Source organism: Nycticebus coucang, chromosome X (genome assembly GCF_027406575.1).
Source record: "Nycticebus coucang isolate mNycCou1 chromosome X, mNycCou1.pri, whole genome shotgun sequence".
Taxonomy (NCBI): Eukaryota; Metazoa; Chordata; class Mammalia; order Primates; family Lorisidae; genus Nycticebus; species Nycticebus coucang.
The window spans coordinates 78,630,222-78,702,310 of NC_069804.1; the positions used below are offsets into that span (position 1 = coordinate 78,630,222).

The 72,089-nt window shown below is 38.3% G+C and overlaps 1 pseudogene; it reads right to left on the reverse strand.

Annotated features, from left to right (window-relative positions):
* Nucleotides 1-4,367: 4,367 nt before the first annotated feature.
* LOC128577922 (kelch-like protein 8) lies at nt 4,368-28,775 on the reverse strand (annotated as a pseudogene).
* Nucleotides 28,776-72,089: the final 43,314 nt, after the last annotated feature.

Consider the following 72,089-nt stretch of genomic DNA (forward strand, 5'->3'; position numbering starts at 1 on the left):
CTCCTGACTCAGCTTCCCAAGAGTAAACCCTCTTGTATACTTTAAATCATCTTTAGAATACTAATAATACCTAATACAATGTGAATAGTTGTTATACTGTATTGCATATTTGTTTTTGTTGTTACATTGTTATTTTAATTTTTCCCAAATATTTTCAATCTGTGGTTGGTTGAATCCGCAAATTTTGGAGGGCTAACTGTATTGTACATATGTTCTAGCCACAGCCGAATAGAGGGTAATTGACACGTTTCTCCTCCTGTACATTGATTAAACCTAATTTGAGTCAACTCTTAGTATTGTTGGCTTATGTTCAGCTTATAGTCAACAAAAATCCCCAAGTGTTTCACATGTGCTGCTATTAAGGCTCCATTTTAACTGTTCTGTTTCTGTACAGTTCAGTTTGGGGGATCCAAGTATGAGTAGGATGTGTTGTTGATTCCTGCTTATCTTCATCTTGCTAGAATAGGCTTATTGGTACCTTCAGACATAATTGTGTCTTCTAACATCAGGCGCTCTTTTTAGCTTCAGGCCATATGTACATTCAATCATTATTCACAAAAATCACACATTTACCTATTCCTATTCTACGTTCATGTGCCATCTACCACACAATTTGATGCTTGATTTGTACATTGTCTTTTATTGCTTTCTAATTATTTTATACATGTAAATATTGTTTCTGCATTAATATTTTAGCCTCATCTGTAGAATACATCAGGTCTGTTGTTCTACTTATTCTATAGTACAGCCTACAGACTAGGCATTCAATAAATATGTGTTGACATAACTTATTCTCTCTCTCCCTCCCTTCCTCCCTTCATTCTCTCTCTCTCTGTCTCTCTCTCTCTCTCTCAACAGAGTCTCACTTTGTTGCTCTCCCTGGGTAGAATGCCATGACATCATAGCTCACAGCAACCTCAAACTCCTGGGCTCAAGTGATCTTTCTTGCTTCAGCCTCCTGAGTTGCTGGGACTATAGGTGCCTGCCAGATATTTTTTCTATTGTTACTAGAGATTGGGTCTCAATCTCCTAAGCTCAAGCTATCCACCCACCTCAGCCTTCTAGAGTGCTAGGATTATAGGCATAAACCACCATGCCAAGCCAACATGACTTGTTTTCTTTTACATCCATACAGATGCATTTGTGGGAAAAGTATACTGACCTAATTACAAAATAAATTCAGTCTCAAAGCTGCAGATGCTGGCATGGATGCAGAAAGAAGGTAACACTTATACACTGTTAATGGGATTACAAACTAATACAGCCTTTCTGGAAAGAAGTATGAAGAATCCTCAATGTGCTAAAAGTAGACCTTCCATATGATCCCACAATCCCATTAGTAGGTATCCACCCAGAAGAAAAAAAATCATTTTATTATAAGGACTTAAATGATTCATGGTCACAAAGAAGTCAGAAACAACACAAGGGCCCATCAACCCATCAATGGATTAATAAACTGCAGTATCGGGCCACTCCTGTGGCTCAAGGAGTAGGGCGCCGGCCCCATACACTGGAGGTGGTGGGTTCAAACCTGGCCCTGGCCAAAAACTGGAAATAAATAAATAAATAAACTGTGGTACATGTATACCATGGAATACTATTCAGCCATAAAGAAAGATGGAGAGTTTACATCTTTTGTATTTATCTGGAAGGATTTGGAGAATGGAAAAGCAAGCAAGCAATGTATTCCATATTAATATCAAACTAGTAGATGAACAACTATATGACCACACAAGAGAAAAACACATTTAAATTTAAGAAGGGGAGAGGGGGAAGAAGGGAAGGGGTGTGGTAAGCTCTTACCTGTCAGGTACAATGTAAGGAATATATGGCACACATGCTGGGTGAAGGGCTCAACTGTAACTTGGACTCTATCTAACAAATACAATGTAACCTAATTATATGTACTCTTATATTAATCTGAAATTTTTTTAAAACGGGAAAAATTACAAAATAACTTCAAAATCAGTGACAAGCTGATATAGTACAAAGGCTACAGTGCCATCTAGTGAACATTGCTTGTTTACATCTGCTGACCACAGCTCAATTTCAGTCCTATAAATGAAAGGGTGAGACTTTTAAGAACTTTATATAGTGCTGGGTGTGGTGGCTCACACCTGTAATCCTAGCACTCTGGGAGGCCAAGATGGGTGGATTGTTCTGAGCTCACAGGTTTGAGATCAGCCTGAGCAAGATTGAGACTCCATCTCTAAAAATAGCCAGATGTTATGGGGGCACCTGTAGTCCAAGATACTCAGGAGGCTGAGTCAAGAGAATTGCTTGAGCCCAAGAGTCGGAGGTTGCTGTGAGCTATGACACCATAGCACTCTACTGAGGGTGACAAAGTGAGACTCAGTCTCAAAAAAAAAAAAAAAGAAATTTATATAGTAAATAGAAACAATATATAACTACCACATGATACATACCCTGTTTCCCCAAAAATAAGACAGTGTCTTATTTTAAGGTGTGCTCCCAAAGATGCTAGGTCTTATTTTCAGGGGTCTTATCTTTCCTGTAAGTAGGTCTTATTTTCAGAGGATGTCTTATTTTCGGGGAAACAGGGTAGTTGTATTCCCTTTAGGTCGTATATTCTATAAATAATCTCTTTTTTTTTCTGGCTGTTGAGTTTTACGGCCGTTCTATGATTTGAAATCACAATTTAATCAATCTATGGTAGTACTAATGACATCCATGGAAACTGCAGTTGCAAGCTGAGGATGGAATTTTTTGGTATTGAGTTAGAGTATCAAGTTGTAAATTCCCATTAACTTACACAGACCACCACCAAAACAATCCATTACCCATCCATTAACTAATAACATTTTATTATGGCTTGCAAAAAACTCTCATTGTATCCAGGTGCCATAAGTTGTTTCTAGACTTAGAACACAAGCTCATTTCCCTTGTGCTTAAGTTCATTCAAGCCCATAATTTGCACAAACCAAACACTTAAAAATTCTCAAAAATGGTCTCTCTCTCACCTCTGCCCCTTCAAAAGAAGAACCCACTTCCAAGTCTCTTTGAAAGTGCTCTAAACATTCTCCTTGTTCTTCCTAAATAAAATTTCTCTTTGTTACACTGAAAGCAAAATCCTCAAAAATACAGCAAATTAGGATACTGAGTTTGAGGTACTATAAAATCCCCAAGGGCAGAACTGATGTCTATGAAAACAAAATTGTTTAGTATTATCTCATGCAAAGTACTGAGCTATCTCAATGGATAATGACAATTTAAATATATGTGATTATATAGTTTAGAAAATAAACCAAAGAAATTACCTACAATTAGCATTATTATCTCAAAGAATGTTGCCAAATGTGTGAGCTAATGACTGTCATTTATTAACTAAAAGTTCAGAGGAATTTATTCCCCAAACCAACTGATTCACTCAAATTAACTTCTGGCCTATAATACAATATTTCATTGTAAAGGAAAATTAAATAGAACATGTTTCACTCTCCCCAAGAGAAAGGAGCTAAGCATGAGAAAGTAATAGTGGGGTGATTTTTAATAATATAATCTCATTCAATTCTGAGAATCAAAGGGCAGTCACAGATTTTGATTGCTATTAATTTCCAATCATGTATAGTAGCAAGGATAGAAATAGATTGTGCACAAATGTACAATTATAATATGGACAAATGCTCAACATCACTAATCATTGGGGAAATGCAAATTAAAACACAGTGAGGGTCGGCACCCGTAGCTCAGTGGTTAGGGCGCCAGACACATACACCGGGGATGACACTTTCAAACCCAGCCCGGGCCTGATAAACAACAATGCCAACTACAACAACAAAAAAGCCAGGTGTTGTGGTGGGTGCCTGTAGTCCCAGCTACTTGGGAGCCTGAGGCAAGAGAATCACTTAAGCCCAAGAGTTTGAGGTTGCTGTGAGCTGTGATGCCATGGCATTCTGCAGAGGGCAACAAAGTGAGACTCTGTCTGAAAAAAAGTGGTGGAGGAGGAATTCTGGGGAGATTGCTGACTGGTAGCAACCCTCGGCAGAGTCTCCTGACCAGAGGGAGAAAAATTGGATGGAATCAGACTCTATGAAGCCAAAGGTGGGGAGCTGAGCCAAGAAAAATGTTTGGCAAGCTGTGACTCCAAGGAAGAGCATTCAAGAAAACAAATTACAGGTACAAAGCCCATCAACTAGAGGACAGGAGGCCCCTCCCCTGAGCAGGAGGCCTGCCTCAGGCTATCTGTGAATGAGCAGGGAACAAAAGACCTCTTATTTTACCTCACTCCAGCTGCTGCTAAACTCCAGGTCTCTTTCTCCAGGGAGGTCCCACTTATGAACCTAGATACCATCCCTCCAGGCATAAAATTGAATAGATATTTTCCCCCACAAGTCTAAACTCCCAGTTTACCCTTTCCCTCTCGCATGGTGGTCTGAAGTTTTGCCTTCAGACACTTGCAGTGCACAGTGTTTGATCTTGTCTTGAGAGATCTGGGCATAGTGTAGACTGCCAGCCATCAGGATGAAATCTGTGAAAGAGGGTGTGGGAAGAAAGGGACACTAGGTGGGAGGAGGACTATCCCCTGGTTATAACTATGCTTAGCCAGTGGTGGTGGTGACTTGGTTTGGGCTGTGTCTGGTGGGATGGGGTGCAGAACCCCCACCTCTGAAAGCGCCCACAGTGGGAGAGTTGTTGCCCCCTGTGGACTGAATTTGGCTGACAGGGCTGGTCCCCAGCCTCTGCTGGGTCTGTGAGCAGAGGTTTGCTAGGCGTGGACTGAAACCTGAGAGCAAGGACATGGTCCCCTGATTCCAACAAAACCCTCAAACAATGGCATACTTGGTGTGAACCAAGACCTGAGGGCTGGGGTATGGTCCCCTGTCTCCAGAGGGGCTGGTGAGCAGAGGTTACAGGGTGAGGACTGAGACCTGTAGGCAGAGTGCAGTGCCCTGACTCTAACAGAGCCTATGAAGAGAGGCTTCCTAGGCAGTGGACTGAAAGTAGAAGGTGGGGGCGTGGCTTCTGGCTCCAACTCGGCCTGTGAGGAGAGAAATGGACAATAGTGTGGACTGAGTCTGGGGGGTGGGAATGTGGATCCTTGGCTCCAATTGTGCTGTTGGAGACCCTTGAATCCCTCTTTGCTGGGCAGGGTTTGCACTGCCCGAGACAATTTAATTGGAATCTGTGTCTGGGGCTGTCCACTCGGGGACATTCTGAGGTTGACCTTTGAAGTTGTGTAGTGGAAAAGAACTGAAGGGTGGGGGCTGGGAGCCACAACTGTTTGTATCTCTTCACAAGTCAAGATTTAAACCTAATACTGGGGTTTCTTAGGGTAGAGGTTGGCTGATATCAAAATAGAGCTAGCTTGTGCTATCTCACCAAGTAAGTCCTCAGAGTCTCTGGCCAAAACTCTGAAAAGGGCCTTTGTAAGGTTGTAGGAGATAAGTGACATTTATAAACCCTAGAGCTTTGGTAAGGGGCTATCTCTACTACATGGTAACCCCAATTCAGTCTCACCCTACCAGTTCTAATAACCAAACAGTGAAAAATAAACATGGGGCAGACCCAACAGAACTCTGGCAACACGAATAACCAGAGTAGGTCAACGCCTCCCCAAGAAATGACAAAGGAGATATAACTGAAGATGCCATGCATAGACCAATGGCAGCAATGTCAGAAATTGAATTCAGAATATGGATTGCAAATAAGATAAAAAGAATGGAAGAAAAGATAGAAATTGAATTCCAAAGAGTAGTTCTAAAGTTGTCTCAAGAAATTAACGAATTCAAAGACAAAGTCACCAAAGATATGGATATAATGAGAAAAGAGATCACAGAGCTCAAGGAAACAAAAAAGGTAGTTGATGAGCTCCAAAACATTAGAATCCCTCAATAATAGAGTTGAGCAGGAGAAGAAAGGATCTCTGAAACTGAAGACAAAGGTTTTTAATGCTCTGAAACACTCAAAGAGGCAGACGAATGGAGAGCACAAACCAATCATTCCCTGAGAGTGTTGTGGGATCACTTCAAAAGATCAAACATTAGTCTTATAGGAATTCCTGAAGGAGAATAAGATGGTCCTAAAGGTATAGATGCTCTACTCCAAGAGATCTTGGAGGAGAATTTCCCAAGCTTTGTAAGAGATACAGAACTTCAGATAGTAGACAGTTTCAGAACCCCAGCAAGACTCAACCCAAATAAAGCACCTCCTAGACACATTGTGATTAACTTTAGCAAAGTTAAAACGAAGGAGAAAATTCTGCAAGCACCCAGACATAAGAAAAGACCTACAAAGGGAGAAGTATCAGATGACTGCAGATCTTTCAGCCAAAATGTTTCAAGCCAGAAGAAGATCATCATTGACCTTCAGTCTCCTAAAACAAAACAACTTTTAGCCCAGGATCCGGTATCCAGTTAAACTGAGTTTCATTTGTGATGGAGAAATCAAATATTTTAATGACATATACAGGTTAAACAAATTTGCCATAACTAAACCAGCTTTCTGGGATATTCTCAGACCCATTCTCCACAATGACCAGCGCAATGCTGTACCTCCAAACTAAACTCACCCAGAAATTTCTGAACAAAACCCAACTTCCATAGTGGTGAAAGGATTAAAAATGTCCACTGGACATCTGAGAATCATGACACCAAAAACACAACCAGGCCTATCAATTCTTTCAATTAATGTGAATGGTTTAAATTGTCCTCTAAAGAGGCACAGGCTGGCTGACTAGATACATAAACTCAGACTGGATATCTGCTGTATTCAAGAATCTCACCTTACCTTAAAGGATAAAAATAGACTCAGAGTGAAGGGTTGGACTTGTATAATACGGGCAAATGGAAACCAGAAAAAAGCAGGGGTTGCGATTTTAGTAGCAGATACAATTGGCTTTAAGCCAACAAAGATAAAGAAAGATAAGGAAGGTCACTACATATTTGTCAAGGGAAACACTCAACATGAAGAGATTTCAATAATTAACATTTATGCGCCCTACCAGAATGATTCTCAATTTATAAAGCAGACCCTAATGGATATGAACTTGATATCTTCCTGCACTATAATTGTTGGAGATTTTAACACCTCTTTGACAGTTTTGGATAAATCCTCCAAGAAGAAACTAAAAAAAAAGAAATATTAGACTTAAACCTGACCCTAGAACAAATGGACTGTACAGACCTCTACAGAACATTTTACCCTAATAAAACTGAATGTATATTCTTCTCATCAGCCCATGGGTCATCCTCCAAAATAGATCATATCTTAGGACACAAGTCTAACCTCAGCAAATTTAAAAGTAGAAATTATTCCTGTATCTTCTTGAACTACTATGGAATAAAAGTTGAACTCAGCAGCCACAGGAATATTCATACTCAAACAAAGTCATGGAAATTAAACAATCTTAGGTTGAATGATAGGTCAAAGACAAGATTAAGAAGAAAATCACCAAATTTTTGGAACAAAATGATAATGAAGACACAAATTATCAAAACCTGTGGGATACTGCAAAGGCAGTCTTAAGAAGGAAATTTATAGCATTGGAAGCCTTCATCAAGAAAACAGAGAGGAAGCCAACAACTTCATGGATTATCACAAACTACTGGAAAAAGAAGAACATTCCAACCCCAAACCCAGCAGAAGAAAAGAAATAACCAAAGTTAGGACAGAATTATATGAAATTGAAAACAAAAGAATCATTCAGAAGATCAACTAAACAAAAAGTCGGTTTTCGGAAAAGATTAACAAAATTGATAAACCTTTGGCCAACCTAACCAAAAACAGAAAAGTAAAATCTCTAATATCATCTACTAGAAACAATAAAGGGGAAATATGAACAGATAATTCAGAAATTAAAAAAATCATCAATGATTACTACAAAAATCTCTATTCCCAGAAATATGAAAATATGAAGGAAATGGACCAATACCTGGAAGAACATCACCTTCTTAGACTCAACCACAAAGAATTAGAAACCTTGAATAGACCTATATCAATCACTGAAATAGCATCAACAATATAAAATCTCCCAAAAAAGAATAGTCTGGAACCAGATGGCTTCACATCGGAACTCTACCAAACCTTTCAAGAGGAACTAGTACCTATGTTATACAACCTTTTCCAAAGCATAGAAAAAGAAGGAATACTTCCCAACACATTCTATGAAGCAAATATCACCCTGATCCCCAAACCAGGAAAGGATCCAACGAAGAAAGAAAGTTATAGACCAGGGGTCCTCAAAATTTTTAAACAGGGGGTCAGTTCACTGTCCCTCAGACAGTTGGAGGGCTGGACTACAGTTAAAAAAAAAAAAAACTATGAACAAATTCCTATGCACACTGCACATATCTTATTTTGAAGTAAAAAAAAAAAAAAACAAATACAATCACACCACCTCATGTGGCCCGTGGGTCATAGTTTGAGGACCCCTGTTATAGACCAATAATATAATTAATAAATATTGATGCAAAAAAATTAAATAAGATCTTAGCAAACAGAATTCAACAACACATCAAAAAATATATACACCATGATCAAGTTGGTTTTATTCCAGGGTTACAGGGTTGGTTTAAAATACGCAAATCTATAAATACAATACATCACATCAATAAAATAAAAAACAAAGAGCATATGATTCTCTCAGTTGATGCAGAAAAAGCCTTTGATAATATCCAGTATGCTCTCATTATGAGAACACTTAAGAAAATAGGCATAGAGGGTGGCACCTGTGGCTCAAGGAGTAGGGCACCGGTCCCTATATGCCAGAGGTGGCAGGTTCAAACCCAGCCTCAGCCAAAAAACCACACACACACACACACAAAAAGAGAGAAAATAGGCTAGATAGGCCATTTCTTAAATTGATAGAGGCCATCTACAGGAAACCCACAGACAATGTCATATTGAATGGTGTGAAATTGAAAACATTTCCAGCCAGATCAGAAACGAGGCACAGTTTTCCACTGTCTCCACTGCTATTCAACATGGTAATGGAAATCTTAGCCATCACAATCAGGCAAGAAAAGGTGATCAAGGGTATCCAAATGGAATCAGAGGAGATCAAACTCTCACTCTTTGCTGATGATATGATCCTATACCTGGAAAATCCCAGGGACTCAACTTCAAAACTCTTAGAAGTGATCATAATACAGCAGTGTCTCAGGATACAAAATCAGTACTTACAAGTCAGTAGCTTTTCTATATACCAACAATAGTCAAGCTGAAAATATAGTCAAGGACTCTATTTCTTTTACAATAGTGCCAAAGAAGATGAAATATCTGGGAACTTACCTAACAAAGAACATGAAAGATCTCTATAAAGAGAACTATGAAACTCTGAGAACAGAAATAGCTGAAGATGTTAGCAAATGGAAAAACATACCATGCCCATGGCTGGGAAGAAACAACATTGATAAAATCTGCATACTACCCAAAGCAATCCACAGATTTAATGCAATCCCTAATAAAGCACCCTTGTCATACTTTAAAGAACTGGAATAAATAGTACTGTGTTTTATATGGAATCAGAAAAAAAACCTTGAATAGCAAATACATTACTCAGAAGTAAGAAAAAATCAGGAAGTATCACATTACCAGACTTCAAGCTATACTATAAATCTATAGTGATCAAAACAGCATGGTACTGGCACAAAAACAGAGCAGTAGATTTATGGAACAGAATAGAGAACCAAGAGATGAATCCAGATACTTATCATCATTTGATCTTTGACAAGCCTATCAAATATTCAGTGGGGGAAAGACTCCCTATTTAACAAATGGTGCTGGGTGAACTGGCTGACAACCTGTAGAAGACTGAAATTGCATTAACAAAAATTGATTTTCATTGGATAAAAGATTTAAAATTAAGACATGAAACTATAAAAAATACTAGAAGAGAGTGCAGGGAAAAAATTTGAAGAAATTGGCCTGGGAGAATATTTCATGAGGAGGACCCCCCGCCCCCCCCCCCGGGCAATTGAAGCAACGCCAAAAATTCATTACTGGGTTCTGATCAAACTAAAAAGCTTTTGCACAGCCAAGAGCACAGTAAGTAAAGCAGACAACTTTCAGAATGGGAGAAGATTTTTGCAGGTTATGCTTTTGACAAAGGTCTGATAACTAGAATCTACAGAGAACTCAAACTAATCCATAAGAAAAGAATAAATAACCTCATTTCTATGTGGGCAAGAGACTTGAACAGAAACTTCTCTGATGAAGACAGGTGCATGGCCTTCAAACACATGAAATAATGCTCATCATCCTTAATTATCAGAGAAATGCAAATCAAAAACACTTTGATATATCATCTAACTCCAGTAAGATTACCCCACATCACAAAATCCCAAAACTACAGATGTTGGCATGGATGCAGTGAGAAGGAAACACTTTTATACTGCTGGTGGGAATGCAAGCTAATACAACCTTTTTGGAAAGAAGTTTGGAGAACACTCAAGGAACTAAAAGTAGATCTACTGTTTGATCCTGCAGTTCTTTTACTAGGTATATACCCAGATGATCAAAAATTATTTTACAACAAAGACATTTGCATGAGAATGTTTATTGCAGCCCAATTAATAATAGCCAAGACATGGAAACAGACCAAGTGTCCATTGACCCATGAATGGATTAACAAATTTTGGTATATGTACACCATGGAATACTATGCAGCCATAAAAAAGATGGATACTTCACATCTTTTATGTTTACCTGGATGGAGCTGGAACATATTGTTCTTAGTAAAGTAAAAAAAAAAATATATATATATATATATGTGTATATATATATATTCTTCTTATCTCAAGAATGGAAAAAAAAGTATTCAGTGTACTCAATACTACTATGAAATCCATATATAATCACTTACACACTGAAATGAACAGCAAAACATAACTATAGTCCAGAAAGTAGAAGGGAAGAGGAGAGAGAGGGGAGGGGAGGGTGATATGAGAGGAGGGAGCTATTTGGGGGGAATCTCACCTAATGTGTATGATGCTATGGTACATTTCAAAATTATTAAGGTATGAGTATAATTGTGATGGATGTGTTACTTAGTTCAATGTAAGCATTTCACATTGTATATCAAGGCTGTACCCTGAACCTTATAAATGCATCAATGTACAAAGTTATGATTTAATAAAAAATAATAACAAAAAACAAAACAAAACACAGTGAGTTATCACCTTACCTCAGTTAGAATGGCTTTTATTAAAAAGTCCACAACCAATAGATGCTGGCATGGATGCAGAGAGGAAAGAAAACTTACACATTGTTGGTGGGACTGCAAATCAATTATGGAAAACAGTATGAAGAGTCCTTAAAGAATAGAACAGTAGACCTACCATTCAATTCAGCAATCCCACTACTGGGTATCCAGTAAAAGGAAAAGAAGTTTTGTTTTTTGTTTTTTTGTTTTTTTTTTTTTTTTTACCAAAAAGACACCTGTACTTGAATGTTTATTGCAGTACATGGTACAAATAGCAAAGACATGAAATCAAACCAAGTGACCATGAATTCATAAGTGTACTAATAAAATGTGGTATATCATGGATTACTCAGCCATAAAAAAGGATGAATCAATGCCTTTTGCAACAGCTTGGATGGAAATGGAGACCATTCTCCTAAGTGAAGTATCTAAAGAGTGGAAAAACAAACACCAGTGTAGTACCCACTGTTAAATTAGAACTAACCACTGAGCATACCTGCACACAGAGGGAAGTAAAATTCAGTGGAAATTAATCAGAGGGGAAGGGAGAAAAGGGGGCGGGGCAAAAACCTACCTAACAGGTACAATGAACACTATTTGGGTGACAGCACACTTGTACCAATGACTCAAGCTTTACAAAAGTGATCCATGTAACTGAAAACATTTGTATCTTCTCAATACGTTGAATTTTTTAAAAAATGAGCAAGTGGAATTCCTATATCAGAGGAAATTTACTGACATCTATTGAGGCTCTATTAAACTTTTTTAAATGTAATGAGCATCTACTATGCATTAGGCACTATGCTGGATACCAGGGCAAACAAGGATAAAATATGGTCTGTCTCTCAAGGAAGTGACAGTCTAATGAGGGCTAAGATAGGTATACAAATAACTAAAATATACAGCAGAAAATAACTACCTAGGGAAAAATGGAAATCTTACAAAACTGTGAAAGGAGGGCAAGACTAGGAAATTTCCTTTTTTAAAATTTCAGATTAATATGAGAGTACAAATGTTTAGATTACATTGTTTTCATTTATTTCTAAGCTAAAGTTCAAGATGTAATTGAGTCTTTCACCCAGGGGGTGTACTTAATACCCTTACATTATGCACATTAGGTAAGAATTTGCCAATCACCCTCCCTCCTCCCCTTTCCCCCTTTCCTCCTTTCTCCCCCCTCACTAGAATATACTTGTGTTTTCCTTTCATAGGGGAGTGTAGTTGTTTATCTATTTGTTTTATATTAGAATTGAGTACATTGGATACTTGGTTTTCCATTCTTGTGATACTTTACTAAAAAGAATGTGTTTAAACTCCATCCAGGTAAATACAAAAGATGTAAAGTCTCCATCTTTTATTATGGCTGAATAGTACTCCATGGTATAAATACCCCACAGTTTGTTTTTCCATTCATGGGTTCATGGGCAACTGGGTTGCTTCCACGTCTTGGCTATTGTGAATTGAGCTGCAACAAACATTCTAGTGCATGGCTAACAAACACATGAAAAAATGTTCATCATCTCTATATATTAGAGAAATGCAAATCAAAACAACCCTGAGATATCATCTAACTCCAGTGAGAATGGCCCACATCACAAAATCTCAAAACTGCAGATGCTGGCGTGGATGTGGAGAGAAGGGAACACTTTTACACTGCTGGTGGGACTGCAAACTAAACAACCTTTCTGGAAGGAAGTCTGGAGAAACCTCAAAGCACTCAAGCTAGACCTCCCATTTGATCCTGCAATCCCATTAGTGGGCATCTACCCAGAAGGAAAAAAATCCTTTTATCATAAGGAAACTTGTACTAGACTGTTTATTGCAGCTCAATTTACAATCGCCAAAATGTGGAAACAGCCTAAATGCCCACCAACCCAGGAATGGATTAACAAGCTGTGGTATATGTATACCATGGAATACTATTCAGCCATTAAAAAAATGGAGACTTTACATCCTTCGTATTAACCTGGATGGAAGTGGAAGACATTATTCTTAGTAAAGCATCACAAGAATGGAGAAGCATGAATCCTATGTACTCAATTTTGATATGAGGACAATTAATGACAATTAAGGTTATGGGGCGGGAAGCAGAAAGAGGGACGGAGGGAGGGGGGTGGGGCCTTGGTGTGTGTCACACTTTATGGGGGCAAGACATGATTGCAAGAGGGACTTTACCTAACAATTGCAATCAGTGTAACCTGGCTTATTGTACCCTCAATGAATCCCCAGCAATAAAAAAAAAAAAAAATTCTAGTGCAAATGTCTTAATGGTAAAATGATGTTTTTTCTTCTGGCTAGATAGCTTGTAATGGCATTGCAGGATAAGATGAAGGTCTACTTTTAGTTCCTTGAGAATTATTCATACTTCTTTTCATAGAGGTTGTAGTAGATTACAATCCCACCAGCAGTGCAAAAGTGTTCCCTTCTCTCCAGATGCTATGCCAGCATCTGCAGTTTTGGGATTTTGCAATATGGGCTATTCTTACTAGAGTTAGGTGTTATCTCATGGTGGTTTTGGTTTGCATTTTTCTGGTGAATAGGGATTATGTGCTTTCTTTCATATTTTTGTTGGCCATTCATCTGTCCTCTTCACAGAAGTTTCTATTTAAGTCTCCTGACCACCTATAAATGGGGTTGTATGCTCCTTTCTTGTTGATTAATTTGAGGTATCCATAGATTATAGTTATCAGCCCTTTGTCAGATTCATAGCATGCAAGTATCTTCTCTCATTCTGACGGTTGTCTTTTTTAGTTGTTGTACCCTTAGCTGTGATCTTATCCCATTTATCTATTTTTGGTATTGCTTCAATTGCCAAAGATTATCTTTTTTCAGTTTTTTTGAAGCTACTGTGAAGGGTATTGTGTCTTTGATTTGATTTTCAGTTTGACTGTTATTGGCATATATGAAAGCCACTGATTTGTGGACAATGATTCTGTATTCTGAGACATTACTGTATTTCTTGATCACTTCTAAGAACTTAGTAGTTGAGTCCCTGGGGTTTTCCATGTAGGAGATCATGTCACCCACAAAGAGCGAGAGTTTGACCTCCTCTGTCTCCATTTTAATACCCTTGATATCCTTCTCTTCTCCGATTGCATTGGCTAGGACTTCCAGAACTATGCTGAATAATGGTGGCAATAGTGGATATCCTGATCTGGTTCCAATTCTAAGTGGAAAAACTTACAGTTTTATTCCATTCAATATGACATTGGCTGTGGGTTTCTTGTAGATGTCCTCTATCAGTTTAAGAAGTATTCCTGTCAGAAAAGGATGCTGAATTTATTAAATGTTGTTTCTGCATCTATTGAGAGAATCATATGGTCTTTGGTTTAGCTTTCTATTTATGTGGTGAATTACATTTACATATTTACATACTAACCTTGAATCACTGGGTTAAAACCTATTTGTTCATAATATATATATATTTATATATATTATGAAAATATATATATATATATTTTGCAGGTTTTGGCCAGGGCTGGGTTTGAACCTGCCACCTCCAGCATATGGGGCTGGCGCCCCACTCCATTGAGCCACAGGTGCCACCCTGTTTATATTTTTTAATGTATAGCTGTATCCTGTTTGCTAGATTCGTGTTGAATATTTTTATGTCACTATTCATTAATGATATTTTTATATAGTTTTCTTTTTTGTTGGTTTCTTGCCTCGTTTGGGAATCAGGATGATATTTGCTTCATAAAATGTGTTGGGTGAGGATCCCTCCCTTCTGTTTTGGAAGATTTTATGTTGTTGATGTAATTTCAGTGCTTGATATAGTTCTATTCAAAATTTCTATTTTTTTTTTTCAGTTGAGTTTAGGAAAGTGGTGTGATTCCAGACATTGGTCCATTTCATCCACAATTTCGAATTTCTGGGCATACAGTTTTTTGTAGTAATCATTAAGAATCTTTTGTATTTCTGAGTTATCCGCAGTTATTTCCCCTTGTTTTTATTTCTGATTGAGATCTTGCTTTTCTGTTTCTGGATAGTCTGCCCAAGGGTTTATTGACTTTATTAATCTTTTGAAAGAACCAACTTTTTGTTTCACTGATCTTCCAAATGATTATTGTGTTCTCAATTTCATTTAATTCTGTTATAATTTTGGTTATTTCTTTTCTTCTGCTAGAATTAGGGTTAAATTGTTCTTCCTTTTCAAGTAGCTTGAGATTGTCCATTAGGTTGTTGACTTCCTCTCTGTTTCTTTCTTTCTTTCTTTCTTTCTTTCTTTCTTTTTTTTTTTTTTTTTTTGCAGTTTTTGACTGGGTCCTGGTTTGAACCCACCACCTCCGGTATATGGGGCCAGTGCCCTACTTCTTTGAGCCACAGGTGCCACTTTCTGTTTTCTTAATGAAGGCATCTAATGCTATAAATTTCCCTATTAGGACTGTCCTTGCAGTATCACAGAAGTTGTTATAGCTTGTGGTTTCACTGTTGTTTTATTTGAGAAATATAATGATTTCCTTCTTTATCTCATCCTTAATCCAGTTGTCATTCAGGATAAGGTTGTTTAGTTTCCATGGCTTTATATGGGCATGACGATGTCTGTTGGAATTGAGTTCTACTTTTATTCTGTGATGGTCCAAGAAGATGCAAGGTATAATTTCTATTCTTTTAAATTTGTTGAGGTTTGATTTGTGCCCTAAGATGTGATCAATTTTGGAGGAAGTTCTATGGGATAATGAGAAGAATGTGTACTCAGTTTTATTAGGATGAAGTGTTCTGTATATGTGTGTTAAGCCCATTTGTTCTAAGGTAAAGTTTAATTTCATTGTTTATTTAGTTTCTGCTTGAAAGATCTGTCCAGTTCTATAGAGGGGTGTTGAAATCTCAAGTTATTATTGAGTGGGAGTATATAATATTGTTTAAATCATTTAAGGTTTGTTTTATATAGCTACAAGCATTTAGGTTGGGTGCATAGATATTAAGGGTTGAAATTTCTTCATGTTATATAGTTAGTTCCCTTGACCAGCAAATAATGTCCATCATTGTCTCTTCTTATTTTTCTTGGTTTAAATCCAATTGAAACTGGAAATAATATTGCAAATCCTGCTTTTTTTCTGATTTACATTTGCCTGGAATGTTTTTTTTCCATCCCTTTACCCTGAGTCTTGTTTTATCTTTAGAGGTTAGATGTATTTCTTGGATACAACAAGTATTAGGTCTGTGAATTTTTTTTTATCTAGTCAGCCAGCCTGTCCCTCTTCAGTGGGGAATTCAAACTATTCACATTTATGAAGAGAATTGATAGGTATGGTGGAGTTTTATTCATCCAGTTTTATGGAAGCCTTTTGCTTAGTTTTATTCCTTGTGCCATTGTGTAAACTAGGCCTTATTCTTTAATTTCTGAGTGTGTTTACTTGGGTGGCAGACAAAGGTGTGGTCAATATGAAGAATGAATACAAGTATTTCCTGTAGAGCAGGTCTTGTTGTGGCAAATTTTTTCAATGTTTGCGTGTCAGTAAAGTATTTGATTTCTCTGTCTATTCTATTTTACAGTGACCCCCCATCATTCTCCCTCCTCCCCACTTTGATTTGTTTTCTTTCTTTTCTTTATTAAATGATAACTGTGTATATTTATGCATTTGTGAGGTACAATGTGCTGATTTGATATACAATGTGGAATGCTTACATCTAACTGATTAACATAACCATCTCCTCGCTTACTTATTTGTTGTGGTAAGATATTCATACTCTATTCTTAATAGATTAGAAATGTATCATTGCATTATGCATATTATGTTAGGTCCCCCCAAATACCCTCCCTCCTCCCAGCCTCCCTACTCTCTTCTTACTCTTCCCTCCTTCTTTCTGGATTATAGTAATGTTTTACCACTCTTATGAAGGCATAGGTGATTAGATACTGATTTCATAGTACTATTGAGTACATTAGATACTTTCTTTCCATTCTTAAGATACTTTACTAAGAAGAAAATGTTCCAGCTCCATCCATGTAAACATAAGAGATGTGAGGTAGCCATCTTTTTCATGGCTGCATAGTATTCCACGGTGTACACATACCACAATTTGTTAATCCATTCATGGGTCGATGGGCACTTGGGCTGCTTCCATGACTTGACAATTATGAATTGGGCTGCAATAAACATTCTGCAAATGTCTTTGTTGTAAAGTGATTTTTGGTCATATGGATATATACCTAGTAGAGGAATTGCAGGATCAAACACCAGGTATATTTTTACTTCCCTAAGTGTTCTCCAAACTTCTTTCCAGAAGGGACATATTAGTTTGCATTCCCACCAGCAGTGCAGAAGTGTTCCCTTCTCTCCACATCCATACCAACATCTGTAGTTTTGAGATTTTGTGATGTGGGCTAATCTCACTGAAGTTAGATTATATCTCAAAGTGGTTTTGATTTGCATTTCTCTGATGATTAAAGATGATGAACATTTTTTCATGTGTCTGTAGGCCATGCACCTGTCTTCTGCAGAGAAGCTTCTGTTCAAGTCTCTTGCCCACAATGAAATGGGATCACTTGTTCTTTTCTTATTAATACGTTTGAGTTCTCTGTGGATTCTGGTTATCAAACCTTTGTCAAAAACAACCTGCAAATATCTTCTCCCATTCTGAGGGCTGTCTGCCTGCTTTACTTACTGTGTTCTTCACTGTGCAGAATCTTTCTAGTTTTATCAGGTCCCAGAAATGTATTTTTGGTGTTGCTTCAATTGCCCAGGGAGTCCTCCTCATAAATTATTCTCCCAGGCCAATTTCTTCAAGTGTTTCTCCTGTACGCTCTCCAAGAATCTTTATAGTTTCATGTCTTAAGTTGAAATCTTTTATCCAGTGAGAGTCAATTTTTGTTAATGGTGAAATGTGTGGGTCTAATTTCAGTCTTCTACAAGTCACCACCCAATTCACCCAGCACCATTTGTTAAATAGGGAATATTTTCCCCAAATTATGTTTTTGGTAGGCTTATCAAAGATCAAATGATGATACATGGCTGGGTTCATCTCTTGGTTCTCTATTCTGTTCCATATATCTACCTCTCTATTTTTGTGCCAGTACCATACTATTTTGATCATTATAGATTTATAGTATAGTCTGAAGTCTGGTAGTGTGATTCCTCCTGATTTGTTTTTATTTCTGAGTAATGTCTTGGATATTCAAGGTTTTTCTGATTCCATATAAAATGAAGTACTGTTTTTTCCATATCTTTAAAGTATGACAGTGGTGCTTTAATAGGGATTGCATTAAATTTGTATATTGCTTTGGGTAATATGGAGATTTTAACAATGTTGATTCTTCCCATCCATGAGCATGGTATGTTTTTCCATTGTTAAAATCTTCAGCTATTTCTTTTCTCAGAGTTTCGTAGTTCTCTTTATAGAGATCTTTCACATCTTTTGTTAGATAATTCCCAAATATTTCAACTTCTTTGGTACTACTGTAAAAGGAATAGTATCCTTGAGTGTTTCTTCAGCTTGACTGTTGTTGGTATATATAAAAGCTACTGATTTGTGAGTACTGATTTTGTATCCTGAGACACTGCTGTATTCCTTGATCACTTCTAAGAGTTTTGTAGTTGAGTCTCTGGGTTTTCCAGATATATAATCATATCATCTGTGAAGAGTGAGAGTTTGGTCTCCTCTGACCCTATTTGGATGCCCTTGATTGCCTTCTCTTGCCTGATTGTGATGGCTAAGACTTCCATTACAATGTTGAAAAGCAGTGGAGACAATGGGCAACCTTGCCTGGTACCTGATCTGAATGGAAATGTTTTTAGTTTTACTCCATCAATATGATATTTGCTGTGGGTTTGTTGTAGATGGCCTCTATCCGTTTCAAAAATGATCCTTCTAAGCCTATTTTCATGAGCATTCTGATCATGAAAGGGTGCTGGATATTATCAAAAACTTTTTCTGCATCAATTGAGAGTATCATGTGGTCTTTGTTTTTTATTTTATGTATGTGATATGTTATATTTATGAATTGACATATGTTGAACCAGCCTTGTAACCCTGGGATAAAACCAACTTGATCATGGTATATAATTTTTTTTGATGTGTTGGTGAATTCTGTTTGCTAGGATCTTATGAAATATTTTTGCGTCAATGTTCATTAGTGATATTGGTCTATAATTTTCTTTTCTTGTTGGGTCTTTTCCTGGTTTGGGTATCATTGTGATATTTGCTTCATAGACTGTGTCGGGGAGTATTCCTTCTTTTTCTATGTTTTGGAAATAATTATGTAATATAGCAACTAGCTCCTCTTTGAAGGTTTGGTAGAATTCAGATGTGAAGCCATCTGGTCCTGGACTTTTCCTTTTTGGGTGATTTCGTATAGTTGATGCTATTTCAGTGATTGATATAGGTCTATTCAGCATTTCCAATTCTTTCTGGCTGAGTCTAGGAAGGTGGCGTGCTTCCAGGTATTGGTACATTTGCACAAGGTTTTCATATTTCTGAGAATAATTTTTTTTTTAGTAATTATTGAGGATTTTTTGGTTTCTGAGGTGTCTGCTGTTATTTCTCTTTTATCATTTCTGATTGATGATATTAGAAATTTTACATTTCTGTTTCTGGTTAGATCAGCTAAAGCTTTATCAATTTTATTGATCTTTTCAAAAAACCAACTTTTTTTTGTTGATCCTCTGAATGATTCTTTTGTTTTCAATTTCATTTAATTCTGCCTAATTTTGGTTATTTCCTTTCTTCTGCTGGGTTTGGGGTTGGAATGTTCTTCTTTTTCCAGTTGCTTGAGATGTCCCATTGAGTTGGTGAATTTTTCTCTTTATATTTTCTTGAGGAAGTCTTCCAATGCTATGAATTTCCCTCCTAGGACTGCCTTTGCAGTATCACTCAGGTTTTGATAATTTGTGTCTTCATTATAATTTTTTTGCAAAAATGTGGTGAATTCCTTCTGACTCTTGTCTTTGACCCAGCTATCAGTCAGCATAAGGTTATTTAGTTTCTATGTATTTGTTTGAGTATGAATATTCCTGTTGCTGTTGAGTTCAACTTTTATTCCTTGATGGTCTATGAAGATACAAGGAATAATTTCTATTCTTTTAAATTTGCTGGGGCTAGACTTTTGTCCTAAGATATGTCAATTTGGTAAGATGATCGCTGGGCTGATGAGAAGAACGTGTATTCAGTTTTATTAGGATAAAATGTTCTATAGATGTCTGTTACGTCCATTTGTTGTAGGGTCAAGTTTAAGTCCAATATTTATTTGTTTATTTTTTTCTTGGAGGATCTATCCAACACTGCCAAAGGGGTATTAAAATCTCCAACTATTATAGTGTAGGAAGATATCAAATTTTTCATGTCTATTAGGGTTTCCTTTATAAATTAAGGAGCATTCTGGTAGGGTGCATAAATGTTAATAATTGAAATCTCTTCATGTTGTGTGTTTCCCTTGACAAATAGGAAGTGATCATCTTTATCTTTTCTACTTTTGTTGGTTTAAAGCCTATGGTATCTAGGAATAAAATTGCAACACCTGCCTTTTTCTGATTTCCATTTGCCTGAATTATAGATGTCCATCCCTTTATCTTGAGTCTATTTTTATCCTTTAAGGTAAAATGAGCATCTTTTATAAAACAGATATGTGGTTTAAGTTTATGTATCCAGTCAGCCAACTGGGGCCTCTTTAGAGGACAATTTAAGCCATTCACATTAATGGAGAGACTTGATAGGCATGGTAATTTTGTGGTGTCATGTTTTTTAAATGTCTAGTGTATATTTTTAGCTCTTTCCCTACTATGGAAGTTAGGTTTTGTTCAAAAGTTTCTGTGTGAGTTTACTTTGGCTGTGGACCATTGCACTGATCATTGTAGAGGATGGGTTTGAGAATCCCGGAGAGCTGGTTTAGTTATGGTAAATTTCTTCAACATGTGTATGTCACTAAACTATTTTATTTTTCCATCACAAGTGAAGCTCAGTTTAGCTGGATCCAGAATCCTGGGCCGGAAGTTGTTTTGTTTTAGGAGATTGAAGATTGATGACCATCCTCTTCTGACTTAGATAGTTTTGGTTGAGAGATCTGCAGTCATTCTAATATTTCTCCCTTTGTAGGTAATGCTTTTCTTATGTCCAGCTGCTTGCAAAATTTTCTCCTTCATCTTAACTATGGCAAAGTTAATTGCAATGTGTCTAGGAGATGCTTTATTTGGATTGAGTCTTGCTGGGTTTCTGAAACTGTCTACTATCTAAATTTCAGTATCCCTTGCAATGCTTGGGAAATTCTCCTCCATAATCTCTTGGAGTAGACCATCTGTGCCTTTAGGACCACCCTCTTCTTCAGGAATTCCTAGAAGATGAGTGCTTGATCTTTTGGAGTGTTCCTACAAGTCTTTCAGGGAATGATCAGTTTTGCTCTCCATCCGTCTTCATCTTTGAGTGTTTGGGAACATTCAAAAGCTTTGTCTTTGATTTCAGAGATTCTTTCTTCTGCCTGCTCCACTCAATTACTAAGGGATTCTACTGTATTTTGGAGCTCCTTGAATAATTTTTTCATTTCCTCGAGCTCTGCTATCTCCTTTCTCATTATGTCCATATCCTTGGTAAACGTCTTTGAATTCATTAATTACTTGAGACAACTTTTGCACAACTTTTGGGATTTCAATTTCCATCTTTTCCTCCAATTTATTCATCTTACTTGTCATTCATATTCTTAATTCTATTTCTGACATTTTGGCCATTTGTTTATGAATGACATCTTCTGACATATCACCTTTGTCATTTCTTGGGGGAGTTGATCTACTCTATTCATATTGCCAGAGTTCTTCCTCTGGTTCTGTCTCATGTTTATTTTCCTCACTTGGGTATTAAAACTGGTAGGGTGCGATTGAATTGGGGTTCCCAGAATTGTAGTTAACTATCCCTTTACCAAAGACCTGAGACTAATGATTGTGGCTTTTTCCTTATAGCTTTACAAAGGTCATTTTCAGATCTGCAGCTAGAGACTCTGAGGACCTAATTGTTGTGACAGGGCTAGCTGGATCTGTCTTGTAGTCAGCCAGCCTCTATTTGATCCTATTGAGTTGCAAAATTAGGCTAAAATCTCAGTTGGGGGGAGATACAAGTAACTGAGGTTCCCCACCTCTCCCACCCAGCAACAATTACAGGAGGAGTATCAGTCCCTACCAGTTCAACACAACCACTGCTCAACCTTGTAGGGTCCCCAGGTGGACAGCCCAAGGTGATAGTTCCAAACCAATTATCTCAGGCAGTAAAATCACTGCTCAACTGCAAGAGTTCAATTGGTGACCAGCAACCTGGTGGCAGGGATCCACAAATAGCTCAGACCCAGAAACCCAAGATGCTGGAGTTTGGCTCTCTCTGGTAGTCAATGGGGTCAGGAAGGCTTGCCCAGCCAAAGAGTCAGGCCAGAAGGATTGGTGCCTCCTTCCCTATCTTATGCTGAAGCCTCACTCCGCCACTAGTAACCCCATGGGGGTGTGGCCCGGCTTTCTTCAGTGGACAAAAGTGGCAGGGATATGGGCCTGCCCAAGACAAGGGGGGTCAGTGCCTCGTCCCATGCTGTACTCTGACACCAGGGCAACCTCATGGGTCTGAAGCCCGATCCCTCTAGTGCTCAAATGGCCTCTGAGGAGTGCACCAACATTGTCAGTCCCTGGGTGTGTTCACCATCATCCATGGGCAGGTACCACTGCAGGGCTTATTTTGCACTCACCAAGTCTGTGTCTCTGTTCCAGCCCTGCCCCACCATGGGCGGGTACCACTGCCAGGCATATTTTGCACTCACAGAGGCTGTGACTCAGTCCTAGCCCTGCCCACTGCCGGTGGGTGCTGCCGCACACTCTAGTGGATTCTGGGTCTCTGTTCCAGCCACACTTTGCCACAGGCTTGGTGTATTTTTTTGTTTTCAGAGGCTATGACTCTGTCTCAGCCCTGCCCTGCTATGCCACCGGTGGTTGCCACTGCCTCGTGTATTCTTGTGGAGTCTGCATCTCTTTCCCAGATGTGCTCAGCCGTGGACAGGGCATATTTTGTGTTCACAGAGGCTGTGTGTCTGTCTCAGCCCCACCCTGGGTGGGTGCCACCACTGAGCTTACTCTGGCAGATTCTGTGTCTCTGTCCCAGCCAGGCTCTGCCACGGGCTGGGTGTATTTTGCCCTCACAGAGGCTTAGTCTCTGTCCCAGGCCCCACTGCCATGGGCAGGTGCCTCAGCAGCATTCATTCTCACAGAGTCCGTCTCTCAGTCCCAGCTGCCCGGCTGCCACCCATACTCTCATGGAGTCTGCATCTCTGTCCCAGCTGCACTCCACCGCAGGCAGGTAGGCAGGTACTGCTGCAGGGCATGCCCCTTGCTCATGGAGTCTGTGTTTCTGTCTCAGTTGTGCTCCACCTGTGCCCCAAGGTTGATGCCCACCTCCCTCTGGTTGCCAAGAGAAACAGGAAGTGTTTCTCCAAAATCCAACCTGGGATGTGAGCTCTGCTGCTGCCTCAGGCCACATTACTCCCTCTCCCACTTGACTCCCTCCCGCATTTCCCTCTTTACACCCATGCTGCTGTTTCAGTACAGACTTGTAGTAGCCCACACCATTCCTATACCTCTGGAGGAACTGCCAAACACTCTGGACTTCCAGACTGCAGAGGGGGCTGGGTAGACTGGGGGTTCAGAATTATGGGTAGAATATTTGTTCAATTTTATGCCAGGCAGGAGAATGCCTAGGCTCATAGGTGAGATTAAAAAATTCTGGGGTTTAGTGGCTCTCTCCCATGGGATAAAATAAGAGGAGATCTGAACTCTACTCCTTTGTTTGTAGAAAGCACACAGCAAGCCCCTCTCTTGGGGGAGGGGACTCTTATCTACTTGGCCATGGGTTTTATACCTGTAGTTTGTTTCCTTGGAGTGGCAGCTTGCCTCAGCAGGGGTGATATGCACTCCTCAATCAGGAGAGTACAGGTGTTTTTTTTATACATGGCTTGAGTCAGGGCTAGAAATGTGCCCATCACCTGAACAGTGTTCATACAATGGCTTTCTTACACGATCTGTTTCCCCACTTGCTATGGTTTGGATATGGTTTTTTCCCAAGAAAACTCATGTTGAAATTTGATCACCGTTGTCTCCAGTGTTGTAAGGTGGAGCCTAGTCAGAGGTCTTTGGATCATAGGGGAAGATGCTTCAAAAATGACTTGGTGCTATTCTTGGAGTAGTTAGTTCTCACCCTCATAAGAATGGATTAGTTTTCATTGGGGATGTATTAGTTCTCAGAAGACTGGGCTATTTGTTATATAGCTAGGACTCCTCTTGGGATTTTTCTCTTGACACATATTTGCTTCCCCTTTGCCCTTCTACCATGTTTTGGCCCAGCACAAACCCACTCACCAGAAACATGCAGACGCCAGCACCATGCCCCTTGAACTTCCTACTGAATTTCCTAGCCTGCAGAACCATGAGCTAAAAAGTCTTTTTTATTTAAAACTTACTCAGTTTCAGGTACTCTGTAGCAACACAAAATGGAGTTAAGACATCATTACTTCCCTGATCACATCTCCAACTTCCCTAGCATTCCCTCTGCTCTAGCCACACTGGTCTCTTTGTCATTCTTTATTTTTCATTTTATTATTATGTTTTTGAGACAGAGTCTTATTCTTGTTACCCTGGCTAGTGCAATAGCATCACTGCAATATCAACCTTCCGGGTTCAAACAATCCTGCCTCAGTCTCACAAGCAGCTGGGACCACAGGTGTGCACTACTACACTCAGCCAATTTTTTTTTTTTTGAGAAGGAGTCTCATTTGGTCACCCTCAGTAGAGTGTTGTGGCATCATAGCTCACAGCAACCTCAAACTCTTGGGGTCAAGCAATTCTCTTGCCTCAGCCTCCCAAATAGCTGGGATTACAGGTCACAATGCCTCGGTATTTTTAGAAATGGAGTCTCACTCTTGCTCAGTTTGGTTTCAAACTCCTGACTTCAAGTGATCCACCTGCCTCAGCCTCCCTAAGTGCTAGGATTACAGGCATGAGACACTGTGTCCATCCCCCAGCCAATTTTTCCCCCATTTCTAGTAGAGATGAGGTCTCACTCTTGCACAGGTTGATCTTAAACTCTTGAGCTCATGGGATCTTCCCTCCTTGGCCTCCCAGAGTGCCTAGGATTACAGGTGTGAGCCACTGCACTTGGTCTTGGTTGTTCTTTAAGCAACCCAGGACCTTTTCACTTGCTATTTCTTCTGTCTAAAATGCTCTTTTTTTTCTCGGTTCTTTACTAAAAAGTTACCTTCTCAGTATAAACTTCCCTGACCACCCTTTCTAAAATTTCAACCATTTAGCCTCTTCCAAAACATTTAATATCATCCTTTCCTGCTTAGTTTTCTCCTTAGTAATTATTATTATTCAATACACCAGAGGTCAAAAACTATGGCCTTTGGGCAAAATCCAACCCATCATATATGTTTTTGTACAGTTCATGTGGTAAGAATGGCTATACATTTTTAAATGGTTGAAATGAATCAAAAGAAGAATATTTTGTAACACATGGAAATTGCAAAATTACATGAAATTCAAATTTTAGTATCTGAAAATATAAAGTTTTACTGGAACACAGCATCGCCATTTGTTTACATGTTGTCTAGTGCTGTTTTCACAGTACAACAGCAGACCTGAGTAGTTCCAACAGAGCCTGTATAGCCTGTAGAAACTAAAATATTTACTATGGTTATTTTCAGAAAATTTATTGACTCCTGTAATATATCATGATACTTATTTATATTTTTATTACCTGTCTCAATTAGTAGAATATAAATTCCATAGAGGCAGGATTTTTGTCTATTTTGCTCATTACTATATCCCCAATGCCTACAAGAGTACTTAACATGTGTTAGACAATCAACAAATGTTTTTTAAATGAATTAATGTAAAAAAATACCAACAGTACTTTGGGTTAGAAAGTTTGGCAATGAAAAGGAAGACATGGAGAGAACTGAAGTTTTAAGATAAAATTGACAGAAGGGTTTTGGATAAAGACCTCAATGTGTTAGAAGTAACAAGAGAAAGAAACAGTGTTGAGATCCACAGAGTAAGGTCCCCAAAGAAAGCTACTTCTTTCTCAAAGAAAAGAAAGCAGAAAGGATTAAGAGGAGAGGAATGTTGAAGTTCATGTCATTGGCTACAAGCTTAGCAAATTACAAGGTAACAACCTTTTTTGGGGGGAAGGGGGGTTATATAGTTACTAAACTATACTTTTTATTGTTATTTTAGTGTGTATTCCTTCTATTTAGAAAAAATAAACTGCAAAACGGGCATAAACAGATCCTTCAGGGAGTATTCCAGAAGAAGGCATTGTTATCATGAAAGATGACAGCTGCATGCATGTTATTGCTGATCCTGACATTATTGCAGCCCAGTTCATAATTGCTAAGCCTTAGAAGAAGCCCAAGTGCCCATCAACCCATGAATGAATTAATAAATTGTGGTATATGTACACCATGGAATATTATGCAGCCTTAAGAAAAGATGGAGACTTTACCTCTTTTATGTTTACATGGATGGAGCTGGAACATACTCTTCTTAGCAAAGTATCTCAGGAATGGAAGAAAAAGTATCCAATGTACTCAGCCCTACTATGAAACCAATTTATAAACACTCACACATCCATATGAATGCTATAACCCAACTACAGCCCAAGATGAAGGGGAAAAAGGAGAGGCAGGGGATGGGAGAGGGGAAAATGGGTGGAGGGAGGGTAATTGGTGGGACCACATGTATGGTGCATTTTACAAGGGTACATGTTAAAACTACTAAGTATAGAATATAAATGTCTTAACACAATAACTAAGAAAATGCAGTGAAGGCTATGTTAACCAGTTTCATGAAAGTATTTCAAATTGTATATAAAACCAGCACATTGTACCCCATAAATGCATTAATGTACACATCATTGATTTAACAAAAATTTAAAACAAACAAATAAACAAACTACAATGACAACAGCAACCAAAAAATAGCCAGGCATTGTGGCGGGTGCCTGTAGTCCCAGCTACTTGGGAGGCTGAGGCAAGAGAATTGCTTAAGCCCAAGAGTTGGAGGTTGCCATGAGCTGTGACACCTCGGCACTCTACTGAGGGAGACATAGTGAGAATCTGTCTCAAAAATAAAAATAAAACTACCAACAATGTATAAGCAACATGAAGCTCAGTTACTCCACTGCCTACTCTTCATTGACCCATTTCTTTAACTTCTATACACTTATCCAGATGTGGATCATACCTTTCCACAGTAGATAAAGAAGCCACTCCATCGTTGCCACCTACCACATAAACATGGTTAACTAGAGCCACAGAACCATCTCCTCCACAAGGAGTATTTACTGATGCCACTGTACTCCACTAATCAGATTCTATTTCATACTCTCCACATCACTGAATCAAGTATTATCATCTAGCCCTCCAATTGCATAAATTGGGCCTCATAAGGAAGCCAAAGCAATTCCTCTCTTCTTTGTGTTCATTGATGCCTTCATCATCTATTTATTAGTGATAGGATAAAAAATCTCCCTGCTAACCAAGTGTTCATTTCCATGATGTCCACCTACTGCATACACGTTACCTTCCACAGAAATTACACCCATGTGTTGCCTTCAGCTAGCCATTTCTGGCCCAAAGAACCAACTTTTTTTGTTGATAGAATAGCATTTGATACTGCAAAATGAGTCACCAGATCCACTTCAATCACCTGCACAAAACAGCACACCAGCAATATGCTTCCTTGGAGTATTCCGAGCAGAGTATTCAAAGTCAGATACTGCTCTGCTATTAAAATGAAGGTGGTAATTTCTTGCTTCATCCAGTAAATCTCTACATTTTAGATTTTGCTTGACAATCTGTTTTCTTGCCAGAACACTTATGAGAAAATGAATCAGCAACAATGGCAGATGAACCTGTGCATGTGTTTCATCTAACCATTTGGAATGATGCTGAGGATTGGTAAGAAGCCACTTGATAGCAGCACTATAGACATGCTTTTCATTCTTGATATTTAGATCACTGGAGAACAAAAGCTTATGGGGGTGCTGGGGTGACACATGTACAATGTCTTCACACTCCACCACCTTAGTAAAATGCTCACAGGCATATTGATCTTCCATGTACATTAAATCTATTCGATTGTGACTTTCTTCAAAAGCTCTTATTGCCAGGCAATTGGAGGAAGAAAATACTTCCTGTATTCACAACAAGCTTTAGCCACCAGTTCAACCTGCAGAATGCAGGCTGCATATAAGAGAACTTGGACATTGTCCACAAAGTGAGCTGTAAAGAATAGACAAACTTTACCACGTCTTTTATTGTGTCACCATCAAAATCTCTGATCTCAATCAGCATTTGCTGGGTTTCAGTCATTTCATAGAGGAACGTGGTTCTGAAGTAGGGAATAACACAAGCCAATACCATTTCATGACAAGAGATGAGCCAACCTTTAGGGGAACATCACAGAGTTCTCCATTTTCATAAAATTGAAGAAGAGAACCATGAAAATCTCTCCAAGCTTCACTGCTTCAAAAATAAAGAAGTCTTCTCCACCACCATCACTAACTGAAGATCTGTTCTTTATTTGAGGGTGCTGTTGTTGTCTTTTCCCTTTGTTAAGTGATTCCTATCTTGTTTTCCATTCACAGAGTCTGAAGTCATTTGCACAAGCCTTCTTTTAATTATCACTTTTCTCAAACATCCCATTTATTCTTTTTCAAAGGGTGTAGAGAAGGCAGAAGGTAGATGCAGCCACTAAACTTCAGACATTTTCCAAACCCACTCAAGTGCCATCGTATACTTTGAAAAATCAACAGAATGCTCCTTCCTCCCCTCCGTTCTTCCCGATAGTGCCAAGAACTCAGCCACACTACTTGGCTCCCAAAGCTACTGCATGGACCTGCTGAGGCCCGGCTGGCATCAGGCATCCTCTCACCTCAGTCCCAGAGCCATGGCCTCCGGGGCTGGCAGGGTGGACCCCAGGACTATCAACCTAAATACCAAAATTCTTTTGAAAGGAATTCTAACGTATTCAAGTCAGATAACCAACCTTTCAAAGATAAACACACCTTCAAAGAAAATGTAAAGGTCTTAGCTAAATAACTAAGAAAATGCTATGAAAGCTATGCTAACTAGTGTGATGAAAATGTGTCAAACGATCTATGAACCAAGTGTATGGTGCCCCATGATCATATTAATGTACACAGCTATGATTTAATAAAAATAAAAAAAAGAAGAAAAAAAAAGAAAATGTCTGGAAAAACTACATTTAATCAAGTTTCCACCTAAACCTGTCATTAAAACTTGAAATAAATATCTTCATTTCATCTGGGTACACACTTACCCTTCTAGTTATGTCTTGTCAAGAATAAAGACATATTGTACATTCTCTGTGATACCCAAAGGAAAAAATGTCCCAGCTGCTTTGGGAAGTATAAATAGCTCTAACCTTAAATAAGCTTTTATATCTCTTACCTATTAGAGTTCTTCCCAGATAAGAAATCAGTCACTGAACGTTGTCTAGAGCTGCTGGAAAGTAAAGCGATAACATCCCAGAAAGTTAAAAAAAATGGCCACTTAATCTAACCATTTGCTCTCAGTGAATGCTTAACAAAAATGTGTACATTAAAATTTAGTCTGGGCCAAGCATGGTGGCTCACACTTGTAATCCTAACACTCTGGGAGGCTGAGGCAGGATGATTGCTTGAAGTCAGGATTTCAAAACCACCATGAGCAAATCCAGGCCCATCTCTACTAAAAACAGGAAAATTGTAACTGGGTTAAAGCTTTCATGTGAAGGTCCCACATTAGTTTCATAATAAGGGTGAGTACATTGGGTACTTTTTCTTCCATTCTTGAGACACTTTACTAAGAAGAATATGTTCCAGCTCCATCCATGTAAACATGAAAGAGGTAAAGTCTCCATCTTTTTTTAAGGCTGCATAATATTCCATGGTGTACATATACCACAATTTATTAATCCATTCGTGGATCGATGGGCACTTGGGCTTTTCCCATGACTTAGCAATCTTACAAGGGTATATGTGAATCCTAGTAAATGTGGAATGTAAAGGTCTTAGCAAAATAACTAAGAAAATGCTACAAAAGCTATGTTAACTAGTGTGATGAAAATGTGTCAAACGATCTATGAACCAAGCGTATGGTGCCCCATGATCATACTAATGTACACAGCTATGATTTAATAAAAAATAAATAAATAAATAAATAAATAATAAAAATAAAATAAAAACAGGAAAATTAGCTGGGTGTGGTGGTGTGTGCCTATAATCTCAGCTACTTGGGAAGTTGAGGCAGGAGGATTGCTCAAGACCAGGAGTTTGAGGTTATTGTGAGCTAGGCTAAGGATATGGCACTCTAGCCTGGGATAAACAGAGCAAGACTGTCTAAGAAAAAAAATTAGTCTGCTTCAAAGAACAAGAATGCAGATGGTTAGTCATAGATAACTGTGTTCAAGACTTCCAATGATATATAACCTTTCAGAATAGGGTGCAAAAATAAACAGTAAGTAATGGAATTAATGACTTTCCAAATTCTCCCTCTGTGAATTTCTACTCAATGTTTACAGTGTGCAAATCAAAAAGTATATGTATTGTTCTGTGTAAAGGAACTATCAGACATCTAAATTAACAGACAAGAAGTCTTAACACTGCATCTATATCTCTGCCACTGCATATAATTACATTTATTGCATCTGAAAATGAATAAAACAAAGGACCTTATCAAGTTGTTTCAAATGCAGGTAACAGGAAGCTATATTTCTCTGCAGCTTGGACAAGTCCAAATCTGTGTGATCCATTGAATAAAACCTCAGGGAATAACAGTACCAGTGTAGGGCATCAGCGTAATTTTGTACCTAAAGTTAAAAAAAAAAAAAATCACAAAGAGATCTCTACAGTCTAGAAACATATTAAAGATTGTATTGATTTATTTTTTAAGTAACAAAAACAAAATGCACTTTCTCTCTCTTTTTTTTTTTAAAGACAGAGTCTCAAGCTGTCACCCTGGGTAGAGTACCATGGCATCATAGCTCACAGAAACCTCAAACTCTTGGGCTCAAGTGATCCTCTTGCCTCAGTTTTTCTATTTTTAGGAGACAAGGGGTCTCAGTTTTTTGCTCAGGCTGGTCTCAAACCTGTGAGCTCAAGCTATCCACCTACCTTGGCCTTCCAGAGTGCTAGGATTACAGGCATGAGCCACTGTGACCAGCCACAGTACACTTTCTATTGAGTTCTATGTGAATAATATTATCAGTCTTGATCAATATAACCTTTATATAAAGTGACAGTCAATATTCTTTTTTTCCTACACAGTAGAAATTTCACACATGGGATGAAGAGTCTGGAGGGTGGTGAACCACACTAGAAAATTCAAAACCCATTTTAATAGATATAACAATAATTTTTGAAAAATTAAAAGAGAACACCCATAATTCACTATACTATTATAATACAGCTATTTTCACTTTTCTACATTCCATAAAACATAGAAATTTTTCTTTCTGTGTTTGTGCATAGTTGTAATTACAGCTTATCTAGAATTTCACTTTCTATTCTTTCCATTTAATTATGTTTTGTATGTAGCAATCTATATTGCTATATAGCCGTCACAATTATCAATTGTAAGGGATATATAACATTTAATCAAATTAATATAACCATGATTTTCTTATTTATTTAATGTTGTATATTTAGTGACTTCCAGGTATTTCACTATGATAATGAATGCTGCTATATTTTACCCAAAATCTTCTTTTTTTCTTTTGAGTCCTTTGAAAATAGTTGGAAGAATCTAACAGAAAAAGCCTGAATAAGTTTTGTGGGTTTTTTTTGAGACAGAGCATAACTCTGTTAGAGTGCCAAGGTGTCAGCCTAGATCACAACAACCTCAGATTCCTGAGTTCAAGTGTTAAGTGATCCTCCTGGCTCAGCCTCCTGAGCATCTGGGAGTACAGATGCCCATCATGATGCCTGGCTAATTTTTTTTTTCTATTTTTAGTAGAGACAGGGTCTCACTCTTGCTCCAGCTGGTCTCAAACTCAAAGGATCCTCCCATGTTGGCATCTCAGAGTGCTAGGATTACAGACATGAGCTACCATGCCCAGCCTAGATATATATATATTTTTAATCTAAGAAAACTGAGGTTGCAACAATTCCACTTATCATTGGGTAGGAGACATGAACAAAACCTTCTCCCAAGAAGACAGATGAATAACCAAAAAACACATGAAAAAATGCTCATTGTCCCTAATCATCAGAGAAATGCAAATCAGAACCACCTTGAGAGATCACCTAGCCCCAGTGGGAATAACCCACATCACAAAGTCCCAAAGCTTCAAATGCTGGTGTGGGTGAGGAGAGAGGGAAATACTTACACACTGTTGGTGGGATTGAAAACTAATACAGCCTTTTTGGAAAGAAGTATGAAAAATCCTTAAAGAGCTAAAAGAAAACCTTCCATTTGGATGGGATAGAGTCCTTAATTGTTTTTTCAACTTGACTATTTTTGGTATATATAAAGGCTACCGATTTATGAATGTTGATTTTGTAACCTGAGACACTGTTGTATTCCTTGATCACTTCTAAGAATTTTGTAGTAGAGTCCCTAGTATTTTCCAGATATACAATCATATCATCTGCGAAGAGCGAAAGTTTGATCTCTTCTGACCCTATGTGGATACCCTTGATCGCCTTTTCTTCCCTAATTGTGGTGGCTAAAACTTCCATTACAATGTTAAAGAGCAATGGAGACAATGGGCAGCCTTGTCTGGTTCCTGATCTGAGTGGAAATTCAATCCTGTAATCCCCCTACTGGGCATATACCCAGAAGACCAAAAATCACACCATAACAAAGATATTTGTACCAGAATGTTTATTGCAGCCCAATTCATAATTGCTAAGTCATGGAAAAAGCCCAAGTGCCCATCGATCCACGAATGGATTAATAAATTGTGGTATATGTACACCATGGAATATTATGCAGCCTTAAAAAAAGATGGAGACTTTACCTCTTTCATGTTTACATGGATGGAGCTGGAACATATTCTTCTTATTAAAGTGTCTCAAGAATGGAAGAAAAAGTACCCAATGTACTCACCCTTATTATGAAACTAATGTGGGACCTTCACATGAAAGCTATAACCCAGTTACAACCTAAGAATAGGGAGAAGGGGGAAAGGGAGGGGAGGGAGGGGGGAGGTAGGTGGAGGAAGGGGGATTAATGGGATTACACCTGTGGTGCATCTTACAAGGGTATATGTGAATCCTAGTAAATGTGGAATGTAAAGGTCTCAGCAAAATAACTAAGAAAATGCTATGAAAGCTATGTTAACTAGTGTGATGAAAATGTGTCAAACAATCTATGAACCAAGTCTATGGTGCCCCATGATCATATTAATGTACACAGCTATGATTTAATAAAAATTAAAAAAAGGAAAAAAATAAGAAGACCTTCTATTTGATTCTATAATCTCATTACTATGTATCTACCCAGAAGAAAAAAAATCATTTTACCATAAGGACATTTGCACTCGAGTGTTTACAGCAGCTCAATTCACAATCACAAAGATGTGGAAACAACCCAAGTGTTCATCAACCCATGAATAGATTAATGAACTGTGGCATATGTATACCATGGAATACAATTCAGCCATGAAGAAAGATGGAGAGTTTATATCTTTTGTATTTATCTGGAAGGATCTGGAGAATAACCTCCTAAGTAAAGTATCACAAGAATAGAAATGCAAGTATCCAATGTACTCACTATTAATATGAAACTAGTAGATGAATGACTACATGCCCATGTGAGAGAAAAACATCTAAATTCAAGAAGGCAGAAAGGGGGAGAAGGGAGCAAGTGTGGTAAGCTCTCACCTAATGAGTACAGTGTAAGGGTATATGACACATCTCCTATGTGAAGGGCTCAACTACAACATGAACTTTACCTAACAAATGCAAAAATATACCCTTATATTAATCTGCAATAAAAAATAAATTTAAAAAAAGAAGAAAAGTGAGTTTTTTTTATAAACCAAGGTAGGGTAAATGAGCCCCTTTAATGCTATCAAGAAGAATCAGATCTTTCATTTAAAGAACAGAGGTAATTAAGACTTCTAAGGAAGTAAAAACAACTATGCTGAGTAGGTAAAATACTGCTTTTGACTTTTTTTTTTTTTTTTTTTTTAGGATAGAGTCTCACTCAGTCTCCTTGGGGTTGAGTGTTCAAACTCTTGGGTTCAAGTGATCCTCTTGCCACAGCTTCCCAAGTAGCTGGATCTCACCATGGGGACTCACTCTTGCTCAGGCTGGCTTTGAACTCCTCAGCTTAAGCGATCCACCCACCTCAGCATCTCAGAGTGCTAGAATTACAGGCTTCAGCCATCACGCCCAGTGCCTTTGGAAATAAGATTACATTCTTCTCTGGAGTTGGAAGTAGAAGTTAAAAAAAAAATCATCTTTCTGCTTCCCCCTCCCATAACCTTAATTGTCATTAATTGTCCTCATATCAAAATTGAGCACATAGGATTCATGCTTCTCCATTCTTGTGATGCTTGCAAGAGGGACTTTACCTAACAATTGCAATCAGTGTAACCTGGCTTATTGTACCCTCAATGAATCCCCAACAATAAAAAAAAAAAAAAAATCATTCAGCAAGACCAGAAAATGAGGAGAAAGAAAAAGAATCAATAGGAGAACAGGAATTCTGAAGTACTTGCTCACCTGCTCAGTAAAGGTATAAATAAAGATCCCCTAAAATGAATAAGAATATCATTCTATTTTGCAGAACTTAACCATAGACTTAGGTCTCTATATGCTCCTATGTGATTCTCCTTCTTTGTTTTGGGCCTAAGACTTTGTTCCCCTAATTTCATTCCCTTTATTTCCCATCTCTTCCTTTTTTCTTCACTTTTAACTCTCTCCTATAAAAGCTACCACAATTTTTTTGAAAACAGCTTTTATGAGGTACAATTAATGTACAAAAAGCTACACATATTTAAATTGTACAATTGTTTTGATATGTATACATAGCTGAAACCATCATCACAGTCAAGGCAATTCATCACAAGCAAGAGTTTTCCTTATAATCCCTCAGTCCATCCCCTCCAGGCCTCTCATCTCCAAGAAACTGAGGTATGCTTTCTGTAACTATTGATTAATTTCCATTTTATAGGCTTTTATATAATTGAATCATCTAATATGTACTTCTATTGTCTGGCCTCTTTCACTTAGCAAAATAGTGTCAAGATTTATCCCTGCTATTGCAGATTATCAATAGTTCATTCTTATTTATTGCTGAGTAGCATCTTAATTGTGGTAAGAATATACCACAGTTTGTTTATGGACTTAACTTGTTAATGGACACTCCAGCTGGTTCCAGTTTTTACCTATTAAAAATGATGCTATGGTCCTTTGTGTGGAAGTCTCTGTGTGAATGAATATTTCCATTTCCCTAGAGTACATATGGAAGAATGGAATGGCTAGATCAGATGGTGGGGGCAATGGTAACTTTTTAGAAAACCACAAACTATTTTCTAAAATGTATACTACAGTATTTACATTCTCATTGTGAAGTTCCAGTTCCTCAACATCCTCAAGAACATTTGGTAAGGTCTATCTTTTTCATTTTGCCTATTCTTAGAGTTACATTGTAGTATATATCTTTGGGGGTTTAATTTGCAATTACTTAATGATTTGTGAGTCATTTTTGTGTGTTTATTGTTATCTGTACATCTTTCTTGATGAAATGTCTGTTCATACCTTTTGCTACTTATCAAAATTTTTTATATGTTGAACTTGGAGAGTCATTTTTATATTCTGGCTAGTAATCTTTTATCAAATATGTTTTGAAAACTTTTCTCCTAGGCCATAGCTTATCTTTTCATCCTTTAAACAAGATCTTTCACAGAGCAAAAGTTTTTAGTTTTGATAAAATGCAATTTATCAGTTTTCATTTTATATACCATGTTTTAAAAGTAATTAATTTTCTATTTTTAGGCCAGGCACGGTGGCTCATGCCTATAATCCTAGCACTCTGGGAGGCTGAGGCTAGTGGATTGCCTGAGCTCAGGAGTTCAAGATCAGCCTGAGCAAGAGCAAGGCCCCATCTCTAAAAAATAGCCAGGTGCTATGGTGGGCGCCTATAGTCCCAGCTACTCAGGAGGCTGAGGCAAGAGGATCACTTGAGCCCAAGAACCTGAGGTTTCTGTGAGGTATGATGTCACGGCACTCTACTGAGGGTGACGAAGTGAGAATCTGTCTCAAATTTTTTTTTTCTATTTTAATTTGTAGTTATGAGTACATAATACTTTATTATATGGTGCATGTTATGTTTTGATATAGGCATGCAATGTGTAATAATCAGATCTGGGTAACTGGGTTATCCATCACCTCAAGCACTTATCATTTTTTTGTGTTGGGAATATTACAATTCCACTTCATTAGTCATTTTAAAGTATATGCTAACTTGTTGATTATAGTCACTTTGCTATCAAATATAGTTCATTCTTGACAAAAATTGGTTCTCTTTGGATAAAAGGTTTACATTTAAAACATGAAACAATAAAAATTCTAGAAGAGAATGTGGGGGAAACACTTGAAGATATTGGTCTGGGAAAAAACTTTATGAGGAATACTCACCTAGCAATTGCAGCAACATCAAAAATAAATAACTCGGACTTGATCAAGCTAAAAAGCTTTTGCACAGCTAAGAGTACCACAAACAAAGCAAACAGCCCTCAGAATGGGAGATTTTTGCATGTTATGAAGCTGACAAAGGCCTGATAACTAGAATCTACAGAGAACTCAAATTAAACAATAAGAAAAGTGCAAACAACCCTCTGTATAAGTGGGCAAGAAATTTGAAGAGAAACTTCTCTGAGGATGACAGATGACAAATGAAAAAGTGCTCATTGTCTTTAATCATCAGAGAAATGCAAATAATAAATGCTCTAAGATATCACCTAATATTGTCGGTGTTAGACAAAGGTTTTGTAAATATCTATTAGGTCCTATTGGTACAGATTCATCTAATGTTTCTTTGTTAATTTTCCGCCTGAATGATCTGTCCAATGCAGAAAGTGGGGTATTAGGTCTCCAGCGATGATTGTATTGGAATCGATCTCTCTCTTTAGCTATGAAAATATTTGCTTTACATACCTGCATACCCCGGTGTTGGGTGCATATAGATTTAGAATTGTTATATTCTCTTGCTAAATTGACCCTTTAATCATTATATAATGATTTTATTTGTTCTTTTTATAGTTTTTGTCTTGAAATCTATTTTATATTACAGAAATATAGTTACTTCTGCTCTTTTTTGGTTTCCATTTGCATAAAATATCTTTTCTATCCTTTTATTTTTAATCTATATGTCTCTTTATAGGTAAAGAGGGTTTTTTTTATAGACAATATATAGTTATTTTTTACCATTCACCTACTGTATATCTTTTGAACAGAGAGTTTAGTACATTTACATTCAGTATTATTATTATTGATAGGTAGGAATTTACTAGTGCCATGTTATTTTTTGATTTCTGATTGTTTTATGATCCTCCCTTCTTTCTTTCCTATCTTACTTTGTGTAAAAGTGATTTCCTCTGGTAGTGTGTTTTAATTTCATTTCATTTCTTGTGCATCTGTTGTAGGTTTCTTGATTTGAGGTTACCATTGTAAGAAAACATTTTATAACATTATTTTAAACATATGACAACTCTATTTACAAACAAGCAAAAAGAAAGCTAGAATATCTATACCTTAACTCCATCACCTCACCCCCAGCTTTTTGATGTTTTGTTGTTTCCATTTATGTCTTTTTATACTATGGACACTTATCGAGTTATTAGTTATTATTTTTGATATGTCTGTTAGTCTTCCTACTCTAGAAATAAGCAGTTTATACACTGCAATTATTATGATGGAGAATTCTGTATTTGTCTAATTACTGTTATGAGTGATTTTATACTTTCAGATGATTTCTTCTTAGTTTTTAACATTATTTTGTTTCAGATTAAAGAACTCCCTTTAGCATTTTTTTGTAATACAAATGGGATTGCAGGATCAAATGGGAGGTCTAGCATGAGTTCTTTGAGGTTTCCCCATACTTCCTTCCAAAAAGATTGTATTAGTTTGCAGTCCCACCAGCAGTGTAAAAGTGTTCCCTTCTCTCTACATCCATGCCAGCACCCGCAGTTTTGAGATTTTGTGCTGGGGGCGATTCTCGTTGGGGTTAAATGGTATCTCAGGGTGGTTTTGATCTGCATTTCTCAAATAATTAAGGATAATGAGCATTTTTTTCATATGTTTGTTAGCCATTCTTCTGTCTTTTTTAGAGAAGGTTGTATTCATGTATCTTGCCCATTGATACAAGGGATTGTTGGCTGGTTTCATGTGAATTAATTTGAGTTCTCTCTAGATCCTAGTTATCAAGCTCTTGTCTGATTCAAAATATGCAAATATACTTTCCCATTGTGTAGGTTATCTATTTGCTTTGGTTGTGGTCTCCTTAGCTGTACAGAAGCTTTTCAGTTTAATTAAGTCCCATTTGTTTACTTTTGTTGTTGTTGCAATTGCCATGGCAGTCTTCTTCATGAAGTCTTTCCCCAAGCTGATATCTTCCAGTGTTTTTCCCATGCTTTCTTTGAGGATTTTTATCATTTCTTGCTTTAAATTTAAGTCCTTTATCCATCTTGAATCAATTTTTGTGAGTGGAGAAAGGTATGGGTCCAGTTTTAGTCTTTTACATGTGGATATCCAGTTCTCCCACCACCATTTATTGAATAGGGAGTCTTTCCTCCAAGGTATGTTCTTGTTTGGTTTCTCAAAGATTAGGTTGTCGTAAGATGTTAGTTTCATTTCCTGGTTTTCTATTCGATTCCAAATGTCTGTGTCTTGGTTTTGGTGCCAATTCCATGCTGTCTTGAACATTATGGCTTTGTAGTACAGCCTAAAATCTGGTATGGTGATGCCCCCAGCTTTGTTTTTATTACTAAGAACTGCCTTAGCTATATGGGATTTTTTATGGTTCCATACAAAATGCAGAATCATTTTTTCCAAGTCTGGAAAGTATGATGTTGGTATTTTAATAGGTATGGCATTGAATCAGTAGATTGCTTTGGGAAGTATAGACATTTTAACAATTTTCAGCCTAGAATTCTGTATGCTGCTAAACTAAGCTGCAGAACTGATGGAGATCAAATCTTTTGTGGATATACAAGCACTGAGGTATTTTCCACAACAAAACCAGCTCTGAGCATGGTATATTCTTCCATTTGCTAATATTCTGTGCTATTTCCTTTCTTAGAGTTTCATAATTTTCTTTATAGTGGTCCTTCACCTCTTTTGTTAGGTATATTCCTAGGTATTTCGTTTTCTTTGAAGCTATCGTAAAGGGAGTTGTGTCCTTAATTAGCCTCTCATCTTGGCTGTTATTCGCGTATACAAAGTCAACTGACTTGTAGACATTGATTTCATATCCTGAGACATTACTGTATTTTTTGATGACTTCCAGGAGTCTTGTGGTTGAATCTTTGGGGGTCTTTAAGTATAAAATCATATCATCAGCAAAGAGGAAGAGTTTGACCTCTCCAGCTCCCATTCAGATGCCCTTTATTTTCTTGTCTTGCCTAATAGTATTGGCTAGAACTTCCAGCACTATGTTGAATAGTAGTGGTGATAGAGGACAACCTTGTCTGGTTCCAGTTTTAAGAGGAAAAGCTTTCAGTTTTACTCCATTCAGCAAAATATTAGCTGTGGGTTTGTCATAGATAGCTTCGGTCAGTTTAAGAAATGTGCCACATATGCCTATACTCTTCGATGTGCTAAATAGAAAAGGATGCTGGATTTTATTGAATGCTTTTTCTGCATCTATTGAGAGGATCATATAGTCTTTGGTTTTGCCTCTGTTAATATGGTGAGTAACGTTTATGGACTTTCACATGTTAAACCAGCCTTGCTGGGATGAAACCTACTTGATCATGATGTATGACTTTTTTGATGATAAGCTATAATCTATTGGCTAGGATTTATACTCATTAGTGAAATTTGTCTGAAATTCTCCTTTTCGTTGGGTCTTTTCCTGGTTTTGGTATCAGGGTGATGTTTGCTTCATAGAACGTGTTGGGGAAGATTCCTTCCTTCTCAATCTTTTGGAATACTTTCTGCAGTATGGGAATAAGCTCTTCTTTGAATGTATGATAGAATTCTGGTGTGAAGACATCCATAACGGGGCATTTTTTTTTTGAGAGTTTTTTTTTTTTTGCTTCTTTGATCTCAGTGCTTGAAATTGGTCTGTTCAGGAGCTCTATTTCTTCCTGGCTAAGTCTAGGGAGTGGGTGTGATTCCAAATATCGATTCATTTTCTTCACATTGTCAAATTTCTGGGCATAGAGTTTCTGGTAGTATTCAGAGATGATCTTTTGTATCTCTGTGGCATCAGTTGTTATTTCCCTTTTATCATTTCTGTTTGAGGTTACTAGAGATTTTACTTTTCTATTTCTAATTAGTCTGGTCAAAAGTTTATCTATTTTATTTATTTTTTTAAAAACCAACTCCTTGTTTCATTAATTTTCTGAATGATTCTTTTGTTTTCAATTTCGTTGATCTCTGATTTAATTTTGGATCTTTATTTTCTTCTGCTGGGTGTAGGCTTAGATTGTTCTTCTTTTACCAATTCCATAAGATGGCTTATGAGTTTATTGATGTGTTCTCTTTCTGTTTTTCGAATGTAGGCATCTAAAGTGATACATTTTCCTCTCAAGACTGCTTTTGCTGTATCCCTCAGTTTTTTTGTTTTGTTTTGTTTTGTTTTGCAGTTTTTGTCTGGGGCTGGGTTTGAATTGAACCCACCACCTCTGGCATATGGGGCCGGTGCCCTACTCCTTTGAGCCACAGGTGCCACCCAGTATCCCTCAGGTTTTGGTAGCTTGTGTCTTCATTGTTGTTATGCTCAAGGAAGTTAACGATTTCCTATTTTATTTCTTTGTGCACCCACTTATCATTCAACAGAAAGATGCTTAATTTCCATGCCTTTGTGTGAGGTGGAACGTTCTTTGTTGGAGTTGAGTTCCACTTTTAGTGCCTTGTGGTCTGAGAAGATACAAGGTAAAAATTCAATTCTTTTGATTCTGTTGAGGTTTGTTTTGTGTCCTAGGATATGCTCAATTTGGAGAATGTTCCATGGGCTGATGAGAAGAATGTATATTTTTTATCTGTGGGATGGAGTGTTCTATATGCGTCTATCAAGCACAGTTGTTCTAGAGTCTCCTTTATGTCCCTTACATCTTTGTTTAATTTCTGTTTAGAGAATCTGTCCAGCTCCGTGAGAGGAGTGTTATTATGGTGTTATGGATATCATATTTCTCAGATTGAGTAAGGTCTGTTTCAAGAATCTGAGAGCATTTAAGTTGGATGCATAAATATTTAGAATTAAAATGTCTTCTTGTTGTATTTTCCCCTTGACCAATATAAAGTAACCATCTTTGTCTTCTTTGATTTTAGTTGCTTTAAATCCATGTGTACCTGAAAATGAGATTGCAACCCCTCTTTTCTTCTGAATTTTGTTTGCCTGAAAAATTGTCTTCCAACCCTTAAATCGGAGTTTTCATTTGTCTTTTGAAGCTAGGCGTGTTTCCTGCAGACAGCAAATTGGTGTGTGTTTTTTAATCCAATTAGCCAATCTATGCCTCTTCAGTGGGGAATTCAAGCCATTAACATTTATTGAGATAATTGATTAGTGTGGCAGTATTCTATTCATCTTATTTTGTGAGAGTCCATTGCTTAGTTTTATCTTTTGTATCAGTGTGGAAGTTAGGTTCTGTCCTTTAATTTCTGAGTTCTTACTTTGCTGCTGATCCATTGTGATGGTCAGTGTGTAGAACAAGTTGAAGTATTTCCTCTAGAGCTGGTCTTGTGTGGCAAATTTCCTCAATGTTTGCATATCAGTAAATGACATGATTTCTGTGTCAATTTTAAAGCTTAGCTTAGCAAGACATAGAATTCTGGGCTGTAAATTGTTCTGTTTAATTGGATTAAAGGTAGATGACCATTTTCTTGTTGCTTGAAAATTTTCATTAGAGAAGTCTGCAGTCATCTTGATGAATTTGCCCCTGTAGGTCAACTTGTGCTTACTCCTGGCAGCTTTCAAAATCTTTTATTTTGTCTTGACTTTGGACAGGTTCATCATTTGGAGAAGCTTGGTTAGAGTTGAAGTGACCTGGGGCCCAATATCCCTCTGAAAGGAGGGTGTCAGAATCTTTGGTGATATTTGGGAGATTTTCATTCATAATATTCTCTAGTAAGGCTTCCATTCCCCTGGGGCATTCTTCTTCTCCTTCTGGGATACCTATAACTCATATGTTTGAATGCTTCATAGAGTCCCATAATTCTGTCAGTGAATCTTCTGCTTTCTCTGTCTTCTTTGCCTCTTTAACTATCTGAGTCATCTTAAGAGCTTTGTCCTCTACCTCTAAGATTCTTTCTTCTGCATGGTCTAATCTGTGGTTGATACTTTCTATTGCATGTTTAAATTTCCTAATTGGCTGTTTCAGTTCCTTCAGCTCTGCTATATCCTTTTTGTATTCTTCATATTGTTCATCTCTTATTTGATTCTGTTTTTGTATTTCCTTTTGTTTATTTTCCACTTTCTCAGCAGTTTCCTTCATTGTTTCCATTATTTCCTTCATTGTTTTTATCATGTGTATTCTAAATCACCCTTCTTTCATTTCTGACATTTCTTTATAGGTGGAATCCTCTGTAGTAACTACCTCAGAGTCCCTTGGATGGGGCTTGTTCTGGACTGGTTTTTCATGTTGCCATGATTTTTCTGCTGATTCTTCCTCATGAATGTTTTATCTGTTTCCTTGCCCTAATTTTCCTTTCACTTCTTCTTGCTCTTTAAGTTACCGTGCCTGTGGCCTATGGTTTAGATGAGTCCTGTTGGTACAGGAACAGAAGGATGAGAAGATTGAAGAGCAAGAAAGAAAAAATCATTTTTAAAAGAAAGAAAGAAAAAAAAGAAAGGAGAGGGGGTGAGTAAAAGGAAATATTGACAAAAAGAAGAGAGGCACAGAAAGAGGGAGACAGGAACAATATAGGTGTACAGTAGAGTACCTTGCTCCAACCTTAAAAACCCTCAACCTCTGGGTGTGCCAGGTTGAGTGGTTCCCTTGAGGTCAGCAGCTCTTTGCCAGCCCATTCAGTCACAGTACCCCCACCTCCACGAAGTAGAAAGGAAAGACAAAAATGCTATAAATCAAACCAAAAGAAGCAATCAGAAAACTTTACAGCATAAAATTGGGGGAAACCCAAATAATAGGGGTAGAAACACTAGCAAAAATGAAGTTCTAATTGTTAAAGAAGGCAACAATGGAAAATTATATTTAAACTAGAAAAATGAAGAAGGAAAAAAAGAAAGAAAATAAAAATCTAGAGGGAAAATGTTGAAATTAAAAACAAACAAACAAAGAAACAACAAACAAAAACAAAAACAAACAGTATATATATCTTGCTGAATACTGTCTTGGCAACAGGTGATCTTCTGGGGTATGAGACATTAATCACAGTGCTGATACAGCTATTTGAGATGGAGACTAGAAGCCTCTGATGATTTCTCAAACCCCACAGAGTGGAGAGCCTAAATCTCTCCTCAGCCCACTTAAAAGGCACTTTAAACTGTTAAACTTGGCCAAGCAGAAGATTTCCCAGGAAAGCACTTATTGCTGGGATAACTCATGAAGTGGCTTCCCACTTACCCAGTATGCCAAAACCAGTTTCACTCTATGCCCCTGAGTGCCAAGGCTGTAAGACATCTCAGTCCCCACCTTTAGGGTCCTCAGTCATTATATTACTTGCCCAAGGTCTTCCACCTGATCCTTGCTCTGTGACCCTGAGGGTGGTGCTTCCCAGGGCAATTCTCACACAATGGCTCCATGCAGCCCACAGCCAAACACTATTAGATCCGTCTGGCTCACTGGCTCAGTCTGGATCCCTAGACATCATTTAATGTCCTCCACACTCTCACCCAAGTTCTCCCAAGGTAGTTCAACTGAGTGCCAAGTCCAAAACAAAAACAAAAACAACAACAACAAAAAAAACAACAGCTTACAGGTAAGACCTTTCCAGTTTGCAATCAATAGAAATTATACCTGGCTTGGTGCCCATAGCACAGTGGTTATGGCACTGGTTATGGTGCCAGCCATGTGCACCAAGCCTGGCAGGTTCAAGCCCGGCTCAGGCCAGCTAAACAACAATGACAACTGCAACAAGTAAATAGCCAGGCACTGTAGCAGGCACTTATAGTCCTGGCTAAATGGGAGGCTGAGGCAATAGATCGCTTAAGCCCAAGAGTTGGAGGTTGCTGTGAGCTGTGATGCCACAGCACTCTACTGAGGGTGACATAGTGAAATTCTGTGCCAAAAAAAAAAAAAATGAAAAGAAATTATACCTTATCTCTTCTCAGACGACAGGGCAATAAAGGTGGAACTCAACTCCAACAAAAATGTTCATCACCACACAAAGGCATGAAAATTAAACAACCTTATACTAAATGATAGTTGGGTTCAGGAAGAGATAAAAGAGAATGAAATTGTTAATTTCTTCAAACATAATAACAATGAAGACACAAGTTACCAAAACCTGTGGGGTACAGCAAAAGCAGTTCTGAGAGGAATATTTATTGCACTAGATGCCTATATTCAAAAAACAGAAAGTGAGCACTTCAACATACTCACACACTATCTTATAGAATTGGAAAAAGAAGAACCTTAATTTCAGCAGCAGAAAAAAAAATAACCAAAATTAAATCAGATATTAATGAAATTGAAAACAAAAAAATTGTTCAGAAAATTAACAAAACAAAAAGTTATTTTTTTTTGAGAAAATAAATAAAATAGATAAATCTTTGGCCAAACCAACTAGAAACATAGAAGTAAAGTTTCTAGTAACCTCAATCAGAAACGATAGGGGGAAATAACAAGAGATGCCACAGAGATACAAGAGATTATATCTGAATACTATGAAAAACTCTACATCCAGAAATTTGATAATGTGGAGGAAATGGATCGATACTTGGTATAGTCCTTTCCCTAGACTTAACCAAGAAGACATAGATCTCTTGAACAACTTCATTACACAGTCTTGAAGCACTTTCCCTATGAACACAAAGGCCTGCAGTGGTGGTGACAGCCCTTCACAGCTGCACTCATAGTACTCCATATGGGAAGTGGAGGGCCCTGGGTCTCTCTCCTTTATGACTTTCCCACATTTAGGGGTGTCCTACAGGTAATTTCCAATCTTGGCAAGTGCAACTCCATATCCTTGTCTCCTTCTGAGTATCTTCTCCCATTAGTTCTCTAATAATCTACAATGCTCTTTCCAAGAGGATTCATCTACAGGTTAGCATCTACTTGCAGTGTCCAATCCTCTCTCAGAGAGTTGGATGTGTGGACTGTTTCTAGTCTGCCATTGTGGCCCCCTTTTATACATGTTTAACTTAACACACTCTTTTTTCAGGGGACATTATACCACCTCAATTGTGGTATAGTTCTATTTCTGTTTTCTTGGCTTATGTGCATTTGTTATGCATTTTACTTTTACATATGCTTCAAATCTCTTTGTAAAAATTATTTTTGTTTAAAAAATTGTTTTAAAAGAGATTTTAATAATAAAATATCTTTTATATATATTCATTTAATTACTACTCCCAGTGTTATTGGTTGCTCTGTATAGCTCCATGTCTCCATGTCATATCCATTTCCTTCTGTTGAAGGCCATACTTACATCATGGATCTCTGAGTGATGAATTATTTCAGCATTTAAGTGGCCGGAAGAATCATCATTTTGCTTTCATTTTTTTTTATTAAATCATAAATGTATACATTGATATGATCATGGGGCATCATACAATCCCTTCATACACCATTTGACACATTTTTATCACAATGGTTAACATAGCCTTTCCGGCGTTATCTCAGTTACTGTGCCAAAACAATTACATTCTACATTTACCAACTCTCGCAAATACCCCTGTAAGATGCACCACAGGTGTGATCCCACTGATCCCCCTCCCTCTACCCATCACCCCCGCCTCCCTTTCCCACTTCCCCCTATTGTTAGGTTGTAACTGGGTTACAGCTTTCATGTCAGAGCCCGAAATTAGTTTCATAGTAGGGCTGAGTACATTGGGTACTTTTTCTTCCATTCCTGAGATACTTTACTATGAAGAATATGTTCCAGCTCCATCCATGTAAACATGAAAGAGGTAAAGTCTCCATCTTTCTTTAAGGCTGCATAGTATTCCATGGTGTACATATACCACAATTTATTAATCCATTCGTGGATCGATGGGCACTTGGGCTTTTTCCATGACTTAACAATTATGCATTGGGCTGCAATAAACATTCTGGTACAAATATCTTTGTTATGTTGTGATTTTTGGTCTTCTGGGTATATGTCCAGCAGAGGAATGACAGGATTGAATGGCAGATCTATTTTTAGATCTCTGAGTGTTCTCCATATATCTTTCCAAAAGGAATGTATTAATTTGCATTCCCACCAGCAGTGCATAAGTGTTCCCTTTTCTCCGCATCCACGCCAACATCTCTGGTCTTGAGATTTTGTGATATAGGCTAGTCTCATTGGAGTTAGATGATATCTCAAAGTAGTTTTGATTTGCATTTCTCTGATGATTAAAGATGATGAGCATTTTTTCATATGTCTGAAGGCCGTGCGCCTGTCTTCTTTTTTTTTTTTTTTAATTTTTTTATTAAATCATAACTGTATACAATGATATGATTATGGGGCATCATACACTCACTTCATAAACCATTTGACACATTTTTATCACAGTGGTTAACATAGCCTTTCCGGCGTTATCTCAGTTACTGTGCCAAAACATTTATATTCTACATTTACCAAGTTTCGCAAATATCCCTGTAATATGCACCACAGGTGTGATCCCACTGATCCCCCTCCCTCTACCCACCCACCCCCCTTTCCCACTTCCCCCTATTGTTAAGTTGTAGCTGGGTTATAGCTTTCATGTGAGAGTCCCAAATTAGTTTCATAGTAGGGCTGTGTACATTGGGTATATTTTCTTCCATTCTTGGGATACTTTACTAAGAAGAATATGTTCCAGCTCCATCCATGTAAACATGAAAGAGGTAAAGTCTCCATCTTTCTTTAAGGCTGCATAGTATTCCATGGTATACATATACCACAATTTATTAATCCATTCATGGATCGATGGGCACTTGGGCTTTTTCCATGACTTAGCTATTATGAATTGGGCTGCAATAAACATTCTGGTACAAATATCTTTGTTATGTTGTGATTTTTGGTCTTCTGGGTATATGCCCAGCAGAGGAATTACAGGATTGAATGGCAGATCAATTTTTAGATCTCTGAGTGTTCTCCATATATCTTTCCAAAAGGAATGTATTAATTTGCATTCCCACCAGCAGTGCAGAAGCGTTCCCTTTTCTCCGCATCCACGCCAACATCTCTGGTCTTGAGATTTTGTGATATAGGCTAGTCTCATTGGAGTTAGATGATATGTCAAAGTAGTTTTGATTTGCATTTCTCTGATGATTAAAGATGATGAGCATTTTTTCATATGTCTGAAGGCCGTGCGCCTGTCTTCTTCAGAGAAGTTTCTCTTCAAATCCCTTGCCCAGCCTGTGATGGGATCCCTTGTTTTTTTCTTGCTGATGCGTTTGAGTTCTCTGTGGATTCTGGTTATTAAACCTTTGTCAGAGTTCTACCCTGCAAATATCTTCTCCCATTCTGAGGGCTGTCTGCTTGCTCTGCTTACTGTGTTCTTAGCTGTGCAGAAGCTTTTTAGTTTGATCAAGTCCCAGTAGTGTATTTTTGAAGCTGCTTCAATTGCCCGGGGGGTTCTCCTCATGAAATACTCACCCAGACCAATTTCTTCAAGGGTTTTCCCTGCATTCTCCTCTAGTATTTTTATAGTTTCATGTCTTAAGTTTAAATCTTTAATCCAATGAGAGTCTATCTTAGTTAATGGTGAAAGGTGTGGGTCCAATTTCAGTCTTCTGCAGGTGGCCAGCCAGTTCACCCAGCACCATTTGTTAAATAGGGAATCTTTTCCCCACTGAATGTTTTTAATTGGCTTGTCAAAAATCAAATAGCGGTAAGTAGCTGGACTCATCTCTTGGTTCTCTATTCTATTCCAGATATCTACTTCTCTGTTTTTGTGCCAATACCATGCTGTTTTGATCACTATCGATTTGTAGTAAAGTCTGAGGTCTGGTAGTGTGATTCCTCCTGTTTTGTTTTTATTTCTGAGTAATGTCTTGGCTATTCGAGGTTTTTTCTGATTCCATATAAAACGAAGTAATGTTTTTTCAAGATCTTTAAAATATGACAGTGGAGCTTTAATAGGGAGTGCGTTGAAATTATATATTGCTTTTGGTAGTATGGACATTTTGATAATGTTGATTCTTCCTAGCCATGAGCATGGTATGTTTTTCCATTTGTTAACATTTTCAGTTATTTCTTTTCTTAGAGTTTCATAGTTCTCTTTATAGAGATCTTTCACGTCTTTTGTTAGGTAAATTCCCAAATATTTCATCTTCTTTGGCACTACTGTGAATGGGATAGAGTCCTTAACTGCTTTTTCAATTTGACTGTTGTTGGTGTATATAAAGGCTACCGATTTATGAATGTTGATTTTGTAACCTGAGACGCTGCTGTATTCCTTGATCACTTCTAGGAGTTTTGTAGTAGAGTCCCTAGTGTTTTCCAGATACACAATCATATCATCTGCGAAGAGTGAGAGTTTGATCTCTTCTGACCCTATATGGATACCCTTGATCACCTTTTCTTCCCTAATTGCGGTGGCTAAAACTTCCATTACAATGTTGAAAAGCAATGGAGACAATGGGTAGCCGTGTCTGGTTCCTGATCTGAGTGGAAATGATTCCAATTTAACTCCATTCAATATGATATTGGCTGTGGGTTTGCTGTAGATAGCCTCTATCAGTTTAAGAAAAGTCCCTTCTAGACCAATTTTCTTGAGTGTTCTGATCATGAAGGGATGCTGGATATTATCAAAAGCTTTTTCTGCATCAATTGAGAGAATCATATGGTCTTTGTTTTTTAATTTGTTTATGTGCTGAATTACATATATAGATTTAAGTATATTGAACCAGCCTTGAGAACCTGGGATAAAACCAACTTGGTCATGATGTATAATTTGTTTGATGTGTTGTTGGATTCTGTTTGTTAGGATCTTGTTGAATATTTTTGCATCTATATTCATTAGTGATATTGGTCTATAATTTTCTTTTCTTGTTGGGTCTTTTCCTGGTTTGGGGATCAGGGTGATATTTGCTTCATCGCCTGTCTTCTTCAGAGAAGTTTCTCTTCAAATCCCTTGCCCAGCCTGCGATGGGATCCCTTGTTTTTTTCTTGCTGATGCGTTTGAGTTCTCTGTGGATTCTGGTTACTAAGCCTTTGTCAGAGATATACCCTGCAAATATCTTCTCCCATTCTGAGGGCTGTCTGCTTGCTCTGCTTACTGTGTTCTTAGCTGTGCAGAAGCTTTTTAGTTTGATCAAGTCCCAGTAGTGTATTTTTGAAGCTGCTTCAATTGCCCGGGGGGTTCTCCTCATGAAATACTCACCCAGACCAATTTTTCAAGGGATTTCCCTGCATTCTCCTCTAGTATTTTTATAGTTTCATGTCTTAAGTTTAAATCTTTAATCCAGTGAGAGTCTATCTTAGTTAATGGTGAAAGGTGTGGGTCCAATTTCAGTCTTCTGCAGGTTGCCAGCCAGTTCACCCAGCACCATTTGTTAAATAGGGAATCTTTTCCCCACTGAATGTTTTTAATTGGCTTGTCAAAAATCAAATAGCAGTAAGTAGCTGGATTCATCTCTTGGTTCTCTATTCTGTTCCAGATCTCTACTTCTCTGTTTTTGTGCCAATACCATGCTGTTTTGATGACTATCGATTTGTAGTAAAGTCTGAGGTCTGGTAGTGTGATTCCTCCTGTTTTGTTTTTATTTCTGAGTAATGTCTTGGCTATTCGAGGTTTTTTCTGATTCCATATAAAACGAAGTATTGTTTTTTCAAGTTTTTTAAAATATGACAGTGGAACTTTAATAGGGAGTGCGTTGAAATTATATATTGCTTTGGGTAGTATGGACATTTTGATAATGTTGATTCTTCCCAGCCATGAGCATGGAATGTTTTTCCATTTGTTAACATTTTCAGCTATTTCCTTTCTTAGAGTTTCACAGTACTCTTTATAGAGATCTTTCACGTCTTTTGTTAGGTAAATTCCCAAATATTTCATCTTCTTTGGCACTACTGTGAATGGGATAGAGTCCTTAACTGCTTTTTCAACTTGACTGTTGTTGGTGTATATAAAGGCTACCGATTTATGGATGTTGATTTTGTAACCTGAGACGCTGCTATATTCCTTGATCACTTCTAGGAGTTTTGTAGTAGAGTCCCTAGTGTTTTCCAGATACACAATCATATCATCTGCGAAGAGCAAAAGTTTGATCTCTTCTGACCCTATATGGATACCGTTGATAGCCTTTTCTTCCCTAATTGCGGTGGCTAAAACTCCCATTACAATGTTGAAAAGCAATGGAGACAATGGGCAGCCTGGTCTGGTTCCTGATCTGAGTGGAAATGATTCCAATTTAACTCCATTCAATATGACATTGGCTGTGGGTTTGCTGTAGATGGCCTCTATCAGTTTAAGAAAAGTCCCTTCTAGACCAATTTTCTTGAGTGTTCTGAACATGAAGGGATGCTGGATATTATCAAAATCTTTTTCTGCATCAATTGAGAGAATCATATGGTCTTTGTTTTTTAATTTGTTCATGTGCTGAATTACATTTATAGATTTACGTATATTGAACCAGCCTTGAGACCTTGGGATAAAACCGACTTGGTCATGATGTATAATTTGTTTTATGTGTTGCTGGATTCTGTTTGTTAGGATCTTGTTGAATATTTTTGCATCTATATTCATTAGTGATATCGGTCTATAATTTTCTTTTCTTGTTGGGTCTTCTCCTGGTTTGGGGATCAGGGTGATGTTTGCTTCATAGAACGTGTTGGGTAGTCTTCCTTCTTTTTCTACATTTTGGAACAGGTTGAGTAATATAGGTACTAATTCCTCTTTAAAGGTATGGTAGAATTCTGACGTGAAACCATCTGGTCCCGGGCTTTTCTTTTTAGGGAGGTTTTGTATAGTTGATGCTATTTCTGAACTTGATATGGGTCTGTTCAACATTTCCACTTGATTCTGGTTAAGTCTTGGAAGGTGGCGTGCATCCAAGTATCAGTCAATTTCATTCAGATTTTCATATTTCTGAGAATAAAGTTTCTTGTAATATTCATTAAGGATTTTTTGGATTTCTGATGAGTCTGTTGTTATTTTGTCTTTGTTGTTTCTGATTGATGATATTAGAGATTTTACTCTTTTTTTTCTGATTAGGTTGGCCAGAGGTTTATCTATTTTATTGACCTTTTCAAAAAACCAGCTTTTTGATTTATTGATCTGTTGTATTATTCTTCTGTTTTCAATTTCATTTAATTCTGCTCTAATTCTGGTTATTTTTTTCTTCTACTGGGTTTGGGGTTGGAATGTTCTTCCTTTTCCAGTTGCTTGAGATGTCCTATCAAGTTGTTAACTTCCTCTCTTTCCGTTATCTTGAGGAAGGCTTCCAGTGCTATGAATTTCCCTCATAGAACTGCCTTTGCGGTGTCCCAGAGGTTCCGATAGTTTGTGTCTTCATTGTCGTTTTGTTCCAAAAAATTGGCGATTTCTTTCTTAATCTCATCTCTGACCCAGCTATCATTCAGCATAAGGTTATTGAACTTCCTTGTTTTTGTATGAGTATGCAGATTCCTGTTGTTACTCAATTCAAGTTTTATTCCATGATGGTCCGAGAAGATGCATGGAATAATTTCTATTCCTTTAAATTTACTGAGGTTAGACTTGTGACCTAAAATGTGGTCAATTTTGGAGTAAGTTCCGTGGGCTGGTGAGAAGTATGTGTATTCAGTTTTGTTGGGATGAAATGTTCTGTAGATGTCTGCTAAATCTAAATATTGGATGTTTACGTTTAAATCTAAGATTTCTTTGCTCAGCTTCTTGCTGGAGGATCGATCCAACACTGCCAAAGGAGTGTTGAAATCTCCGACGATTATGGAGCTGGAGGAAATCAAGTTACTCATGTCTATTAGAGTTTCTCTTATAAATTGAGGTGCATTCTGGTTGGGTGCATAGATATTAATAATTGAGATCTCATCATGTTGAGTATTACCCTTAAAAAATATGAAGTGACCATTCTTGTCCTTCCTTACTTTTGATGGTCTAAAGCCTACTTTATCTGCAAATAAAATTGCAACACCTGCTTTTTTCTGATTACCATTTGCCTGAAATATGGATGACCATCCTTTCACCCTGAGTCTGTATTTGTCTTTTAAGTTAAGATGTGACTCTTTTATGCAACAAATATCTGGCTTGAGTTTTTGTATCCCGTCAGCTAACCTATGCCTCTTTAGAGGACAGTTTAAGGCATTCACATTGATGGAGAGTATTGATAAGTCTGGTGGAGTTTTGGGTATCGAGTTTTTGAAAGGTCCAGTGGACATTTTTATTCCTTTCGCCAGTGTGGAAGTTGGAGTTTGATCTGAAGTTTCTGAGTGAGTTTACTTTTGTGGTATAGGATTGGGTTGGTCATTGTGGAGGATAGGTCTGAGAATATCCTGAAGAGCTGGTTTACTTATGGCAAATTTTTTTCAACATATGAATGTCATTGAAGTATTTAATTTCTCCATCATAGATGAAACACATTTTAGCTGGATACAAGATCCTGGGTTGAAAGTTATTTTGCTTTAGGAGATTAAAAGTTGATGACCACTCTCTTCTGGCTTGAAAAGTTTCAAAAGAGAGATCTGCAGTTATTCTAATATTCTTACCTTTGTACGTAATAGTTTTCTTTCACCGGGCTGCTTTGAGAATCTTCTCTTTCATGTTAACTTTAGTGAAGCTAAGTATGATATGTCTGGGGGATGACTTATTGGGGTTGAATTGTGCTGGGGTTCTGAAGCTGTCTGCTATCTGAATTTCAGATTCTCTAGGCATGTCTGGAAAATTTTCTTTCATAATTTCATGCAGAAGGGCCTCTGCGCCCTTTGAGGCCACTTCATCATTCTCAGAAATCCCAATAATTCGTATATTGCTTTTTTTCAAATTATCTGAGAGCTCTCTGAGTGAGTGATCCGTTTTTTCTCTCCATTTCTCTTCCTCTTTGAGAGATTGGGAGCATTCGAAGACTTTATCTTCAATGTCAGAAATCCTTTCTTCTGCTTGCTCCATTCTGTTACTGAGGGATTCTACTGTATTTTTCATATCTTTGAGGGCTGTAAATTCTTGCTTCAGTGTGTCTAAGTCTTTGGTGGTTTTGTCTTTAAATTCGTTAAATTCTTGAGACAACTTTTGAATTTCTCCTCGAATTCCTAATTCCATTTTATTAATCTTGTCTGCAATCCAAATTCTGAACTCGATTTCTGACATCTCAGCCAGTTGTTTATGAATGGGATCTTCAATCACATCTGCCGTATCTTTTCTTGGGGGGGTTGATCTATTCTGGTTATTCATGTTACCAGAGTTTTTCCGCTGATTCCGCCCCATGGTTATTTTACTCCCTTTGATTTTTCCACTGGGGCTTTATCAAGGGCCCATACAGTGTTGTGGCCTGAGAAACTGGGGCCCTGTCTGGTGTGGTGGAGCTAAGTGGTTCTGTCTTGTTTTCAGCTGGTTTCTGTTCGATCCTATTGCAACTTCTACTCTGGCTTGAATTCTCAGCTGTGTGGAAAAATCAGCAATTAAGTCACCCTGCCTGCCCCCCTCTGGCCCAAGTTGGAAAAGGAGAATCAAACCTTCCTACAACCGCACACCCAGGGCACTGCCTGAGAAATCCTCAGTCTATTAGCCCAGTTCAAAAGGTCCAAATCAACTGTCTCAATCGGCACCTGTATTGGGTGGGAGAGTTCAAGAGGTCTCTGGGAACTGGATCACAGGGGCCTGGTGACTCCTCTGACACGGCTCATCCCAGTGCAGTGTGGAGTCAGGAGGAGCCACCCAGCAAACAGAGCAGTCTGGGAAGGTTGACGTCTCCTTCCCCACTTTGCCCCTCCATCGGACCCAGTCACTGGTATCTCTGCTGATGGCTAACCCAGTTGCCTGCAGTGAACAGACACTCCAGGGGTTTGCACCTGCCTGAATCGCAAGGAAGTCTGCCAGGCCCCCGCAGACTGCCGCTATTTAGCAGGAGGAGATGGGGCCTGACATCTTTGAGTGTTTGATGCAGGTGATGGGAAGGAGGTGTCCACTCAGGCTTAGCCCCGTCCCTGATGGGTGCTGTTAACAGAACAGAACAGAACAGACAACTTCGCGGGGTTCTGTCTCTGTTCCTGCCGAAATCGCCTACAGAAGACGGGCTGTTCTGAGTTCAAACATCTTTGCTGCTGGAGGTTTGTGTCCTCTTTGCTGCTGAAGGCTTGCGTCCGATCACCTCTCTGGGTCGACCCCGCCCTGGAAGCTTCCCGGGTTTGTGAGCAGTGTCATTAAATCCCCCGTTCACCTGTGGCCTCCTCTGGTTGCCCAGGGAGACAGGGGGTGTGGCCTCATATCCAGAAGTGAGCCGTTCTGCCGTTAAAGAAAAAACAGCTGTTGCTCTGCCTCCAGGGAACTGCCGCTCTGGTGTGGGCACTCAGCTGACCCTTTTCTCCTCTGTCTCGCGCCTCAGAGTCAGCACTGAGCAGCCGCAGTTTATGCTGGGTCCACACCCCTCGAGAGATCCCCCAAGAATCCGAACTCTTGGGGGACAGGCTCCCAGACCCCGAGTGGGAGTGGGGGGGGAAGCTAGAGTTTCATTCAGTTTTATGCCCAGCCGTACTGTTGCCCGCCCGGGGAGGGCTGCTGCACCGCACCGCAGGGAAGTGCCAGCAAGGCTTGATTTCCCCTCAGCAGAGTGCCCTCTCCTCGCTCACGTGTCTCAGAGTCAGCGCTGACCTGTCGCAGCTCGGGCACTGTGCGCTCTGCTCGAGAAATCACCCAAGGATCTGAACTCCTGGGGGACAGGCCCCCAGACCCCGAGTGAGAGTGGGGGGGAAGCTAGAGTTTCATTCAGTTTTATGCCTGGCCGTATTAATGCACAGGGAGGGCTGCTGCACCGCACCACAGGGAAGTGCCGCCGAGGTGTGACTCCCCCTCAGCCCGGTGCCCTCTCCTCACTCGCGTGCCTCAGAGTCAATGCTGTCCAGTCGCAACTCGGGGACTGTCCACTCCCCTTGAAAAATCACTCAAGAATCTGAACTCCTGGGGGACAGGCCTCCAGACCTCAGTGGGCGGGAGGGGAGTGCTGGGGATTCAGTGTTGACGGCAAGGAATTTTTAAAGTTTTATTCAATTTTATGCCCGGCAGGAGAACGCCACGGCACCCCAGTAGGGGAGGTAGGTCCAGTTTTTAGAAGGTCTCTCCAGTGGAGTGTAGTGGGAGGGCCTTTAATTTCTGCCTGTTTGTTTAATTGTGGGGCTCTTGAGCCGGTCTCATGGGGGAGGGGGACTCCCGTCCGCTTGGTGGTGGATTTTGTACCTTTTGTTTGCATCCTTGTGATCACAGCTTGCCTCAGCGGTGTTGATGTGCGTTCTTCAACCTTCTCTCTTGGTGTGGCTCAAGTCCACCAGGATACTTACTAAATTCCTGTCCCTTAACTCTCCTTCTGGACGGGAGCCTCTGTTGAAAGCTGGCTTCAGTCCGCCATCTTGTCTCCCTCCCTTTGCTTTCATTTTTAAAAATGTATTTTTATTGTGGTAAAAGAATGTGTAACAAAATTAATCATTTTAACTATTTTTAGTACACAGTTCACTAGTGTTAAGTATGTTCAAATTTTTGTGCAACCAATATCCAGAAATTTTGATCTTATAAAACATAAAATCCATACCAATTAAACTCCCCATTTTTACTACTCCCAGCCCCTGTCAACCACCATCCTACTTTTTTTATCCATGAATTTGTATACTTTAGACACCTATAAGTGGAAGCATAGAATATTGATTTTTGTGACAGGCTTACTTTAGTTAGCATAATGTCCTCAAGGCTCATCCATGTCTAGCATGTATTCAAATTCCTTGTTTTATAAGGCTACATAATATTCCATTGTATGGATACACCACATTTTGTTTATCCATCCATCCACTCATGGAACTTAAGTTGCTTCCACGTTTTAACTATTGTGTACAGAGCTGTGATGAACGTGAGTGTGCAAATATCTCCTCAAGATCATACTTTTAATTCTTTAAAAGTATATAACCAGAAACGGAATTGCTAGATTTTATGGCAACAGTATTTTCATTATTTGAGAAACTGCCACATGATTCCATAGTGGATGTATAATTTTCCATTCCTATTAACTACTTTCATTATTTTTTTTGCAAGTAGCCATTATTTTGTTCTTTTTTTTTTATTGTTGGAGATTCATTGAGGGTACAAAGATCCAGGTTACACTAATTGCATTTGTCAAGCAAAGTCCCTCTTTTTTTTTTTTTTTTTGAGACAGAGTCTCAGTATGTCACCCTTAGTAGAGTGCCGTGGCATCACAGCTCACAGCAACCTCTAACTCTTGGGCCTAAGTGATTCTCTTGCCTTAGCCTTCCAAGTAGCTGGGACTACAGGCATCTGCCACAATGCCTGGCTATTTTTTGTTGTAGTCGTCATTGTTGCTTAGCAGGCCCAGGCTGGGTTTGAACCCTCCAGCCCCGGTATATATGCCTGATGCCGTAACTACTGAGCAATGGGTGCCAAGCCCAAAGTCCCTCTTATAAATGTGTTCCTCCCCCAAGAGGTGTGCCAAATGCTGTGACACCCCCCCACCCTCCTTCCTCCTTCCCTCTCTCCATTCCCCCACTCCCCACCATGTACTAGGTCATCAATTGTCCTCATATCAAAATTGAGTGAGTACATGAGATTCTTGCTTCTCCATTCTTGTCATGCTTTACTAAGAAGACTGTGTTCCACTGATCTAAGCCATTTACGACAAACCCACAGCTAAAATTATACTTAACAGAGTAAAACTAAAAGCTTTTCCACTTAGAACTGGAACCAGATAAAGTTGCCCTCTATCACCACTATTATTCAGCATAATGCTGGAAGTTCTGGTCAATATAATCAAGCAAGAGAAGGAAGTAAAGGGCATCCAAATGGGAGCAGAGGAGGTCAACCTCTGCCTCTTTACTGAAATGATCTTATACTTGGAGAACCCCAAAGACTCAAGGACAAAACTCCTGGAAGTAATAAAAAAATACAGTAAGGTCTCAGGATATAAAAGAAATGTCTACAAATCAATAGTCTTTGTATATACCAATAATAGCCAAGATGAAAAGCTAATCAAGGACACAGTTCCCTTCACAGTAGTTTCAAAGAAAATTAAATACATAAGAATATATCTAACAAAAGAAGTGAAGGACCTCTACAAGGAAAATTACAAAACCCTAAGAAAAGAAATGGCAGAAGATTTTAACAAATGGAAGAATATACCATGCTCATGGCTGGGAAGAATCAACATTGTTAAAATATATATACTTCCCAAAGCAATCTACAGATTCAATGTAATCCCCACTAAAATGCCAACATCATACTTTCAAGACAAGGAAAAAATAATTCTCCTTTTTGTATGGAACCAGAAACAAAAAAAAACTGTATAACTAAGGCAATTCTTAGTAATAAAAACAAAGCCGAGAGCATCAGCCTATCAGATATTAGGGTGTACGACAAGGCCATAGTGATCAAAACAGCATTTAAGTGGCACAAAAATAGAGACATAGACACCTGGGCCTAAATACAAAATCATGAGATGAAGCTAACATCTTACAGCCACCTAATCTTTGATAAACCAAACGAGAACATACACTGGGGGAAAGAATCCCTATTCAGTAAATGGTGCTGGGAGAACTGGATAACCATATGTAAAAGAATGAAACCACATCACTAAAATCCCACCTTTTGCCACTCACTAAAATCAGTTCAAGGTGGATAAAATAACTAAATCTAAGACATGAAACAATAAAAATCCTTGAAGAAAGGGGGGAAAAACACTTGAAGATATAGGCCTGGGAAAAGATTTTATGAAGAAGACTTCAATGGCAACTGCAACAGCAGCAAAAATAAACAAATGGAACTTAATTAAACTGAATAGCTTCCCAGTCATCAGAATGGGAAAAGATATTTGCATATTATGAATTGGACAAAAGATTGATAACTAGGATTTACAGAGAGCTCAAACTAAGCAACATAAAAAGAGCCAACAATGCCTTACATCAATGGGCAAGAGAGATGAATAGAACCTCCTCTAAAGAAGACAGATGAATGGCTAATAAACATATGAAAAAATGCTCACCATCCCTACTTATTAGAGAAATGCAAATCAAAACCACCCTGACATATCATCTAACCCCAGTGAGAATGGCCCACATCAGGAAGTCTGAAAGCTGCAGATGCTGGTGTGGATGTGGAGAGAAGGGAACACTTTTACACTGCTGGTGGGACTGTGAACTAAATAAAACCTTTTTAGAAGGATGTATGGAGAATCCTCAAAGAACTCAAACTAGACCTCCTATTCAATCCTGCAATCCCATGACTGGGCATCTATCCAGAAGAAAAAAAAAAAAAACACTTGCACTAGACTGTTTATCACAGCTCAATTTACAATCGCCAAAATGTGGAAACAGCCTAAATGCTGTTAATCCAGGAATGTATTAACAAGCTGTGGTATATGTATACTTTCATTTTAAGTTATATTTGTGCCGGGTATAGAATCCTAGGTCAACAGGTTTTGTTCTTTTATTATTTTAAAGATGTTGCTCCATTGACTTTTTGCTTGCATTGTTCCTAACAAGAAGTCTGATGTTCTTAATTTATTTCTCCATATGTAAACTGTCATTTTTCTCAGGCTGCTTTTAAGATATTCTCTTTATTTCTGGTTTTGAACAATTTGGTGTTCTTTTCTTTGTGTATTCCTGTATTTGGGGGTCTGTTAATATTTTTGAATCTGTGGGTTTAGAGTTTTTATTAAGTTTTAAAGGCTTGTGGCCATTTTTTAATGCTGCATAGTATTCCATGGTATACATATACCACAATTTATTAATCTATTCATGAGTGGATGGGCACTTGGGCTTCTTCCATGACTTGGCAATTATGAATTGAGCTGCAATGAACAACTAGTGCAAATATATTTATTGCCAAATGATTTTTGGTCCTTTGGATATACACCTAGAAGAGGAATTGCAGGGTCAAATGGCATGTCTACATTTAGATACCTGAGTATTCTCCAAACTTCCTTCCAAAAGGAACGTACTAGCTTGCATTCCCACCAGCAGTGAAGAAGTGTTCCCTTGTCTCCACATCCACGCCAACATCTGTAGTTTTGGGATTTTGTAATGTAGGCTACTCTTACTGGAGTTAGATGGTATCTCAGAGTGGTTTTGGTTTGTATTTCTCTGATGATTAAGGATAATGAGCATTTTTTCATGTGTCTATAGACCATGCGCCTATCTTTTTCAGAGAAGCTTCTGTTCATGTCTCTTGCCCACAATGAAATGGGATCACTTGTTTTTTTTCTAGTAATAAGTTTGAGTTCTCTGTGGATTCTGGTTATTAGACCTTTGTCGGAAATATAACTTGCAAACATCTTCTTGGAGCATATTGCAAGTACAAGTTGGATCTATCGGGTGTAGAACACAAATGTCTCAATGCTGCAATTGGGTAAATGAGGTGAAGTCTATGTTGATTAGTAGGATGTAAGCACTCCAATTTGTACAAATAATCAACACATTGAATCCCATAATGGCATAAATGTATTCATGATCTATGTACAAATGACTTAATAAAAAAAAAAGAAGGGGCAGCGCCTGTGGCTCAGTGAGTAGGGCGCCGGCCCCATATGCCAAGGGTGACGGGTTCAAACCCAGCCCCATCCAAACTGCAACAAAAAAATAGCCGGGCGTTGTGGCAAGCGCCTGTGGTCCCAGCTGCTTGGGCGGCTAAGGCAGGAGAATTGCGTAAGCCCAAGAGTTAGAGGTTGCTGTGAGCCCTGTGATGCCACAGCACTCTACCCAAGGGCAGTACAGTGAGACTCTGTCTCTACAAAAAAAAAAAAAAAAAAAGAAAAGTAAAAAAAAATAAAGTTTTATAGTTTCCTAAAAAAACAAAAAACAAAAACAACAAACAACAAACAAAATGCATGATATAACATCTGCTGGTGACAACTCAGCAAAAAAATAAATAAATAAAAATAAATAAATAAATAAATAAAAATAAAAATAGGGTGGCGCCTGTGGCTCAGTGGGTAGGGCACCAGCCCCATATGCCAAGGGTGGCGGGTTCAAACCTGCCCCAGCCAGACTGCAACAAAAAAAATAGCCAGGCATTGTAGCCGGTGCCTGTAGTCCCAGCTACTTGGGAGGCTGAGGCAAGAGAATCCCCTAAGCCCAGGAGTTGGAGGTTGCTGTGAGCTGTGTGACGCCATGACACTCTACCAAGGCCAACAAAGTGAGACTCTGTCTGTACAAAATAAATAAATAAATAAATAAATAAATAAAAATAAAGGCTTGTGGCCATGATTTCTTCAAGTATTTATTCTCTTCCTCCTCATTTAGGATCCCAGTTATTTATACATTAAGCTCCTAAAGTTGTCCCTCATTTCAATTGATGCTCTTTTAATTTTTTAAGTTTTTTTTCTGTGTGCCTCATGTTGGATAGCTTCCTTGCTATGGTTTCAAGTTCATTGATCTTTTCTTCCAGAGCGTTCAATCTGATGTTAATACTATGCAATAAATTTTGTATGCTAGACATTATATTTTTTTATCTCTAGAAGTTTAATTTAAGTATATATCTTCCATGCCTCATCTTGACATTTTGAATGTATAGAATATAATTATAAGAGATATTTTATTTTATTTTTTTTTCTTTTTAGAGACCAGGTCTTACTATTGTTCAGGCTAGTCTTGAACTCCTGAGCTCAAGCAATCCACCTGCCTTGGCCTCCCAGAGTGCTAGGATTACAGGTGTGAGTCACCATGCTCAGCCATATAATAGGTATTTTAATATTCTTTTCTGTTAATGCCAACTTCTATGTCAGTTCTGGGTCAGTTTCAACTGATTGCTTATTCTCCTCATCATAGGTTGTGTTTCTCTGCATCTGCATGCTTGGTAATTTTTTTATGGATGCCAAACATTGTGAACATTACCCTGTTGGGTACTATAGTTTTGTATTCCTATAAATATTCCTGAGAAATACTCTGAGAAGCAATTAAGTTCCTTGGGTTGAAGTGATACTTTTGCATCATGATTTTTAGTGGGTCTGGAGCATGGCTCAGTGAAGGAAAAATTAATCTCCACCTCTGAGACAAGACCTGTACAATGCTCTATAAGTAGAAGTTTTAAAGTCTGAGTGGTAAGAACAAGCTATATTCCCAGCACCATGTGAGAGCTGAGTACTCTTTCCTTTAATTTCTTAGATGTTTATTCCCCTGCTTCAGGTAATGTTGTTTTATGTAAAACTTTATTAGTACTCTACTAAACACTGGAGGAAGAACCTCTGATCACTAGGGTTCTCTCTCTGTACTATGCATTTCTTTTTGATACTCTGTCCTATGACCTCTAAACTGTCTTGGTGTCCCTCAACTCCATTTCCTCAAATCAACATGCCTACCAGGTTGTGCTTCAGTTCCACTTTGTTGTACTCATCCTATTTCTTATTTCCTAGGAATCAGTTTCCTTCATTGCTTGATGTTCAGTGTCACTAAAAATCATCTTTTTTCATGTATTTTGCCTTGTTTTTGTTTGGAGGAGGTATTGGTCAAGCAGGGACATAAACCAGTCTCTGTTACTACATATTGACTGTACACCACAACTATTTTTAATAGTGCATCCCATTTGATTTATATACATATATACATAAATGTACACAAAGATTAGAAGGAAATATACCAAACTTTGAAGAGTGATCAGATTATGAATGATTTGTTTTTACTTTTATTTTTAAGCTTATCTTTAGTTTCAGATGTTTCTGTCAGAAACCTGGGTTGCTTTGGAAAATTTTTTTTGCAGTTTTTAAAATTGTACCACAACTTTTTCTTTTTTGAGATGGGATATCACTGTATTGTCCAGGCTGTTCTAGAGCTCCTGGACTCAATCAATTCTCCTGCCTCACCCTTTCATGTAGCTGAGATTATAAGCACATGCCACCATGACTTTTTAAAAGGAATAAAAATCTTAATCTGAGTTAAAATAAATTATATTTCTATATCTTAATATTAATGATGATATTTCCCTATATTGTACAATCCCAATGGGGAGGAATAATATCTTATTATTTTTGAATAAACTCTTGTACAATGCTCATTAACACTCTACATTGTAAATATTTAATAAACATATAATATCTAAATAGAGAGATATTATTAAAGAGTTTGATGCTCTGTGATTTTTTTTTGTTTGTTTTTGTTTAGCAGGCCCAGGCTGGGTTCAAACCTACCAGCCCTGGTGCATGTGGCTGGTGCCCTAACTACTGAGCTATGGGCATCCAACCCAGTGCTCTATGATTTTTATAGTGAACACATGTTTGCAGTAGTAGAGAAAAAATATAAAAATGATGATAGATTATTCTCAAACCTCAAAACTTCTGGCAGCTTTTCTCCACAGAATGTTGTGTAACCAATCTATTAATTCTTTTGTCAGTTGTTTTCCTGTTCGGTGACCTGAAGAAAAATAACAAAGCTCTGAGAAAAAGAATCTAGATCTATTACATTAAGCAAAAAGTGCCAACTATACTCAAAACTTATAATCTTTAAGAAATGGCTACAAAAATGACCACATTCAGACAGGTTTCATCATCAATTTTAGGTTTAATACTATAATTGATTACATAATATAATCAGAGTTTGCTAGAATCACAGTAATTCTATCAATCTATGGTAGTTTTCCAGCCTACTCTCTTTCAAACTTATTTTCCATGTTCCAAATTTGATCATCATCTGGTGCCTTAATAAGGTTACTGTGAATGAGAAAACGGCAATGCCAGAAATCATTAATAAGAGGTGTTTATTCTATTCTGTACTAAATAGATCACATCAAATTCACAAGAAAGGCCAATTACACCTTAAAGCCTTTATAAAATACTTTAAGCCCACACTTATACATAAACTTTAGTACTTTAAATTGTAACTGTGTCTGATTGTTTCTGGTCTAGACATTTATTGAGTTCAAATACATTAGCACCTTAAGATAAAGTTTAAACTATAATATAATTCTATACTTCCTTCTTTTATGCCCCCTCTCAATTTCTACAAAAGTCTTGATTAGAATGCTAAGACTCTCTGACTCCTTAACTCACTCAGCAAATGTAGTTTGTTCCATGACTTGATGAAAAATACTCACATGAAAGTAAACAGCTACTAAATGTATCATTTAAAATACTATAATACTTTGAGAGTATAAGTACATAATAAGATATTAGGATAAAACTTTGTCTAATTGGCATTTTATTTTATTTTTTATTAAATCATAGCTGTGTACATTCATATGGTCATGGGGCATCATTCACTAGCTTCACAGACCGTTTGACACACTTTCATCATTAACATAGCCTTCCTGGCATTCTCTCAGTTACTGTGCCAAGACACTTACATTCCACATTTTAGAAAAATGAGTTATTCTGTATAATCAAGTTTTCCAGTTAGCTGACAGTTTAGTTTCTTTAAATAGGAAGACAAATGTCTTAATGCTGTAATTGGGTAAATGAGGTGAAGGCTATGTTGATTAGTAGGATGTAAGCACTCCAATTTGTACAAATAATCAACACATTGAATCCCATAATGGCATAAATGTATTTATGATCTATGTACAAATAACTTAATAAAAATTTTATTTTTATTTAAAAAGTCAAAATATTTTCATGAAAGTTCATAAAATTTCTAAAAACTAAACATACTTCCTACTTTTCAAAAGTACAATTGATCCTTTTCTTGATCATTCAAGTTCAATAACATTAGCAACTATTGTATTTTATTGTACTATCAATGTATTATACCAGCAGGAGTGTCCAACCTGCAGCCTGCAGGCCACATGTGGATTATTTGAGGACAGTTTTGCTTCTGTGGTGTCAGATACCACAAAAATTATGCATGGACCCTTTTTTTGTTCATCAGACTTTGTTAGTATTTGTGTATTTAATACACTGCCAAAGTCAACTCTTCTTCCAATATGCAGCAGGGGAAAAAAAAGGTGGGTATCCCTGTAGGTTTGGGGGTTGTCATACAGTATAGATTGCTGGGTTTTTTTTCAAGTTAATATGAGGGTACAATTTTTAGATTACATTGTTCTAACTTCCAGGGTAAAGTTCTATTTGTAGAAGAGCCCCTCACCCAGGAGACATGTTAGATTGCTGGGATTTTTATAAAAATATATGAATCTGTTCTATATGATTTGTAGAGTTTTTTCCTCCATATGGTCAGACTACCCTGTAGACCCTTTGGCTATTTGTAATATATTACCATTAAAATGTTAAATGTAGAAAAACCAGGTAACTGAGCTTATCAAAACTGTGTCTAAAAACAGTTGGATTCTTAGTGAAGGTATGGAGCACAAGTGAGGAACATGTGGCCTTCTGATTTCAAGAGTTTCTTTTGTTTGTTTGTTTTTTGAGACAGTCTAGGTCTGTTGCCCCAGGCTGGAGTACTGTGGCATCAGCTTAGCTCACAGCATCCTCAAATTCCTGGGCTCAAGCAATCCTCCGGCCTCAGCCTCCCAAGTAGTGGTACTAAAGGCACCTGCCACAACACCTGACTAATTTTTTGTTTTGTTTTTAGTAGAGATGGAGTCTTGCTCTTACCCAGGCTGGTCTCAAACTCCTGAGCTCAAGGGATCCTCCCACCTCAGCCTCCCAGAATACCAGGATTACAGGCATGAGCAACCACACCTGGCTTAAGATTAGTCTTTTTTAAGCACCAAGAAAGTAAGAAAAGCTGCAACTGATGCACTCCTTTTAACAGAGGTATTTGTTCTGTAAAATTTGGATCCAGAAGTCCACATGTGGCCCCAAAGTTTCAGGTACCTCAGACTCTGAAGGGAGAGTGTCATCAGTAAAATATGGTTCATAGTATCTGGCATTCAAAAGGCTCTCAGAGATAATCTAGTCAAAGAAATTCCTTTTAAAAAATATTCAGGGGGCAGAGACAACATGGCTGACTGAAGCCAGCTTTCCACAGAGGCTCCCGTCCAGAAGGAGAGTTAAAGGACAGAAATTTAGCAAGTAACCTGATGGATTTGAGCTGCACCAAGAGAGAAAATTGAAGAACGCACATCAACCCCACTGAGGTGAGCTGCGACCCCAAGGATACAAGCAAAAGGTACAAAATCCATCACCAAGTGGATGGAAGTCCCCTCTCCATAAGAATGGCTTGGAGTGCCCCACAAACAAACAAGCAGAGTTCAAAGTTCCTCCTACTACACTCCACGGGAGACACCTTCTAAAAACTGGACCTACCTCTCCTACTAGGGTGCCACGGCATTCTCCTGCCAGGCATAAAACTGTATATAGTCTCTACTTGCAAATCTGAGCTCCCAGCACTCCCCTTCACTCTCACTCAGAGGTTTGGAGGCCTGTCCCCCAGGAGTCCAGATTCTTGGGTGATTTATTGAGGGGTGTGGATAGGGCTTAAAATGCAGCTGGTCAGTGCTCACTCTGGGGCACGGGAGTGAGGAGAGGATGGTCGGCTGAGAGGGAAGCACACCGGAGCGGCGGTGCCCTGAGGCACACAGCAGCAGCCATCTTTTAGCAACAATAGGGCTCACTCATGGATATTCTGAAGCCACACCCCCTGTCTCCCTGGGCAACCAGAGGAGGCTGGGTATCTACTCAGATGGCAACTACCACGGAACAGATCTGGGATGGAAACGCAGGCCCCGTGAGTAAAGGGTTTGCCTGAGGTGGTACCAGCCTGGGTGGAGTGTGGGTACTAGAAACACACACGCAGAGCCGGGAAGTTCCTAGGGCAGGGCTGACACAGAGGACCGCTTCACTGAGCCTAAGACGCACCTGGCCCTCAGGGGATCGTCAGCCTATAGACAAAGGAAGACAAGAGGCTAGAACTGACAGGTAACCGAATACAAACCTGCAGGAGCAAAGACAGGGCCTGAGGCACAGGCTCTGGGAACTCAAAACAGCTTCTCTTCTGCAGGGGAATTTAGCAGAGACAGAAACAAATTCCCACAAATTTGTTCTGTTATGTTCTGTCAGTAACGTCAATCAGGGGCGGGGCTGGAACTGAATGAACACCCCACAGCCTCCATCAAGTGCCCGAGGGTGTCAGGCCTCACCTCCTCCTGCTAGCTAGAAGCAGAGCAGAGCACTTCACTGAGCAGAAATAGATTTCCTTGTGATTCAGGCAGGAGCAAACACCTGGAGTATCTATTCACTACAGGGAACTGGGTCAAAACCCTGCGGGACCATCAGTGACTGGGTGTGACAGAGGTGCAAGGTGGGGAAGGAGTCATCAACCTTCCCAGACTGATCTATTTGCTGGGTGGGTCCTCTTGACTCCACAGAGCACTGGAGCAAGCCATATCAGAGTATCACCAGACCCCTGCAATCCAGTTGCCAGGGACCTTTTCAACTCTCCCACCTGAGACAGGTGCTGACTGAGACAATTGATTTGGACCTTTTGAACTGAGCCAATTGCCCGAGGACTATTCAGGTGGTGCCCTGGGTGTGTGGTGGTAGGAAGGTTTGATTTTCCTTTTCCAATTGTTGCCTGTGGGGGTGGGGTGACTTAATTGCTGGTATTTCTCCACAGCTGAGACTTCAATCCAGAGTAACTGTTTCACTAGGATCGAACAGAGACCAGCTGAAAACAAGACAGAACCACTAAGCCCCACCGCACAAAACACGTCCCCAGTTTCTCAGGCCATAGCACTGTACGGGTCCTCGACAAAGCTCAAGGGGAAAAATCAAATGGTGTAAAACAATCACGGGGCGGAATCAGCAGAAAAACACTGGTAACATGAATAACCGGAATAGATCAACCCCTCCAAGGAAAGATATGGCAGATGTAACTAAAGATCCCATTCAGAAACAGCTGGCCGAGATGTCAGAAATAAAATTCAGAATTTGGATCGCAAACAAGACTAATAGAATGGAGGAAAATTTGGAATTAAAAATTCGAGCAGAAATTCAAAAGTCGGAATTAGAAATTTGAGGAGAAATTCCAAAGTTGTCTCAAGAATTTAATGAATTAAAAAATAAGAATTTAACGAATTTAAAGACAAAACCACCAAAGATTTTGATGCACAGAAGCAAGAATTTTCAGCCCTCAAAGATATGAAAAATACAGTAGAATCCCTCAGTAACAGAGTGGAGCAAGCAGAAAAAAGGATTTCTGATATTGAAGACAAAGCCTTTGAACGTTCCCAAACTCACAAAGAGGAAGAGAAAAGGAGAGCAAAAACAGATCATTCTCTCAGAGAGCTCTAGGATAATTCGAAGAAGGCTAATATCTGCCTCATTTGAATCCCTGAAAGTGATGAAGTGGCCTTCCTAGGCACAGAGGCCCTTCTCCATAAAATTATGAAACAGAATTTTCCACACATGGCTAGAGATTCTGAAATTCAGCTATCAGACAGTTTCAGAACACCAGAATGACTCAATCCCAATAAGACATCCCCCAGGCATATCATAATTAACTTCACTAAAGTTAATATGAAGGAGAAAATTCTGAAAGCAGCCAGACGTAAGAAATCCATTACCTACAAAGGGATGAATATTAGAATGACTGCAGATCTCTCTGCTGAAACTTTACAAGCCAGAAGAGGGTGGTCGTTGACTTCTAATCTCCTAAAACAAAATAACTTTCAACCCTGGATCCTGTATCCAGCTAAACTGAGTTTCATTTATGATGGAAATTAAATACTTTAATGACATTCATATGTTGAAGAAATTTGCCATAACCAAACCAGCTCTTCAGGATATTCTCAGACCTATCCTCCATAATGACCAGCACAATCTTCCACCACAAAAGTAAACTCACTCAGAAACTTCTGATCAAACTCCAACTTCCACATTGGCAAAAGGATTAAAAATGTCCACTGGACTTTCAAAAAACTTGATACCCAAAATTTTACCAGACTTATCAATATTCTCCATTAATGTGAATGGCTTAAACTGTCCTCTAAAGAGGCACAGGTTAGCTGAGTGGATACAAAAACTCAGGCCAGGTATTTGCTGCATGCCAGTGTCACATCTTACCTTAAAAGTTAAATATAGACTCAGGGTGAAACAATGGTCGTCCATATTTCAGGCAAATGGTAATCAGAAAAAAGCAGGTGTTGCAATTTTATTTGCAGATACAATAGGCTTTAAACCATCAAAAGTAAGGAAGGACAAGAATGGTCACTTCATATTTGTTAAGAGTAATACCCAATATGATGAGATTTCAATTATTAATATCTATGCACCCAACCAGAATGCACTTCAATTTATAAGAGAAACTCTAACAGACATGAACAACTTGATTTCCTCCAGCTCCATAATAGTCGGAGATTTTAACACTCCTTTGGCAGTGATGGATAGATCCTCCAACAAAAATGAGTAAAGAAATTCTAGATTTAAATCTAACCATCCAACATTTGGATTTAGCAGACCTCTACAGAATATTTCATCCCAAAAAAACTAAATACGCATACTTCTCATCAGCCCACGGAACTTACTCCAAAATTGACCACATTTTAGGTCACAAGTCAACCTCAGTAAATTTAAAGGAATAGAAATTATTCCTTGCATCTTCTCGGACCATCATGGAATAAAACTGGAATTGAGTAACAACAGGAATCTGCATACTCATACAAAAACATGGAAGTTAAATAACCTTATGCTGAATGATAGCTGGGTCAGAGATGAGATTAAGAAAGAAACCGCCAATTTTTTGAACAAAATGACAATGAAGACACAAACTATCAGAACCTCTGGAACACTGCAAAGGCAGTTCTAAGAGGGAAATTTATAGCACTGCAAGCCTTCCTCAAGAGAACGGAAAGAGAGGAAGTTAACAACTTAATGGGACATCTCAAGCAACTGGAAAAGGAAGAACATTCCAACCCCAAACCCAGTAGAAGAAAAGAAATAACCAAAATTAGAGCAGAATTAAATGAAATTGAGAACAGAAGAATAATACAACAGATCAACAAATCAAAAAGTTGGTTTTTTGAAAAGCTCAAATAAACCTTTGGCTAACCTAACCAGGAAAAAAAGAATAAAATCTCTAATCTCATCAAGCAGAAACAACAAAGACGAAATAACAACAGACTCCTCAGAAATTAAAAAAATCCTTAATGAGTATTACAGGAAAATTTATTCTCAGAAATATGAAAATCTGAAGGAAACTGACCAATATTTGGAAGCACGTTACCTTCCAAGACTTAGCCAGAATCAAGTGGAAATGTTAAACAGGCCCATATCAAGTTCTGAAATAGAATCAACCATACAAAACCTCCCTAAAACGAAAAGCTCGGAACCAGATGGCTTCACGTCAGAATTCTACCAATCCTTTAAAGAGGAATTAGTACATATATTACTCAACCTGTTCCAAAACATAGAAAAAGAAGGAAAACTACCCAACATGTTCTATGAAGCAAATGTCACCCTGATCCCCAAACCAGGAAAAGACCCAACAAGAAAAGAAAATTATAGACCAATATCACTAATGAATATAGATGCAAAAATATTCAACAAGATCCTAACAAACAGAATCCAGCAACACATCAAACAAATTATACATTATGACCAAGTCGGTTTTATCCCAAGGTCTCAAGTCTGGTTCAATATCCGTAAATTTATAAGTATAATTCAGTGCATAAATTAAAAAACAAATACCACATGATTCTCTCAATTGATGCAGAAAAAGCTCTTTATAATATACAGCATCTCTTCATGATCAGAACACTTAAGAAAATTGGTATAGAAGGGACATAGAGGCCATCTACAGCAAACGCACAGCCAATATCATATTGAATGGAGTTAAATTGAAACCATTTCAACTCAGATCAGGAACCAGACAAGGCTGCCCGTTGTCTCCATTGCTCTTTAACATTGTAATGGAAGTTTTAGGCACTGCAATTAGGGAAGAAAAGGTGATCAAGGGTATCCATATAGGGTCAGAAGAGATCAAACTTTCACTCTTCGCAGATGATATGACTGTATATCTGGAAAACAACAGGGATTCTACTACAAAACTTTTAGAAGTGATCAAGGAATACAGCAGCATCTCAGGTTACAAAATCAACGTTCATAAATCGGTAGCCTTTATATATACCAACAGTAGTCAAGCTGAAAATACAGTTAAGGACTCTATTCCATTCACAGTAGTGCCAAAGAAGATGAAATATTTGGGAGTTTATCTAACAAAGGATGTGAAAGATCTCTATAAAGAGAACTATGAAATTCTAAGAAAAGAAATAGCTGAAAATGTTAACAAATGGAAAACATACCATGCTCATGCATGGGAAGAATCAACATTGTTAAAATGTCCATACCACCCAAAGCAATATACAATTTTAATGCAATCCCTATTAAAGCTCCACTGTCATACTTTAAAGATCTTGAAAAAAATAATCCTTCGTCTTATATGGAATCAGAAAAAACCTCAAATAGCTAAGACATTACTCAAAAATAAAAACAAAGCAGGAGGAATCATGCTACCAGACCTAAGACTATACTATAAATCGATAGTGATCAAAACAGCATGGTACTTGCACAAAAAGAGAGAAGTAGATGTCTGGAACAGAATAGAGAACCAAGAGATTAACCCAGCTACTTACTGTTATTTGATCTTTGACAAGCCAATTAAAAACATTCAGTGGGGAAAAGATTCCCTATTTAACAAATGGTGCTGGGTGAACTGGCTGGCAACCTGTAGAAGACTGAAACTGGACCCACACCTTTCACCATTAACTAAGATAGACTCTCACTGTATTACAGATTTAAACATAAGACATGAAACTATAAAAATACTCGAAGAGAGTGCAGGGAAAACCCTTGAAGAAATCGGTCTGGGCGAGTATTTTATGAGGAGGACGCCCTCGGCAATTGAAGTAGCTTCAAAAACACACTACTGGGACCTGATCAAAATAAAAAGCTTCTGCACTGCCAAGAACACAGTAAGTAAAGCAAGCAAACAGCCCTCAGAATGGGAGAAGATATTTGCAGGTTATGTTTCCGACAAAGGTTTAATAACCAGAATTCACAGAGAACTCAAACGTATAAGCAAGGAAAGAACAAGTGATCCCATCACAGGCTGGGCAAGGAACTTGAAGAGAAAATTCTCTGAAGAAGACAGTTGCACAGCCTATAGACATATGAAAAAATGCTCATCATGTTTAATCATCAGAGAAATGCAAATCAAAACTACTTTGAGATATCATCTAACTGCAGTAAGATTAGCCTATATCACAAAATCCCAAGACCAGAGATGTTGGCGTGGATGTGGAGAAAAGGGAACACTTCTACACTGCTGGTGGGAATGCAAATTAATACATTCCTTTTGGAAAGATGTTTGGAGAACACTTAGAGTTCTAAAAATAGATCTGCCATTCAATCCTATAATTCCTCTACTTGGCATATACGCAGAACACCAAAAATCACATCATAACAAAGATATTTGTATCAGAATGTTTATTGCAGACCAATTCATAATTGCTAAGTCATGGAAAAAGCCCAAGTGCTCATCGATCCATGGATTGATTAATAAATTGTGGTATATGTACACCATGGAATATTATGCAGCCTTAAAGAAAGATGGAGACTTTACCTCTTTCATGTTTACATGATGGAGCTGGAACATATTCTTCTTAGTAAAGTATCTCAAGAAT